General features: G+C 37.8%; 1 protein-coding gene across 1 annotated transcript; it reads left to right on the forward strand.

Moving 5' to 3' along the window:
* The first annotated feature begins 5,073 nt into the window (after positions 1-5,073).
* On the forward strand, positions 5,074-59,601 carry TBC1D19 (TBC1 domain family member 19). Its single transcript, XM_082482786.1, has 21 exons — positions 5,074-5,230; positions 15,067-15,139; positions 15,920-15,965; positions 17,718-17,793; positions 22,309-22,383; positions 23,327-23,390; positions 24,302-24,348; positions 27,261-27,371; positions 28,220-28,292; positions 29,097-29,135; positions 31,636-31,748; positions 41,705-41,779; positions 42,253-42,315; positions 49,090-49,174; positions 51,460-51,504; positions 52,661-52,693; positions 54,848-54,957; positions 56,190-56,281; positions 57,031-57,146; positions 58,139-58,209; positions 59,227-59,601. Exons 1-21 carry the CDS (start codon positions 5,132-5,134, stop codon positions 59,299-59,301), a joined length of 1,581 nt encoding a protein of 526 aa, XP_082338912.1. The 5' UTR covers positions 5,074-5,131; the 3' UTR covers positions 59,302-59,601.
* The last annotated feature ends 12,488 nt before the right edge of the window (positions 59,602-72,089 follow it).

Below are 72,089 nucleotides of genomic sequence, written 5' to 3' on the forward strand. Positions count from 1 at the left end.
TATGCGTTAGTCTAATATAAAGAGTGAGCACATTGAGCAAAGAACTGAGTATGATGTTCTCTGAAAGAGCCTGCTTGGATGAGAAATGTTTTTTGAACCTGATGCTTCAGTGCACAAGTGAAGTTCTGCCAACAGCTTGAGATGGAGGATCAGGGTTATGGATTTTAAACCCTCATGAGTTATATGGTTCCAAGTGGAGAAAGAAGAATGAACGTCTGGACAGGAGTAGCTTTTTAGATGAAAAAAAAATCCAAACCACCAACAAAAAAAATTCAGTTTACCTGAGAGGGGATAAAAATGCCCTGTTCTCATGTCTGAAGGAAAGCACATTTGGAGGGCTTTGGACGTGGGGAGAATATGTGTGGCTTTTCTTTGAGTTTGGGTTTTTTTTTCCTTTAATGTCTTATCTTTTTGTTTTGGCAGAAAAAAATTTTGTTGGGGTTTTTTGGGGTGGGGTGGGTGTTTTTTTAAAACCTAGGTTTCTGTGGTGCTTGGCTGATCTGGCTGGGACACAGCCATCCTTACAGGTGACCCAGTCTGCCACTAGGGATTGCACGTGCTGTCATTCTCCTGGCAGCACCAAAGGGAACAACCTGGAGATCTACACAATACTTATGATACACTATCAGGGGGAATGCAATGTTTAGCTCCCTGGGGACAGCGCTAACCCCCTGTTACTCGCGGCGTCAAGGAAAGGTAGGTGGCTTATCTACAGTAATACGTGACACCGATTGCATGCTTAGTCCTATTCTGCACCATACCTCGTTCCCTCACCCTGCCAGCACTGACTGCATGAACGCACCCACCCTCAGCACAGGTAAAGGGGCAGTGTCCCCCCTCCAGTCCCTCCCCACCCCTGTTCCCCCAGCAGAGAAAGCAGCACTAAGAGGAGACTTCATGACTGGGCATTTCTAGCAGCAAGAGCATGAAAGATGAAGGTGGGTTCAGGGCAGCATGAGTGTTGTGAACTGGTTAGGGAAAGTGTCTTGGGAGATGCTGACTAAAAGTGCTGGGATTTTGGTGACTGCTGGGATTCTGGGATTGGGACTGCTGGGATTCTATTCACACTGCTGGGATTTTCTGTTGACTTCCCTCACTCATTACTCTGTCATACAAGGCCTCCTTCGGTGATACCTGCAGACAGCTCTGGTCTTTATTAAGTGAACTAAAACAGTTGTATGGAAAAAGCCAAGCTTCCAGGCACTCAGTGCATCCTTTGGATGTTTTTCCTTTTTACTGACTGCATTTACACTCCAGGAAATAAACTGGTCTTCAGAATCATTTGGAAGCATTCAAATGTACTTTGTCTCATGTGGCCTTAAATATGACAGCATGATGTATCTGTTGCTTTGTACCCTCTCCTCTTCTCATTCGGAAACCCACCAGGGGAAAGAGGGAGAGAATATGGGTGAAATATTTCAGATACTGACTATGTAATTTTTACTTTCCCTTGCCACATTATTGATGCTTTCCAGACCTGCAGTGGCTGACAAATGTAAGACACTTGGGGACACCAATATCAGTTACAGCTAACTGCAGCATCTTGACACAAAACACGGTAAGGATAGGTATGACATTGTAGAGCACTGCAGCTGTAAATGAAGGTGCGATACGATGGGGAAGCGAGTTGGTGTTCAGGGGTGTAGGACAGAGATGAAGAGAGGGAAAAAGCACCAAAAAAACCCCAACAAACCAGAAAAACAATGACACCTGCACCAGACCTTTGGATAAAACCAGCAAGCTACCTCTGGTATGTGGTACTGCACATCATAAAACCACTCTACGCTGACTGTACTGCAGTTGCTTATTGCAATTTAAAAGTAAATCATGGCGAAAAAGCAGCAATTGTCAAACACTTATCACATGAACCAAGTTAAACCAGCCATGTGATACCAGGGGGTCAGGCTAAAGAGTTGGTTGGGATTTCTGCCAATGCCTGTTATTTAAGTGATATTTTTTAGCAACGAACCTGTACTTCTTAAGCTGCTATGCAGTAAGCTCCTTGTAAGGAAAGAAAAAAGAAGCACGCACTTAAGCAACAGATTTCTTAACTGGATATGGTAAGGATACACAAGAAGCTGTTAACAGCCCTCAGTGAGATTCTGTAAAGATTATCTTTTTATATCGCCTTGCTTTTTAGCTTTGATTGGCATTTACAAGAAGTAAGTTTTCCTATCCATATTGGAGATGTAACTGACCAAAGAGAAACCCAGTGCGTAGGAGGAAGGAAACCAGACTGGAAGCAGCCTAGAAAAACAGGGAATGAAGGGTGACAGATGTGTATATGCAGAGGGTAACACAGGCAGATCTGGAGCAGAGGTAGTCAGCTGCAGAAAATTACTCATCTGCAGCTGACATTAGCTTTTTCTCCTGTTTTGTTGACCTATAAAGATAAGGATGGCTTTTGCAGACCTGCAAAGTCTTAAGCATTCCACATGGAACTCACCTGATGTATCATTTCCCCATATTCCTCCAGAGCAGGGGAACTCACACTTCTAACCAGCAAGGCATCGTGGCTTCTGTCCTGCTCCCTGACCTGCCGTCTGCCTGAATGTGGTGCCTGCAGATCACAGCATGGAAAACAGCCAGACACTGTGTTGTGCTACCAACAGGATTGTGCCCAAGCTCTGGGTCTCCACATATCATGCAGTCCTGATAAATAACACACTCGCCAAACACAATGTAAGATTGCCATCCCTGTGGCACTCAAAAACTGGAAAAGAAAATGCTGCTGAGGACTGTGCCAGGCAAGGGGGGAGAGCTTGCTCTCACACTTGGAGCTGCAATGTAAAACCCTGGACTTACAGACATTGAGCTGCGGAGCTTAGTGGCATGCCCTGGTTTTCTGCATGTGCTTGCCTTAGCAGGTGAAGTTCCTACACAAACAAATGATCCTCCTTAGTAACAATAATAATAATAATAAAAAAAAAAAAAACAAGGAGAGATACTGCTTCAATGTGAACTCTGCAGAATTTTATTATGAACTGGCACACAAAGCTATTACACTTTGTATGCTTGTTCAGTTGGGAATGTAGGCAAATATTTCATTCCCATTCAGAGAAAACAAAAGTGCTCATTTTTGCCCTTAACTTCATATATGCAGGTAAGTGCAGAACTCACAGAAAACAATGTAAATCAGAACAGATATTCACAGCATTGGTAGACAACTGGGCATCTGATTTCCCTGTGCTCTCCATGAATTGAGAAGTGACCTCTCCTCAGTGGTTTGATTTAGCATAAGCAACTTCTTCAGGTTTCTCTACAGGTGGTTCAAGAACTTTTATCTCTGATCTTCTATTACTATTCTTTAAACTGCATTTTATCCAGAAATGCTCACAGATAAGTCAAAAGAGGTTGCAGACAGATGCATTCAGGTGCATTTTTATACCTATTATATCTAGTCGTTTTTTCTAGCAAGGTAACTGATGACATCTGCCTTCATTTCCTCACATCTGTGTCACTCACAGCAGCAAAAAAGTTACAACCAGCCTGATGTTTCAGAATCTTGAAGCGCTCTTTGTTTTACAGAGGTATGGCCATCCTCAGAGCTGAAAGTGGATATTAATGCTTGGCTTTGGAGGTCAATGGTCAGCTTTTCCATGCTACCTCCTTGAACTCTCTTAGTTTATTTATTAATTATTCTGTGATTTTCAAAATTAGTATTTCAGCTTAGTAAATTAGTTTATTAAGTGAGAATTTGATTACATTGTCCTGTTACCAATGCACATAGGAATAGATTTTCCCAGAAGGACTAAGTGAATTAAAGCTCCTTGCGTTTACATCACCCATCGAGATGCACGTACTACCACACAGCCGCTCTGCTTAAACGAGGGCTGTGTCTGCTCCTGGTACTGAGCCTGAATTAATGCCTCACTGTGCTGAGCAGACAGGGGTAAAACATCCAAGAGTGCAATAAAACCTTGCCTGAGTGCAGGTCAACTGGTAGCCTCAAGGAGCATGCAGAAAGGAGCCTTGGGGCTGAATCTGCTGTTCACACCATCTGGATATGATACCTCAGGCCCTAAAAAGTAGCTTTTTAAACTGTCTCTCAAGCTTTTAATGAATATGAATCCTGCTACCTTGTACTAGTGCAAAGCCATCTAAACCACAGCTAAAGATGTTTTTAAGCTAATCTTTCTGACTGCACTGAAATGGGCTTGAAGCCCTCTCCCTGTCAGCTCTAGCTGAGAAGCAATTCAAGGAGGTGCTGCCTTGCAGCGACCGATGGCAGCAGCTCAGCTGAGGTGCCGCAGCTGACTGCAAGAGAAAGCTTAGTCTTTTCCGAGGCAAAGCCTGACAGGTTAATTAAGCCCTAAGTAAAAATGATGTAAGATATTATTTAGCTCATTATTGAGACAGACCGGGAATGCTCGCAGCCGGGTTAGAGCCCACCTGGCCCGGTGGGTGGTGACCAGTCAGCGGCAGTAGGTTGGTATCTGACCCCACTTCATGGCAGCTGCTGCCGGGAGCCTGCTCTGCGAGGTGAGCGGTTGGAAGCTGCCCAAGGCGGAGGCCGCCAGGCAGGCTGCGGGGACGAGGGCACTCTTCTCTGCCAGCCCCGAGGGAGTGCAGGGCAGAGCCAGCAGACCCGCCATGTTTGCATGTCTCCAGGTGCTGGCGCCCAGGCTGTGTGGCTGAAGCCCGAGAAACATGCATAAGCCTTCCTTACACTTATTCCCGACTTCGCTTCTAGCAATGGCAGACTATAAACGTTTATTTAGGAAACAGGAGCAGCACGTGAGATTTTCACCAGAGCTTTAGGTGACCGTTACCCGGCCCGCGGGCTGGAAGGAGCCTGCTAGGTGTCCGGGGAGAGGCGGCAGGTGCCGGCGCCACTGGGAGCAGAGGGTCACCCCGCCTCTGCGGACAGCGCGGGGCCTCCTGGTCGGGGCGGCGAGGGGGCGGCGGGGCTCTACGCCGCGGGGGGCAGGCTGCCCCGCTCTAGTCCCCACCGGCGGCGGGGAACCTTTCTGTGAGGCGCTGCTTTCCACCCGGCCGCCGCTGGGGAGCACGGGCCGCGCTCCCGCGGTTGCCTGGTAACGCCGGGGAAGGAGGCGGGGTGCGGCGGGGAAAGCGGCCCGGCGCAGCGGCCCGCTGGCGGGCACTGCGGGGGGAGTCGCTCCGCGCCGCGATGCTGGACCCGGACAGCGGGCTTTCCCTCACCATAGCGCGGATCGTGCAGCGGCTGAAGGGCTCCAGCCTCCACTCCCAGCTGGAGCGACAGGCCCGGGTGAGCCCCCAGCCCCGGGCCCACCTCCCTTTCCCGCTCCCCATCCCCGGCGCTTTGTTCGCGGCTGTCGCCCCTGGCCCGGCCTGTGAGGCCTCGGCCCGGGGCCCCGGAGCCTCCCTTCTCTTCTCATCCCTCCTTTCCCTCCCTCGACGGGGCCGCAGAGCCGTCTGGCTGGTTTCTAGAGCTGTATTTATAGTTTCTTCCCTTGGGACCGAAGGATTTCGCGGTGAATATGAAGACTGTCCTCTCTCGGAATCTCGCTGCTTCAAATCGTTCCTAAAATTAATCGCTGTGTCTTTTAATCTCTTAATTTGGAAAGCTTTAAATACCACACGGCCACCACCACCCCCCGCCCTTCCTGCTCCAGAGTGCCCCTAAGGAAAGTAGGATTTGGTCAAAGGAAGTGAAAATAAATTAAAACCGCACATGAAAGTATATTTTTGTAGCTGGGAAAACAGTTGCTTTTTTGTATTTGCTGACTTGTCTGTGCTTGAAACCAGTTTTTTCATATTTCGGTTGAACTTTATTTAGGATGTTTGTGATTAAAAGTGTGTCAATTTTCACAACCGTAATAATGTAGTAGTGGTGTTATAACAATTATGGTGTGTTACTGAAATATTTTGGGTTAGGTTTTATGAAATCTTGGGGGTTTGGAGGGTTGTTTTTTGTTTGTTTTTTTTTTTTTTTTTTTTCAAACAGTGCTTGCAAGTGCCGGGTTTTAATTATTTTTTTTTTTAGGGTAGAATGTCCGTTATCTGCCTTAGTTATGTTGGATTTTTAAATGAAACATGATTTTCCTCTCTTAATGTCCCTAACGCTTTCCTTAGCAAGTGGCATCACTGTGTGCCTTTTCTGGATTTTTGTTTTGTTTTTAAATTTGCTGATTTGGTCTCTAAATGCTATTTTAAATGTATGTCTGCTTTGCTCCCGTTGACTGACTGCTCTCTAAATATGTGAGCAAGCAAATGTGTATGACTCGAAGGGGGATGGAATTATAAAAGAGTATAGACATTTGGTTCTGCTAAGTGTTGGGGAATTCAGCATCCCAAATAGCCTGACATAAGCTGTGGAGAATCAAATGCAAGACCTTGTCCTCAACAAAGGCAGTGATGGGATTTCAGAACAGGACTCTCTTATAACAACTCTGTTACTGATTATAATAAAACCTGTATGTGCTCACCTTTGCATTCATTCTTTTGTCTCCCGTGAGGCCTGATTTCATAGTCATTTGATACTTTACATGTTTGTTTTGAAATACAAGGAAGCTTGGTGTTGTCAGGACTTGGCAGGATGTTGAAATGCTGCTGGTGGATGGCTATTTTGTACAGTCATTTTGTACAAGTGGACACCCTGAGGACCTTAGGAGTGCCCTTTCATGGTGGTCTTTAATGTCTGAAAGGGCAGTTAAATGCCTAAATACCTTCCTGACTGTATAGCACATCAATTTACTCAATACAAGCAGGAAAGTCTGCATAATCAAAGCATAAAGGTAGCCTATAAAATAAATAAAACAGTGTAATGACCACAGCCAAATCTGTCATGATAGCTTTGCAGAACACGTTTTTCTTTCTCCAAGAAATTTGTAAAACAATGTATAGGTCAGAAGATTATTCCAGTCATATGAAGTGCTAAGGCGAAAGAAAGTAAACAGGTGTTTGAAGAGTTTGTAATAGGAGATTAAATCGGAGCTATAGTTCAGTGTAGACTGAACTTTCATCTGAAAGACTCGAAAGTTTTTAGATACATCAACTAGAGGATTTCTCAATGTAAAGAGTCATCTTTTGGAGCTTGTAGTTTAAATTAATAGGACCAAATGTATACCTGCTTGAGAGGAATCTGTATGTTCTCCTTGATCTTGAATTTTTTTTTTTTTTGAACTTGCATGTATTTATATTCTTTCATGTATGGTATAGACTTGTTTTATTTATAATGCTTGTATAGTCATATTATTGCTCTACTATACAGTTGTAAAGGCCCAGTCACTGAGACCCTTATCTTTGTCCATTCCTTAGCAGGTGCACAGAATTCTGAAGATTTCTGAATTGTGCTACTCTCTGTATTAAATTAATGCTTGATTTTGCTCACATTACATGGGGTATTTATGAAGTTGCATTATGAAATATGAAATCTTTGCTATTGCTGTGCATCACACCTGAACTCCAGTTTATTGATAGGGCGTGATGGGATTTTTTGTCTGTTGGTTAATAGTCATTTTCTGTAAAATGCTTGGTCTGCACCAGTTGCAGTATTGATCTACGGGTGGTCCCTGTTAAGCAATTTTAAGCTATTTTTGGGGACACATACTGTGTTTTGAGAAATCTTTTAAGACAGTGCATCAGACTAAAACTAACTTATTGTTTTGGATATTTATACTACAGTTATATTTTACGTTTACAAAGACTCCTCTTTATCTCAGTGTCAAAACTGACATTGCTGATACTCCTTCCTCAGAAATATTTACCATCTCTGAAAACATGAGAGTCAGAATGGATCCTAAGGTCCACTATAATATTGCTTGAAATTTTTGAGAGGTCATGTGGTCTTACAAACAGTATTCTAACTATTAACCAAAACTCTGTTTTGTAAATTCACCTCTTCTTTTAATGTCTAGGAAGGACAGCTCAAAATAAACAGTTTCTTTCAGTAGTGAATAGAATTTTGGGGAAAACACAATATCCTGACGTTATTTGTGAGAGTTGATAGAGTGGCCCTGTGGTTATGAACTGATCAAACCAGTGCTATGCTTGGCTGTCACCAAGGAACCTGGGCTAGTGTCAAGGATTGTGACACAATCTCTTTGAAATAAGTTTGGCATGGGCACCAAATGATTTGTTGTCACAGCTTTAGCTCTGGGGACACCAAGATAATCACATCTTTGTCCCAAGGACTGAAGTAGGCGTGGGGTCATATGCTTGTTAATGACAATTTGGAAAATAAACATTAGGTTTGTTTTGTAGGTTGAGTTTTTGTGTATTGATAATGTGCCTGTACAAAGAGATTAATGCAAAAAAGAGTGTAAATGTGCCTGTTGTTTGCTTAGGAATTTCTTCTGAGCATATTTTGTAGTGTGTTTGAAAGGAAAGAGTAACAGTTACAAAGAGACACAATATTAGATAGTAGCTTTTCAACAGGTAGAATTGCTGCTGGGATTATTGGGGTATCGTAGGAGGAACGTGGTCTTGGTTTCTCAGGCACAACTTTCAGTGTGAGTTTGTAATCAAATTAGTTTGCTTTTGTCTTCATTTTTCTCTTCCTTTTCTGAAATGTAAATGTTTTTAAGGTAAAAATTAGAGGTGGTTAGAAAAATTGAGACATGAACATCTTCACAAAAAAATTGTTTTCAAACTGTACTTTGTGATTGAAATCTTGCTAAAATTTTGTTTTAGGGAAAATCTTCGTCAGTGAACTGACAATAAAAACAGAACGGTTTACAGACATGAAAAAAGTGCTGCTTTTTAAATACGTTTTCATTTGCAGACAATTCAGAAACTTTGTTTCTAATCATGTCTGAAGGAAGCCAGGCTTTATTAATTCATAAGATTAATCAATCTTAATTTTGGTCCTCTCCAAACCTCTAATAAAAATCAGTCTGACTCTGAGTTGTCCGGAGCCTCTAGTGGCCAGGGGCGAATAACAAGTAAAGTTAAAAAATCACCAACCAAAGGCTTCTGTAGTTTCTTCCTAAAGAACTTTTCTGAAACAGGAGGTGAAAATAAACTGAAAGATAAGGGTTCTAAATTATGTTTTAAATTGAACAAGAAAGACTCAGAAGGAATCCCTCCGGGCATTTTCTGTGTAGACATTCTTAGATTTGTTTCTTGTAGGTATGTCTTGAAGGAGAACTTGTAGAAAAACAGGATAATGGCTGTCCAAGTAGGCTAAAAGTGGTAACTTCAGTGTAAGAATCAGCCCTGACACTACATCCCACCCCACTCTGACAATTTGGAAGCGAGAAAAAATTTTAGGAGATACCTGAAGGTATGAACAAGTTGTGGAGAGGAGATGTGCTAGGATACGTCATGATCAGAATGATTTTCCAGAGGAGAGAACTCTGCCGTCACTCTTTGAACGGACCTGTGACTAGTACCATAAAGGTTTAAAGAGACTTTTAATCCAAGGGAGAGGTACGGGTCTTCACAAGACTTCAGATGGGGTGAAGGAGAGGAGCTTGCTTTGGGAGCACTAGGAACATTGCAGCTGGGTTATTGTCTGACTGTGTGCTTCTAAAGGGAGTACTGGTAAATGTCTTAGAATAATTTATGTGGAGTGCATGGTTTGCAAGATATCCGAGGATCTTACGTTATGACATTTTTCTCCAACAGTTAAAAAAAGAAATTGATACTGATCCCTGCTTAAGTAAAAGATCAAATTAAGAAGGAGAATGTTCCTGTGAAATGTAGCATTTATTAAATAAAACTTAGCAAATAAATGTAGGCTCTTGAGTCATCGTAGATAATTAATGATTCCTTTTCATGCATTGTATTTAACAAACAGCTTACTATCCCTTCCTGATAGAGCTTGTACCTTGGTTATAATGGTTCAGCAGTAACATTTACAGTACAGTGGATTTTAAATTGAATGCAGTTGTGAATATGTTAAACAGATTATGGAGCTCAGAAGCACTGCAAGCTTTATGTGCCATTATTATTTTTTTTAGTAACGTAGATTATATGTTTTACCTTGTGCGTGTGTATTTTATTTGCAGCACTAATTTTGTATTCAAGTAAAACCTAGAAAATTTATTAAAACAACAAAATTATTAAAAATGTATCCTGCAATTCTTGTGGGAGAACATAACATTTGAAGCTCTTTATTCCTGTATGAGGCTAATTGAAGCTCTCTGTTTCGACTGCTGGGTTATATTTACTTGTATAAGAAAGTTCACAATACTTTTTTCCTTGGTGTAATTACTGTAGAAATGTAAAAAGGTTGGAAAATTGTCAATGTAGTCAGGGTTTTATACTTACTGAAATTTGTTTAGTTATGCTCAGGGTGGTTCCTCTTTCTGTTACAGAAACGTATAAACCAAAACCAAAATCGCTCCCTTAAATTTGTAGGATTTTAAGTGTTTAGAGAGTGTTTACATTGAAATTGTTGTGGTCGTACTTGAAGTGGTTTTTAACAAGTCGGCTTGATGCTGATAAAATCTAGTTATGGCAGAATGGAGCATGTAAGAAAAGGTGAATGTTTATTAGCTTTCGTTGAATTCACTTCTGCTTAAGTTGGACTATATTTGACATATATTTGGTGCTTTATCATAATTTGGGAAATAATAGCAATAAAAGCTAAAAACATTGTGCACTTGTGCAAAATCATAATGAACAGTAATAAATGCTCTGAGAGTGTACATACTTGTCTAAACCAAAAAGGCTTTGAAGAGAAATTATGGTGGATAGGCTGTAAAAATATTTAGATTGTGTAAAGTTATTTACAGAACTGTTTGCAGCAGGATAAAAATACGTGTTCACCTGATGCAGTTCCACATTTCAGTAGAGTTGGATCACTTCTCTGCAGTGTTTATTCTTGTTGAGAAAAGAAATAGTTTAACACATGAGTTAGGCTGGAACACTTTGTTCTGTCAAGCCTCCTTATTGTGGTATGTTGCTGGTCCTCTATTTTTCTGTACTTCTTTGAGTGCTGTGCCTTGATGGCTCATCTGCCCGCTCATATGGTCAATGCTGCTCCAGTCATGATGACAGAATGCCATATCCAAATTTAGGTGCTAATTTGCAAATAGATTTGTCTCTGTATTCAGTTGCTCTACAAATCAATCTACTATGCCCACCAGCTTTTTCCGCCAAGCGCTGTGCTATCCTTTTGCTTGCTCTCAGCCAGATCGGCGTTGAGTGTCTGGATTTTCTTCCATCTTGACATCCAAGTACAGAAAGTGTAATACACTTAGAGTATCACTTTTGATGGTGACTACCCAGGTCTCAGCAGGATGCCTTGCCAAATTCAAGGGGAAAGAAGATGTGCACAGAACATAAATACAAAGAATTGCAAGTAGTACCTTAGCTGCCTTTCAGAAGGTTTGGAAAAATTTTGAAAGTCCCAAAACTATCCTTTCTCTTCTGTACAGCTGAAGGACAAGAGAGTGCCAACAATGCTGTAATGATAGCTTGTTTTATGAAGGAATGTCTAACAGCTGGCTGCTTCTTGATTTGCAAGAAGCTGACCAAGACTGTAGGTGAACATGGACACCAAACACCTGAACCCTGGTGCCCTGTCCATAAGAATGCACGCAATGCCAATTATACTGGAAGAGAAACTGGTAGGCATTAACTTTTATGAAAAATCATTTGTTATTGCTTGCTGAATTACACTGCATTTGTCCCGGTCTCCTTTCAGGACTCTGTGTTGGTCTGACTGAGCCTCTGAATAGCGTGACTTCTTCTGTGGTCTGGCTGTTACTTTTTGCCTTCACGGGTTGTTCCCTTGTGTTGCTCACTCTCCTTTACCCTGCCTGTGATAGCCTCCTGATAGTAAATATATAGGAATATATTTGTTCATCAAGATGTGTGTATTGACATTGGACAGTCTGTAGTTCTACCTGAGTATATGCTGCATTTTGATCATGCGGGAAATTAATTCAGTTCATCAGTACAAACGTCATCAAGGTGTTATTTTCCTAATAAACCTTAGCCAGGCATTTTTATCAGTGTAAATTGTAGTAATGCTTTTTATATAAATAACATTTTGTCAACATGTTTTTCATTCGATCAAAAAAACATAGTGGAAGAAAATGCAAACGATACTTAGGCAGTACATTGTATCAAGCAGATTACAACAAACAAACCCTACCAAAATGCCTAAATGTTTTTTGCAACATAGCGTAACACAGAAATAAGGGATTTCATTTCACCTACCAAAATTAGTGTTTTCTTCTTTGGTTGTATAATACAGAGCTAGGGTATGTTCTTTTGTGTTAGAACTGTCTGCAGCTGCTAGCTGGACCGTCTGCCAGATTTTTCCCTTTCAGGTATCTAATTTCTGATTTGAAAACTGATCAGCAATCTAGTACGCAATGAGTCCTTAACATAAACAGTTTCTGTGGCTCTGTAGCTCTATGTAGCACTGTAGGAAACTATTGATTGTAATCCAGAAGTAAACAAAAGGAAAAGTGGAAATAGGAGGAGGCTTTCACAATTGCATCCTGAAATGACAAGAGTGGGGACAGAAGTGCCCCCATAATTTGGAGGGCAATTTTCATGTTTCTTATTTTAAAAATTGTCTCAGTAGGGCATTTTGCAATCAAGAGTAGGAAAAGGACACAGGAAACAGGCTAAAAATAAAAGTTTTGATAAATTAAAGATTAGCATAGGAATATTTGCTGCAGCAGGGCTAGGATATTGAAATAGAACTTGACTGAATAAATGGGCACAAAGAGGTGAAGTTAACTGATGGAGATTGATGCACTAATGTAGTCCTTGGAGAAAGTTTTCCCCAAAGTGCTGGTCTGCGTCCTTTTTGATTGCCACCCTGCTGCATACAAGAGAGTCACTGTGTTGTTTTTTTTTTTTGTTCTGCGGCTGGGGAACAGGCTCTGTTAGGAACAGCAGTTTACAAGAAAGTCCTCTGTTTTGGGCTGACAGGGGAAATGGGAAGTCATCTGTGTTGACTGAACTCCTTTATCCCTTCTAATGCAATATGCTGTACCAATTTCCAGAGTTTCCAGGAAACCACAAAAAAAAAAAAAAGGTTGTCAGTATGAGTGTCATACCTTCATTAATGAGCCAAGAGCTCCCAAATTTTACAGATGTATGAACAGTGGAGAATTATAATACTATTCTTTTGTTTGCACTTTTGTCACTTCTTGCACTGTTTACAGTGTCAAGACAATGAACCCACTTTTTAGTAAGATTTGATTTTGTTGTGATTCATCATCTGTCAATGAGTTGTATTTGTGAGGGGTTTTTTGCATATCTAAAAAGGATTGTTGAAGTGCGTGTACCAAGCCCCACAGGTTAACACTCTGTGGACCTTGAGATTAAAATTGGCCATAGTTAAACCAAAGGACGAAGTTGAACATTTACAAAAGCATGTGCAAAACCTTCTAAGGAACAGTAAGGCACAATCTGCCCCGTTTGACCTGTGTTATTTTATTTAAAATTCGTACAGGAGAGGTACAAAACCACTACCTTGCAGGAGAAAAAAAAAAAAATTAAACTTGGACTGACATAGGACTTTCTATCAAAGTAGATTCAGAAGGAATCCTTCATAAAATACTCCTTGAGGCTGCTGCTTAAAAGGGTATTTTGTGAGCTGCCCAAGAACCCCCATGAAAATCTTCCTTTGTTTGCCTGCCTTTAGCGATGATCCTTTGTCAGCTTTTACCATTGCGCTGAATGGATTATGTGTTTGTGATTTGACGGGAGTTATGCAACTCACCACACCTTATGGCTTGTGTTTACAGTTGCCTTTCTTTCTCAAAAAGCATGCTTACAGTCTCTTTCCTATTGCAGTTGATAAACCAAATATAAAAGCCTTCCTTACCTGTAATGGCAAGGTGACTTAAAATAAGAGCAGAAATGCTGATGCTATCAGTTTCTGCCTTACTGGTCATTCCTCCTTTCAGTTAGGGAAAATGGAAAGATTTCCTTAAAATTCTGCATTGTGAATTCATCTAGACCAATTTTTCCAGCAAGCTGTGCAGCACAGCAAATACCCTTTTCTGTGGATAAACTGTAAGGCAAATGGTAGGATTGTGGAATTTGCTAGTTGTGTGTGATGGACCTAAAACATGCCATACTGTCAACAGTGCTCTTAGGGCTGGCAAACTGTACAAGCTGGTGAAAGTTTATTTTTTAATAGCAGCATAACTTACTGCAATAGAATCAGCAGCTGATTCGCGTACAGCACCTTGCTGCGTAGCTTCTGGTAAGAGATATCTCACGCTTCTAGGTAGATAAAGCTTCTAACATATGCCTTGAGCTGTCATGGCAGTGGAGTAAGTTGCACAGATCTCCCAGTGTTATTTTCAAGTTAGCAGCCTGGGTTGCTATTCTTTTCTAAACCTCTAGCTTTATCCTCTGGTGGTAATCGGCTATTGCCACACTCCGTGTTTAGGAAAATATGTATAGAAGTCAATTCACAGAAACTCCTGAGTTTGTGATTGTTGTGCTTGTGGACCTTTGTGGTCTGTTTGTTTTTTCCTCTTGGTCTAGCTATAGAAGAAGGAGATGCTGTAGCAGCTGCTCCTGCTGTTGCTGAAAAATCTGCAGCAGCATCTGTGTGGTAGTGTCATGGTATGGTTGTAAAGCTGGTTGGTGCCTAATTGTCGAGTGAATTTCATTACAGGAGGCTGTGTATACCTGGTAGTCACAGCTGCAGTGGGGAACGTTGGGTTCACAGTGTTTTATTTGAAGTTTGAAGATGGCATTTCTTATGTGAAAGAGCTGAACTGTGCGAGGTTAAGTGAGAAGTTAGAGAACATTTTCAGTTTGATTCTTTCATGTAGAATACAGTGAATGGCTTCTAGTTATTTGCTTGTGTACCTTATGACCAATCCCTTAATGTGTAGAGTCTAGCATTTGGACTAAGTATGTGAGTTACTTGCTCAGAATATTCGGCATCTATGTTGCTGGATACTCCCTTTCCCTTTTCTCTCCTTGCCCGCATACAGCTTTTAGCACTGATGTAAAAGCAAAGACCTTGAGTAAGCAAAAAGTAGGCTGATTTTTTTGGCTGCAGTTACCATTGTCAAGTTAGTAGGAAGCAGTTTGCTTTCTGTGTAACCTTAAGTATGTATGTTTCTTATTTTGTAACTTAAAATACACAATGTAGTTTCTTTTTAGTACTTACTTGATGCTTATTTATTTATTTACTTTTCATATTAGGTTAGCCTACACAACCCAGACATTAAACTGGAATCACTAAAAGAAGATATTAAGGATTTTCTGAAGACATCAGGTTTGTAATACTTCATTGATACATTCGTGAATAGTATAGATCAATATAAGAACATGTGACACACATGATGAGGACAGTAGTTTGTACAGCTTGGTTTCTTGTAGCTGACAGTAGCCAGAAGCAGGCATTCAGTGATTATTAAACAAGAGAGAAAATTAAAAAGGAAGACATTCTTGGACTCCAGCAACATTTTGAAAAACATCCTATGCTAAGAATATATATAACATAAGAATATGCTACAAAGTGATTTTATCATTTTGTAAGATATTGGTAATTTTTTTTAAACTTCTGAATGATACAGGAGTTCAGTCACTTCTGAAAATGGAAATTAACATTCATGGAGGTATTCTTGAAAGTTTCACCCTTAGTTAAATTTCCAATTTCCATTGGAAGTTTTAATCTATGTAACTCTATCATGGGAAAATTTGATGATAAGTGATGTAAGATTTATAGTCACCAGGAACACTATGTCTGTTAATATTTATAGCTGTTTTAATAATATGATGGCTTTGAAAAAAATAGCATATGGTTATTTAACCAAAACTCTATTGTAATTATTTAAACAGTAGATGGAAATAAGGGGTATTCAACCTTTATACAGACCTCAACTTGGAGTTTTTCCTGTCTTAATTAAGTTAAGCTTTCTTCATCTTTTGCTGGTAGGTAGACATGAATTGAGATAGGACAGAAAACACCAGTGACTCTAAAGCAACTTCTGATTGATGTTCCGTTAGTATTAATTCCTGAAGTTGTCTTCTGGATATTTTTTTATTTTAACAGGTTGGGAAAAGAAGCTTCAGAATGCTGTTTATAGTGAACTTAACGTGTGAGTCTATTTAGTATTTTTATTTAGTAAGTTCTACTTGCATGATTTACTTTTGATTCCTTTGTATATATATAGGTGTATGAAGTGTTGCTATTATCTGCAAGATCTGTCATACCAAGGGTGCCTGCTTCATTTCTGTTTTTAAAGTGCCACTATTTCTTTTTCATCCTAGTGAAAATACTGGACTTAAGTACATTTTAAAGAATGAGCGAAACAAATATCACCAAACTTTGTAGTTACTTTAATGATTTCTTTGTTGTTTTACTTCCAAAGGTATCAACAGTCATAATATAATTCTTACGTAGTTCAGGTTGTTATTGTAAATGAAATTTAATATTTTTCAGCATAAGATTTGTGTCAGCATTGCACATATTTGTTGTATTATTTAAAAAACCTTTAAACTAAGGTATTAGATCTCTACACTTAGCAGATCACTGTTCATCGTGCTTGGGATATGGTCATAAACACTGCAATTGGGAAATTCCCTTTTTATTATTGTTCAGCACACTTCAGATCAGACTTCTGGGAAGCATAAGTTGTCTTTACATTCTGGTGAAGTAGAAAGGTGAATTTAATGACAGATACATCCCTAAATGCAACTACCTAATAATAATTGTGTGTGCAAATCTATTTGTGCTAATTTAAATAAGTTTAATAGAGTTACCAGTCTTGAACAATGTGCCTTAGTAGTATGAGGGACTCAATTCAGCAAAATACTTGTAAATGTGTCTGTTAGTAAGGATTAATCTTCATCATATCTTTCAAGGGAAAAATATTTACCTGTCTTTTGGACTAATGCTTATGCTTTCTTTGAGTTCACCAAAATAAGCTCCAAACAATGTTGAAGTTAGCCCTGGAAAACTGAAATTAACTACCATGATTTCATGAACATTGTGGAAAAGCCAAGAAAAAACATTGCCAAAATGTTAGTATTGATTCCATTTTACACATAGGCACAGAGTTGTCCAGAGCAAATTAGCAGCAAGTACAAGAATGACCTTACCAGTTAAAAACGGGAAGAAATCTGGGGAGCGTTTCCCAAAATCGTATGATAGGAACTGATTGAATACATTTAAACAAACAAAAATTTGGACTGACTATAAGGAAAGCTTTGTGTAAATTTTGTTTCATGAAAGACATTTGAGAAAGTTAAAGTTAAGCTGGATAAAATGTCTGGCTATAACTTATTGGAAATAATCTGCATTACTGGAAGGTAAATTAGTGTTTTGTTTTGTTTTGTTTTTTCTTTTATTTTTGTTCCAGCTTTTACATTTTGGCATAATGAAGTTTATGAATGGATAGTCAACTTTGCTTAGGTCAACAGCACAAAACTCTAATTGCTTTGGACATGCAGATATTCACTATTGATTTTTAAAAGGAAATCCTCAAAAAAAAAAAAGTATTGTGTCTTGAAAAAATATAATATCCTGGATAGTAAAAGTTCCGGGGAGTCATAAAGATGACATGATGTGAAGAGGATACACTTCTAAAATACCTGATTTGTCCATAGAATTATTTGATTTTATTTTCCAAATATGTGAAATTATGAGGAAGTATTATTTTTAATATAAGAAGAACTCATGTTGAAATGAAGAAATACTTCTAAAAACAATGTTTATTTTTAGTTTTGATCAAAATGTGGTGGTTTTACTAGTGCTCTCATGAAAGAAGTTATGTTTAGGTTTACAAATACGGGATTAATTACGCAAAATAAGAATCTGAACATTTAAAATACACTGTACTTTCTTTCAGGTTTCCTTCTCCCTGTCATCCTTCAGCACCACCTGAGCATATGAAAGAACCATTAGCTTATATGAGGAAAGCACAGGTTGGTTGTTATCAATTTTACTGTTTATATCAGATCTTTGATTAGACTCTTTGAGATTTACTCTGTATAATGTTATTGTACAATTTCTATATTTTATACCTTAGGAAAACCCCAAATTTGTTTTTGCATTGAAGTTAATAATAATGTTGTATATGTGACATTTTACATACACACAAAAAATGATCAAGTAATTCTCCAGCCGTGAAAGAAGTAGGATATAGTAGCAGGTAAGTGAATATTGTGGAATAGAGACCATGTGAGATATGTCAAGGAGGAGAATTTGATTTTTCTGGGAAGAAGAAAAAGTATAGCTATAGGTCATTTCACTGAGGGTTACAAAAATATTGTTTTGGAGAGACACAGGCAGGCAGTTTTGCAATGAAAGACAACAGGCTGCAGAGATAGTGAGTTCTTCAGAAAGAAGAGATATATTTAGTACTTAGAAATGTGAAAGGAAGATGAAAAGTATAGAGCTAAGGAGCTTAAGGCATGTTGACATATTGAAGGAGAATAAGAGAAACTGGACTATAAAAGATTAAATGAGGATTTTTGGTGTCAGGAAAAAAATATTTTTGCTTTGTTGATTTTATTTTTGCACCAATATGTGCCATTGGAAATAAATAAAAAAATCCACATAAAAATGTTAAAGAAATGCTTCAAGAATATTATCTAACCAAAATATCTGAGGTAAGGATAAAATTGTGTTTAACTCAGGTGTGCCTAGAAATATATTGCAGTATTCTTTTACAAGGTATTCAACAAATTGTGTTACTTTTTCAATCATATTGTTACTTATTCCAGTAAGTCTTATCTTGCTCTCCTGGGTTTCAGTCTTCAGCATCTGGGGACAAAGATTGTATTAAACAATTTTTCTTCTGTGGTGTGAAATGTAATGGCACAATTTACTTCCTGAAAATAATCACTCTTATCAGTTATGTGAAAACCACAGAGGTGTATCTACGTGTATGTTTGTCTAAATCAGTTTCATTGGTTATTATTTTATAAAAGTGTATACAATACTTACAGTAACCAATATTTTTAGCTCTGTGAAAAGAACTGTTTTTCTAGTAGGAATGAGTAGGACAAGTCCTATCTTTACTAGTTCCAAAATTTCATAGCCCTATTCCAAAGAGTTTTATGCATCCATATCCTCTGGGGTGGGTTAACCCTGGTAGGCAGCTCAGCCGTTTGGTCACTCCCCTGCAGCGGAATAGGGGAGAGAATCGGAAGGGCAAAAGTGAGAAGACTTGTGATAAAGACTGATAAAGACAGTTTAGTAGGTAAAGCAAAAGTTACACATGCTAGCAAAGCAAAATAGGAATGCATTCACTACTTCCAATTGGCAGGCAGTTGTTTAGCCATCTCCAGGAAAGCAGGGCTCCACCACACATAACAGTTACTTGAGCAGACAAACACCCTAAATCTGAACATCCCCCCCCTTCCTCCTTCTTTCTCCTAGCTTTTTTATTCAGAACATGATGTCGTGTCTGGAACATCCCTTTGTTCAGTTGGGATCAACTGTTCTAGCTCTGTCCACTCCCAACTTCTTGTGCACCCCCAGCCTATTCGCTGGTGGGGCAGCATGAGAAACAGAAATGACCTTGATATCATGTACACACTTTTCAGCAATAGTTAAAACATTGGTGTGTTATCAACACCAGTTTGGTCACAAATCGAGAACACAGCACCATACCAGCTACTGTGAAGAAAATTAACTCTATCCCAGACAAAACCAGTAGATCCTCTTTCAAATCCTTTCTTGAAATACAGCTCTTCAATAAAGACATATGAAACCTTTTTGTAGATAAATACTGATAAATGGTGAGAGTTGTAAAATAGTAATAAATACACAGTTAGGGGAATTGACATTATATTTTCTAAAACCACTGAGGTACGTGTGAACGTTCGATTTTAAAGATGCACACGTTTATCACTCTAGGTAATAAGTCCGTAAGAAAACAATCATGATCAGATCAGTTGAATCACAACTAGGTTTTATTTTGTTACCCTTTTTGAATAAAGAGCAATAAACAGCGTAGAAAGCTTACAAAGTCAGTCTTTCCATGGTTTTGGTTGGTTGTTTAAAATATTTGGAAATAGCTAAAATGCAAATATACAGGTTGCTAGTACCTTTTCGCAGTGAGCTAACAGTGGAAACTTACCGATTTACTTCCATTATTTATTGAAAATCTAATTAATGTTTTGAAGGTAGAAGACTGATTTTGTTTTATTTGTAGGTAAATTTTTTTTCACCTTATTTGTCTTTTAGCATCACAACAGTTGGAAAAGAATATTTTGAAGCCATCAACAAAATTTGTTCTAGTAGAAAAATGTTTTCCATATACATTATATTTGATTCTTATTATGCATAGGCACTGTTTAGGATCCCATTTCCATTGTTATTAGCTCGTTGACATTTTCTTTGTCCTATTCTATCTTAATTAATTTTGCTCTACTTCAGAATTCTGGAAAGAAGGATGATAGTGTCTGAAGACAATCTTACCTTGATATCAGTTATTGGAATGATTTTGAATCAGTAATTAAAAATATATTAGTATTTTTCTAGAGCAGATATTAAAATATTCATAATTAATCCTTTTTCTCCTCAAATTGGTTCTGTTTTCTCATTCTTAGGTAGTAGACTGAAGTTTTTGTACAGTATTCTCTTCACTGCTTCAAAAGAAAAGCAGCTTTCTAGGAAAGTATAGAGCATTAATGGCAATGAGTAGTAATGCTGTAAATTATTCATCTAGTTGTGGTATTGTCCAGTGTAGAAAAAGTACTGCCATTAATATTTACATATCTTTGAAAATTAATGTGACATACTATATATTTTCTAATTGTGTCTGCTGGATAGCTGTTCCTGTGATTGGGTTGAGATGGATCACTGGGTACAGCTGCTTTACTTTAGACCATTGTTTAGGTCTTTCCTAGACAGTGGAATATTAAGTCTTTTTTGTTCGTGTGTTTCCTGAAAGATGTCAGATATTATATTTAGAACCTTTCTTTAAAACATCAGGTTATTTCACATCTCTGGTGTTTTCTGAGCTGTTCAGTCTGGTTACAGTTTTGGGAAGATAGCTCACGTCTTCCCACATTGTTAAACAGCAGAATTATTACTTAAAACTTACGCATCTTAATGCAGACAAAATGTTAGCACTAAGTTTTAGGATTCAAAATGTGAACTTTGCTGATTTGCTTTAACTGCCCAGCAGAGACTGGTGTGAGTTGAAGCATTACTGGTGTTCTGTAACTGCAGCATTTGGAAGGTATTTGAATACAATAATACAGTTAAATAAAAATATTATACAGAATATTATTAAAAAACCCTGCAATTTGGAAAACATTCCGTATAGTCAAAACTCAGGTCTGTTTTGTTTATGCAAGAAAAGGTGAAAGGATGACTTGATTGAGAGAAGAATTTTCTGGTGACAGATAGCTGTTCCGTTTGATGAAAAAATTCATGAGGATCTTGCAAATGGAAGCTAAAATGAAACTATTCTAGACGAGATATAATTTTTATAATTTTTATTTTTTAACAGAACATTTGAACATCTACCCTTCCCTTCATTTGCTTCCTGTCTAATAAACTGCAGCCTTTTTTTGACAGAAGTTTAAGTTTGAGGAACATGTGGTTAGACAGTAACTAGCTGCTGTAGAATTTGTCTAGAGCAAATTACAAATAATAAATAGAGCTAAATGATATTAAGAGGAGTCTTTGCATTCATTTGATCGAGGCCTGACTCGTCATCCACAGAAAACTAAATTAAATATAAAACCCACCAGTGGTGCTGTAATCACGGAAGCAAAATCCTGAGTCAGTTGACAAGGAAGTCAATAGGAGTTGGCATTACCTTCAGAGGAATTATCCATGGATTAGGCACCATATGGTGAGTTTGAAGTCTAATGCAGTAGTCGTAAGAATCTGATTGCTCTTTAAGTGGTCCACTTGCTACTGAGGTAGTGTCTACTTCTGGTTTTCTCTTTGGTTAGAGAACTATTTCCTGAGCATTATTTTAGAAGAACTATTTTTTGAGCATTACAGAATACCAAATTTCTAACCTTTTAAACTTCTGAGAACATCTAAGATACTATTTGTGGAGAAAGACTTGCACTCTTTTCAGGTTGCAAAGCAGAGAAGGCATTTTCTGTACAGTTGATTGCTCTGCTTATAATCGTTTGAAAAACTTGTTAAATGTTGATATATAAAGAAAGCTTGATCATTAGGCATATGTCAAAAATCAGTAATGGTGAAATACATTATTTTTGGAGATCTGAAATGTGAACAACTCATTTTTCTGATTCTTGATTTTGATGTAAATTATAAAATCTGTTTGCTCTATTGTTTCCATTTAAAGAAACATGTAAATATTTCCTTAGCGTTTTTGCAGATGTCAGTCACTGACTCTTGCTATCCTTTCTTATATATGACTTTAAAAAGCTGCTTGTTGTTACATGATAAATGCAATTGGAGAAAAAAAATTCCATATAATTTATTTTTTTTGTGTGATTTAGGGAAGCTGGGAGAAGCGAATTCTAAAAAGTCTAAACAGCATGTGCACAGAACTCAGTATCCCGCTAGCGCAGAAGGTAATGTATTATTAACTTTCTGTTGCCAAACTGACATTTTTTGGAAATAAAGCCTCGTCTTGCACACTTGTAATGTAATGTCCATTTTATACATGGTTATCAAGAGCTGCAAGGACAGTATCCAAATAATTTTAATACAGAATAATTTGGGGGCATACCGGCAATGTATGCATCAGCTCAACTTGGGAGAAGATTAAGTCTATAGCTAGAGCTTCCTCTTCGCTGTTGCAGTAATTAGCCTCTTGAGGGAGCAGCATGTTGGAAAGCTAATTGCTATGTTCATTGCTCTTAAGAGAGCATTTATGTGTGCAGACTCAGCTGTATAACTTCTAGCTGCATAGCCTGTGCACAATATGGGTATACTTTGTGTGCTGGAGAAAACCCTAGTTGAACTGGTACTTTGGGAGAGAAGAGATACTGGTACATTGCTAATTTTTTTCTATTTTTTTTTTATTATTAATTCAGAGGCTTTAATTTTAAAGATCATGGAATTGGGGAACAACAAAATGTTTTGTTCTTTATCTTTCTCCTGTTGTATATCTATGATAGGTAGCAGAATATCTATGGTTCATCATATGAGATAATGGATGCAGCTGTGTTTGCTTTTCATGACTGTGCCAGGGACAGGAATTCGATGGCAAAGTCCAACAGCTCTATGGAGTGAGCAGTAAATCTTCAGTAATATGAAACTGACTACTAAATAGCCTAAAATTCATTAGTAAACACATGAAACTATTTAGTGGGCTTCTTTTTCCCTTGAACTGGAACTTGGACTTTCTGCGGTAGAATATACCTTCAGGCTGGGGATAATTTGTAAGCAAAATAAGTTTGTGTTGCTAGTGCAATCTATTTTTTAAAGTGTTACATTAATTTATGTATTTGAAATAGGCATGTTTTTACTCATTCTGTTAAAAAAGTAGAGTTACTTTCTTGTACCTTTCAGAGGCCTGTAAGTGAACAGAAAGAACTGCTTAATAAATGGAATGAAATGGGAACCGATGAGCCAGGTAAGGTTAACTAAATTTATGTGCATTAAATTTTTGTACATAGAAAAATAGCATATACATCTTGCTTATCAGTCAAAGATTAATATAATCACTTCAAGGTAAACTGATTTCAATCTTTTTTCTCATTGGTAAATCCTCATTGGTCATTATGCATAAATAAATATTCATTTCATTGTTATTTTGTTTCAAGTTACTGTACTAACTTTGAATCATCACTGAGAGGTTATGGTATAATACTCTTCATTCCAATGCTTTAGAGATTTATACAGCTAGGACACAACTCCTCTTAGTGTAAGCTCAGGCTAATATAAAGAAAATGTTCAGAAATATGGATAATTAAGCCCAGACATTTTATTAACAAAAGATGAAAATAAGATTTGCACACAATAGTCGGTCATATTACCCTTTGGGAGAGCAAGGCTAACTGCCTTGTTAGTTCATATCCAAGTTCCTTAAAAGAAATGATTTTACAAAGGTACTAGTTTGGTTTGTATTGCAGCACCACCTCTGTGATGGCAAACTTTTCACAGATTGTTTATGACTAGTCTCTATTTTTTATTTGACAGCAGTACATTTAATTCAACAATCTATGATGATAAAAACCCTCCTCTTTTGAATATCATATCTCTCCCATGTCTAAGAATGGTTCAATTTAAAGACTTAAGTGTACTAAGTAAAAACTTCCTGTGACTACTGTTCACTTACTGGGAGTTTACAAAACTAAGTTACTGACAGTATCATTAACTTGGAGAATATGTGGTGGTTGTAGCCGTGATATCTGTGATAATGTTATTTTAATCTTTGTTCTGATATGCTATTGAAATTGCTAGATTGTGTTACAGGTATGGGAAAATTGCACGTTTTTTTTCATGGCTTGGTCTTAACATAGCATCATTGAAATCTTATTTCAGATCTAAGTCTCTTCCGGCCTGTTTATGCACCTAAAGATTTTCTTGAGGTACGTATTTATGAAACAATGACTCAGCCATTGACTTGCATCTGTTACAGTCTTTCATGTAAAGTGGGAAAGAAAGGTATTTCAAACAATTTGTCCTTTATGAAATATCCTTTAGTGAAATTTGGTGTGTTTTTTACAACCCCATGTTTTGTTTACAAAACAAAATGCTATTGTCTCTTTTTTTTTTTAACTGCAATTTTAAGCTCTACTTGTGATAAACTTCTCTTTCTCTGAAGAACAGTTTGGAGCTAGCTTTTTTCCTCTGAGAGCAATTCTCCAACTGATTTCATAAATCATTTTACATTTTAAATTGCAATGCGTTAAGCTGATAAATAGCAATATATGATGCTGATAGACTGTTTGATGGTAGATAGTAGACCTGTATGCCATTGAAATTGTAGATCATCTATGAAGACTGCAAAAAATCAAACATGAAAAAGAACTTTGTGGAATTTAGAGGCTTTTGTCTGTAATCAAACCAAACCATTAACAAAATGGTGACTGCTGAATCTTTAAAGTAAGAAATGACAATATTAATCATCATTTTGTGTGGTTCAAGCACAGAACATCTTAATAAAACAGTGCTTTACCCACTATGGCTGGAATAGGCATGGACGATGGACAATAAACATCATTGATGACAGTGAACTTAACGGTGACACAGTAGGAGATTTTGGATTAAATTGTGATTGAAAATCATAGAATGATTTGAGTTGGAAACACCTTAAAGATCATCTAGTTCCAACCTCCTTGCCATGGGCAGGGACACCTTCCATTAGACCAGGTTGCGCAAAGCCCTGTCCAGCCTGGCCTTGAACACTTCCAGGGATGGGGCATCCACAACTTCCCTGGGCAATTTGTTTCAGTGCTTCACCACCCTCAGAAAGAATTTTTTTTTCCTAATATCTAATCTAAATCTGCCCTCTTCCAGTTTGAAGCCATTACCCCTCATCCTATCACATTACCCCTCATCCTATCACTACATGCCCTTGTAAATGTCCTTCTCCAGCTTTCTTGTAGGTGCCCTTCAGATACTGGAAGGCTGCTATAGGGTCTCCCTGGAGCCTTCTCTTCTCCAGGCTGAACAACCCCAACTCTCTCAGCCTGTCCTCATAGGAGAGGTGTTCCATCCCTCTTACCTTTTTTGTGGCTCTCCTCTGGACCTGCTCCAACAGGCCCATGTCTTTCCTGTGCTGAGGGCTCCAGAGCTGGATGCAGTACTCCAGGTGGGGTCTCACGAGAGTGGAGTAGAGGGGCAGAATCAGCTCCCTCGACCTTCTGGCCACGCTTCTGTTGATGCAGCCCAGGAATGTGGTTAGCTTTGTGTTGTGTGTGCACATTGCCAGCTGATGTTGAGCTTAACATCAACCAACACCTCCAAGTCCTTCTCCTCAGGGCTGCTCTCAATCCATTCTCCGCCGAGCCTGTATTTGTGCATGGGATTGCCCCAGCCCATATGCAGAACCTAGCACTTGGCCTGGTTGAACTTCATCAGGTTTGCACAGGCCCACCTCTCAAGCCTGTCCAGGTCCCTCTGGATGGCATCCCTTCCCTCCAGTGATTTTTTTTAAATGAAAAAAAAAAAAATACCCACAAAAAAAACATCAGTATCTGTATATCCTGTGAATTACAAAGGAAACAAATCATCTAGAGTATGATGACAGTGTAGATTTATAGAGTTAAGATGGCTTCCTCATTTACAGAATAAAACTTAGAAATCTAATACTGAATCATCAGTCAGAATTAATGTATTAATATTTCAGTGTGATTCAGTACAAGTTTAGTGGAATGTCTTTTGTAGTGGTAGAGGAGTTTTATATTATTTCTGACTTAAGTTTAAATTGTTTCATGGTTGTGAATGCATATCTGAATCCAACAATAAACTTTCTATCCCTTTTATTATATTTCTGAAGAGTACCTCTTGTTCAGTTAGTGATAATAATATTGGAAATTTTTAATTTATTCTGTTTTCCATCACTGTACTAACAGCCAAGTTGTGTATTTAATCTTGAATCTGTGAACAAATCCATCTTCATTCTGGCCTTATCCAGTGATCCTAATGGTCACTCTCTTTCTTTTATAGTGTTTTCTTTCCAGAGTTTGCAGTTTCTTACATTAATCTTTTAATTTACCAGGCTGACAGTGAGGTTATATGGTATTAGAATACTTACAAAACAGAACTGCAGAAGTAGGATGTTGTGGAACAATTTCATAAGAGTTGGAAACTCATCTTAGAAAGAATCCTTGCCAGCTCAACATTATAATATCAAAAACTATACCCATGCAATAACAGTGTGTAAGAGACCGTAAATCCCTTGATAGATCACAATTACTTATCTTGACATTATGGTTCCTTGCCCATTAAATTTTATCCTTACTTTAGGTTTTCAGTTCTGTAATATTTTTTTTTCTTAAAAGAAATAAGATATTTTGGTGTATTGTTATTTAGTAAGAAATTATTTTAGTATAAAATTATGTAGCACTTTGATTGAAAGCTACATAAGATTGCCAGTTTAAGAACATGGACAAAAATTCCTTCAGAAAAAATTAATACTGAAGAATAGCCTAGATATTGTAGCCATAAGAAATCTACTCTTAGCGTTCGAACACCTTTGATAAGGAAGTGAATTTTAGTCAAGACATTACTATGTAGCCAGCACTTAGTCCCATATATCAAAAATTATTTCTGCTTTTTTAATTTCATAATTTGAGCTTACTTTTCCCTTAAAAATTTCTCTCTCTTCATCTTGAAAATGCTGAGATATAATTTGATAATTTGGGCCTATGTATATGATAGTTGCAGGAAATGGTTTTATGCTGAACATACTGTTTGTAATACTGATGATGTTAAGAAGAGTTCCGAATGTAGATTTCTGAATATATACATGGAATGACAGAGCTGCCTTTTTAAGGTACTGATGAATCTTCGAAACCCAAATTATGAAAATGGAGAACAGCCTAGTTTCAGAAATCATCTGGGGCTAATTCAAGTTCCTCTAAAAGTTAAAGATATTCCAGAATTGGTAAGTGTATTTTTTCTTACAAGAGGTTTCTGTAAGAATTATTTTGCCTTGCTATTGAATGAGATTCTAAACACTAAGGAAGAATATTAGTGTCATGATAAGTTTCTCCTTTTGAAAGTGAAAATCAATCTAAATATGAAGTTAAAACGCAGAGCATAAATAAGTTTTCTGAAAAGAGATTTTTAATGAAAAGTAAAACATAAACAGTAAACTATCTGCCGGTATGAAAGTTTTCATTTTATTCCACACGTTTTGTGCCAAAAATTTACTTCTGTATGTGTTATTCACTTACTCTTTTTTTCCTGTACAAGAAACTTTTAAGTATGTAGTTTATCTTAATTCGACAGTTTTATTTGACTCTCTACAAGATCAGTAACTGACAATCAGTTAGCTTCTGATTTTCTTCTCAAAGTAATTTTAAATCCCTTTATTGTCAGATTGTAAGTGAAAGGAAATGCTTGGGTACTACTATGATGATTAGAAAATAGGAAAGCTGTTCTTAATGCTTCACTGATAAGGCTCTTGAGGATTTTATGCTAGTAGAAGAACTTGCACCTGGGTTGGAAGAGATCTGGGAATCAGGAATCCTTAACCTGATCTTTCATTCACAACTTTATTACATCCAGGTGTAGCTCATAGTTGACATGAAGACTGGGGCCCATAACTAAAACTAGAGTAAGAACTGATGTGAGATTCTTCTCTTTAAAAACCTGAGCTCATATTTCATATGTATGCATTTAAAAGAACTACGTTTGGTTTAGGAAAGATTCGCGTTAAGTCTTTCAGAAGAAATCTCTAGTGATTTAGAGAATTGTTAATTTTTGGTTTATGGTTTTGTTTCTTTTCAGAAAGAAGACTTCAGTGAACTAGGCTTAAATATAGGACAGCTGGGTATTGATGATTCAGCACAAGTGCCTCCTGGTTAGCTAATGCTGTGCTTCAGCATTTAAATAGAACACTAATGAGTAAAATACTTTGCAATTATCAAGTAATTTGTGTGTTTTTTCCATAATAAACCATAATTATTTGTTCTGTAACTATGATTGTAGTGATTTTCTTAGTAAAATATAGCTAATAATAGACAACATTGCAAATATGAAGGGTCAGATTTGGAGAAGATTTAAAATCATCACCTTAAGTTGAATATATGTTAATTTCAGTGTGTTTGAACACTTCAGGACCTAGAGAACAAAATTGCCTGTCTCCAAAAATACAGAAAATATCAATAAATGTTAAGCCAACTAACAGATAGGCATATACACAAACATCTTTTAAATAACTATCTTTAAGAAAATATTACTGCAAATATCCATATATTAATATTCAGTAGCTTAAATAGTGCATAGTTTCTGTTGCTTTTCCATGTATGCATTTATTCCTGTAGGACAGGTTTTTAAATGGTCTTTCCATAGAAAAATGGGAACCACTGTAATTTCAAGTGATTTTTCTTTTTAAAAGGAAATTTACCTAGTTGAAAGTCTAGGTTCATGTAGCATAGTGCTGCTTTGGTATTTGTGCTCTTCAGACAATAAAAAATTCTGCAGTATTAGTTCTTCTTACTTTTTGAGACAGAATATTGGTGTTGATGCAGGTTAATTTTCAGTAGCATTAGCAGCAAATGTCAGCTGAATGTAATGGTGTGTAGTAAAAATATAAAATACGTTACTAGCTGGAGTATCTTTTTTATTTATTTTTTGTCATTCTTTTCTATTTCTTTATTTCTAGAGTTCTTTGAAAATGAACATGTACGCATTGGACAGAAAGGTATGGATCTGTTTTCATCTGTAATAAACTGTGAGTAGTTAGGAATGTGTTTAGTAAATACATAGAATGCATTTCTATCTCAGTTACGTGTACCTCTTAAAATTTTAATAATTTAGAGAGGCTAACACAAAGCATTGTCAATAATAACATTGTAATTTAGATAGAGACAGTAAGTAATACAGTTGTAATTTAGACAGAGACAGAAGAGCATTTGCAGTCTACCAGTAGCTACAAGATAAATTACTCCACAGATATTTCATTAAAAATTAAATAGGAAGTGTAGAGACATAACTTTTTGGTGATAACTTAACTTATGGCACTACTGAAATTCATTTTAAAATTAAAAGACTCTAGACTCCCTTCTCTGCACACACAGTTCTCATTAGTGTAATGGGATTGATGCCTGTGCATCAGAACAGAGTCTTTTTAATGGTTATTTGCAATTGCAGAACTTGCTAAATAGTGCGATACTTAGCCACTATGGAAAATTCACTCATTTGTCTGTCTATACTGCTTTTTCTGAAGAAGTTCCAGGGTTTTTATGTAAGTTAAGAAATAACCTGTGAAAGAAAGGGAAAGATAAAAGAAACAATAATTTATTAGCTCAAGTTTGCTTATAGAAGAAACATACAAGGAATGTTTGAAATCCATCAATGTCTGCTCTTTACTGTCTCTTGTGATTCCTGTTAAACACTATCACCATCAAAGAAAAAAATAGAGCGGATACCATCCCAACAGCCCTCCATCCCTTTTTTTCTGTTGTAGTAACAAAACAGTGACCTACTTTTCTTCTCCTTTTGTGGTTCTTTCTATCCCTTATTGTCTGTTTTCTGATCCAAGAACAACTTATTACTGTCCATCTCTGTTCTTTTCCTGTTCTTCCAAATAAATTCCCCATCCAGACTTCCTGAGCTAGTCGTTCAAGTCCACAATGTAATTCTTACTCCTTGTCTCCTGTCTGTGTAGAGCAGCCTCTATTACAGAGATGGTCTTAGCTTTTTCTATATGAAAAGACATAAAATTTTGTAAAAATGTAAGAAGTTAAGAGTCTTGACCATAAACTGAAATCTCAGTTCATTCAGTGGGAATCCTACTGCGTGCTGTATTGGGTGTTGGTTATGACTTTGGTTGCCACTGATGTATAGACTTTGCTTTTATATTAGACATATTGCCAAGTCTGAGGGATTTTCTTTATTGTATTTAATAAAACCTATCTTGTATATAGCAAAACTACTTTCTAGTATTTTGTGTCTCAGTAAGAAAAAATGAGGTAAACACTGAGATGAATCGCAGTCTTTTCTAAAGTATTGTGGGGAATGGAGGAATTTTTTTTTTTCTTTTTGCCCTCTTTGTTTAGGAAAAAAGGATCACATATCATCTGTGTTGGAGTTCTGCAGGTTAAACAGAAAATTGGTGGACTGGTCTATTCAGTATTTAAGAAGAGAGGGAAGGAAAGAGGAATCAATTAAATAGATTTATAATTCCAAACCTCATCCTTCTAATTCCTGTCAGGGCAGATATTGTGAATATCTAATTTACTGAAATTTAGAAAAGCAAGTTGTTTCTGAGAGACTTCAGAAAAATCGGAGGATATGGGTTTGGAAACTTCTCAGTACCTATGCAACCCCTATCTAATGTGTAGATAATCTCACAGAAATATCCTCCCAACTCTCTCCCTGTTCTGAAAGGCATTTCAGGTGTGAGGATACAGTTAATCACGACACTTCTACCAGATTAGCTAAAGATGCATTTCTTTCAAGTTTAGAGATTTAAGTAAGGAATGAGATAATCTGCTCTAAGGTATGTACAGTAGTGTATTCAGGATGATGCCCTTGTGACAGAGTAGCCTAAAGCTTTGCAATGACCCATCTGAGCAAACATGTCAACAGTAGAGTATTTGTTTTATGTCAATCTGAAGGAAAAAAAAATCTGTTGAGAAAGAAATTCTTTATCCTTCTGAGTATGTATACCAATAACGAGACAACCTGACAGTACACTCTGAAATGGAAAATTCTTGCCCCAGTTATCTGTGAAGATATTCATATAGTTAACATAAAAATAGGGGAGACGAAAAAAAGCCAGAATGAGTGGCAATCTCCTATTTGAACTGAGATACCACTCACAGTTAAACAGGTGTGTTTTGTGGCTGTATATGGCTGCTTGTTCCACTTGATGCCAGCCAACTAACTGCAGCTAGCCTTGATGTAGTCATGGTTACATAACTATGAAGATACATACTAAGTGCTGTTTTATGGCAATAGGTAGTACAGCTTATTAATACCAATTGCCTTGCTTATTAGCACTAAATGCCTTGTTTCCCAGGGAACTACTTCAAAATTGCATTGTGGAAACCAGACCTTTTAGATATTTTCCCATTAGCAAATGCTTACAGCATAGTAAAACAGTTTGTAAAGTTAACAATTAAAGTATTTGATAATTTGGTAAACTTGGGAGATCTTAAACTACACCAATTCTTCATTACCTCCTTTTTTTCTTACAGTTTTAGCAGAGCAAGATAGTGCTGCAGCTCAACAATATGTTCGTCAGGGATGTCCAACAGCACTCCGAGCTGATTTGTGGGCCCTCATTCTTAATATTTCTAATCAGCCAGAGGTAAGAAGCAAAGTGAGAGTAAAATATGAAGGCTAGGTTGAAAACACAAAAGTGCAAGCACATATCTTCTAGTGAACTTTTACCAAAATAGAAATGCTCTACTGAGTTGTCACAGAAACTGATAAACATTTTATGAGAAATATACACGTGCCTGTACTCTGTACTGTAGTAGTCTAGGCTCTTCCCTATCTTTTTTTTAAGAGATACATGAGCAAAATTATTCAATTGTTTTTGGTAGCTCCTGATATTTTCCTATATGGTGATGACTTTTTCAGAAGGAGACAAGAAAAAAGTCCTGGAAATAAGACTGAACCTCTCTTATCTTTGCTAAGTTTTATAAAAAGAAGATATGGTATACCTTTTTCCTGACTATTTGAAATTCATATGCATGCACATATCTTGTAAATTGCTTTATATATTATTGGCTATACTCTACATGTGTACAATCAAAAAGACATAAAGAAGAACTAGTAAGATGTGGATTGTTTTCATACTCCCTTGTACAGGAGCAGTTTTTCATAGTACCTTCTATTTGATGCAAGTCCTCAACAATTAAATCTTTTGCAGTATCCGAAGCCTAATATACCTTAAAAAGTTAAATCCCTGTTTAAATCTTTGCAGAATTGTGAGTACTTTGATGCAAAGCTTTTATTGAAAAAAAAAAAAAAATAAAATCATGCATACATGTAAATTTGCTCATAAATGTAATAATTTTACAATATCTTACGTCCTTTGAGGATGTAGCCATTTTCTTGTAGTACTGGGGCATTTACTGGTAACTACATAGTCCAATCATAAGATCTTGCCCTTGAAAGCAAATGTAAATCTTGTTTGTTGACAGCTTGCCTAAGGAGTTGAAGTTACTTGATCTGCTATTAGAATTACTTAGTTTATTTCTTTTTGAAAAAATAAAATAGGCTTTTGTTTCTCATAAATAAAAGATTTCATTTTCTGTAGAAGAAAGAGCTGTTGAAATAATAATGAAATTCTTTACACCTTACTTAAGATTCTTAACACTAGATTTAAGTTATTTTAAATTATCAGCACAGCTTGAATTTTAGAAGTATTTCTCTTTATGAGAACAGGAATATTAGAGGTGTGAAAATAATGTTATTTGTTACATTGCATCTATTTATATTCTGTTAAATGCTGCATGCTCTAAGCGCATTTTTCTCTTAAAGTGGAAAATGAAATAATTGGATAAATGCTGTTTTGATTATTGAAAGTCAAGATAATAATCAGAAATACTCCATTTTATGTTCATGTAAAGCATGAGTTGTTGCAGAAATAGATTTATTAAAATCTGTTTCCTGAAATTCACATGGACAATTTTCAACAGTTACCTTTTTTAAAGAGGAGCAAGCTACGTCTACCTATTAGTATATTTTCAGCCACAATGTTAGGTCCTGTAAAAGTTAACTCTACTTTATAGTTGGTTTTAATATGTGTTTATACTATGCACAAAATGTGAATATTTTAGACATTAGTCTAAAGGTTAGTCTCTGCTGTGAGTTTATTAACTCAACTTAATGTTAAGTAATGAGAGAACCCTACATCAGCTGTTTGATCATAAGTGCTCATGTACGTGCCTTTACTGTGTAATGAATGGTAGTTCAGCTCCAACTTACTGCAAGGATGCATATGGCTGCTTACGTCAGAGCAGCTAATATGTTCTTGTTGACATAATATTTTACCTTGAGATAACTTTCTATGCAATTAGCAAATGATACTTGTCAACTATAGATGAAGAAGAAAAATAAACTATAAATGCATACAGTATTTTGAGATTCAGTGTAGTAGACATTCTACAGGGTCCAGAGCCTTGAAACTGAACTGAGTAGACTGTACAGGGAATTATTGGTGAGACAATATTTTGTGATGACGCTGAACGACACCAAGTTGGGTGGAAGTGTTGATGTGCTTGAGAGTAGGAAGGGTCTACAGAGGGATCAATGGGCTGAGGCCAATTCTATCAGGTCCAACAAGTCCAAGTGCCAGGTTCTGCACTTGGGTCACAACAAGTCCATGCAGCGCTGCAGGCTTGGGGAAGACTGGCTGGAAGGCTGCCCAGCGGAGAAGGACCTGCGGATGTTGGTCGACAGGTGGCTGAATATGAGCCAACAGTGTTCCCAGGTGGCCAAGAAGGCCAACAGCATCCTGGCCTGTATCAGGAATAGTGTGGTGAGCAGGACTAAGGAAGTGATCATTCCCCTCTACTCGGCACTGGTGAAGCCCCACCTCGAGTACTGTGTTCATTTTTGGGCCCCTCACTACAAGAAAGACATTGAGGTGCTGGAACATGCCCAGAGAAGGGCAACAAAGCTGGTGAAGGGTCTAGAGCACAAGTCCTATGAGAAGCGGCTGAGGGAACTGGGGCTGTTAAGCCTGGAGAAAGGGAGGCTGAGGAGAGACCTTATTGCTTTCTACAACTACCTGAAAGGAGGTTGTAGAGAGGTGAGGGTCGATCTCTTCTCCCATGTAACAAGTGATAGGAAAAGACAAAACAGCTTCAAATTGTGCCAGGGTAGGTTTAGATTGGATATTAGGAAAAATTTCTTCACAGAAAGGGTTGTCAAGCATTGGAACAGGCTGCCCTGGAGGCATTTAAAAGACGTGTAGACATGGTGCTTAGGGACATGGTTTAGTGGTGGACTTGGTAGTGCTAGGTTAACAGTTGGACTTGATGATCTTAAAGGTCTTTACCAACCTAAACAATTCTATGAAAGAACTCTAGAAAAATGAGGCTAAGTGGCTGGAAAATGGTAACGATAACATCAAGAAAAAGCAGTAAGTAAGGATGGATGAAGTGATGCAGTCTGCAAATTTGTCACTTTGAGACTGTTGAAATAAAGGATTGGAAAACAGTAAAATACAAAAAACACCCTTCTTCCCCGCAAAGAACAGAAATTTTGAAGTCTGTGGACGAGATAGACTATGTTGGGGAAAATCATCTAAGTTGGTGATGTAAGTGCATATGAATGTTTTTCTATGATGCCAAACTGAAACTGTATCTTCTAGTGTAACAGCTGTTGGAGCCTTTTATCTTACTTTCCAAGATTATTTTTGCATAGCATAGTATAGGATTTGTTATCCTGGGCTCTAAGTTACAGTTGGTTTATGGACTTTTGAGTACTAAAAAACTAAATGTACTAAAAGGGTAGGTTTTCTAACTGAGAACTAGCAGACTGCTTGTGCATCAGGTAGGGATTACTGGTAACTATAGCTATGTTATCAGATGGATGACCAGAGTTCATTTTAAGCATTGCACTTACTAGCATGTCACAGAAATAAGGCTGTAACTACTGCCAGGATGCTAACGCTTTGAGATGTTCTTCTTGCATATGCTAAATACACTGCTTTATTTTTTGTAAAATATAGCAAAGCAGTTTTCATATACATGTAGCTGTTTTATGATCTGCTGTATTTCATGTAGACTTTATTGATTTATCTAACACTTTTCTGTACTGTTTGTCTGCTGGAGTCAAATTGTGTGGTTGCAGAGATTTCTTGATGTAATATTTCTGATTTGCAGTTCTGGCTCTATTATGTTTATAGCTATATGAATCTATAAGGACCGTGAATTTCCTTTCTTTAATCTAAAACATTATGAGGATTTGGTATGGACAGCATTGTGTGTGTTAGCATCCAATATTGTTGTTTGGCAAATTTTATTCAGTAAAGCTCAGCCTTATAAAGCTAATATACAGCCAAGCAACAGATGATACTAACAGTCTAGCATCGTAATAGTAAAAATGACAAACTGTAAGCTCTATATGCAGGTTTATTTAGAAATGCGTAAGCATATTGCCTGGCAATGAATTGTTTATTAGTTTTCATTTGTAATGGTACATTTTGGAGAAACTGTGTTGAAAGAGCATTTTTAAGGTTGCAAAGTCAAACATTTAAAGCTGAACAGTGTCACAGTTAGTATTGTCTGTGCAAACAGTCCAGTTTGCTGTATATATATATATATATTATAGTATGATCTTGAATCACACGAGCAGTTTTTTCCTGTGGGATGTCTGCCTAATTGATTCCACAAAATACGTGGCACACACTTACTGAGAATCTGTTTAATGGGTTTTTTTCCCCTTCTGTTAGGTGTGTTACCCTATTGTTTATTCACTGCATGTTGTTCAGGCAGTGCTTAGAAAACAAAATTGTTCATTATCTCATAGGCTTTTTTTTCCCCTCTATTTTTTTTTTTTTTGAGTTAATGGGTTGAAAATACATCTTCATTAAGAAAATTCCAGTATGCAGAAATTCATAACGCTTTGCTTTGCTACAGCTTTTACTGAATGTAATTTCCTAGGTTTAAAAACTTAATACATAAGCGAGGTGGTAAATTCATAATGGAGCGTTATGTAACTGTATGCCTTATCAGAAGAGTTTTTCAGATTAGGATCAGTATCCTAAGGTACCCACTATACCATTCAAACAGCAGAGAAGCCAGTACCAGTAGTGGACTGTCATCATCTTTGACTGGAGAAGGACGTACGTCACAAGTAGATTTGGTATCTGGTAAAAGGAGAATAAGCTTTGGATCCTCTTCAAGGATTTGCCAGTAGGGACTTTCTTTAATTCTTTTTGCCATTGTCTATGTAATCTGATTAGGTTTTTGTGTTTTGTACTTGTTTCTGGTACTTCTGTTCTAGAATCTACAGCTCATCTAATTAATGCTGGTTGCCGTTCTTTAGGCTTCATCCAGTTCCCACAAATCTTAATGTCTCCTTTATAGGGTCCGCAGTGTCAGTCTTTCTTCGTATTCCTGGTTCTGTGCTTCACTCACTCATTTCTTGTATTAGATTTGAGAGGCAAGTGTAGAGAGTGCAATTACATGATGAGGATAACTGAAAAATGAATCATGAGCTGCCTACAGTTCAGCAGTGAGAGTGCAGCTCCAGTGCCAGGGATTTCATAAATGACAGCCCACAGGTGGACTGTGCCTGCACAGAGGCTGCTGAGTAATCCAAACCTTAATTTCAAAGAAGGTGAATCACCAGATTCTGCTTAGACTAGCTTTGGTGGGTACTGCTGAAAGATGCTGTTCTCTCTTGCCTCTGAGCTACTTTCAGAGTTCCCTTTTCCTTATGCTCTCAAGTGGATGAAGTATGAGTTTTTTAGGTGGAAATTTTGGTATGTGACTTTGTAAGGTCAAGAGGAGTGGGCACTGCAATCTTGAAATGTACTTTGTTTCAACTTGGAAAGATGAGTATGTTTGGAGGTGCGGTAGAAAAATATATAATTTTGAGAAAACCTACCATCTATATAAAAAGGAAAACTTTTACAAATCATGTTTGCATTAAGATTTGGCTGACAGAGAAGAAAGGTTGAATCAGACGAAAATGGTAAGATTTTGATTTTATAATTGAAAACATTTTAGGCTAAGAAATGTACCACATTTTTGGACACTCCTGAAACTCGGTAGTAGTCAGTTGTCTCATCTGGAGGAAGAAACGCAACAAATAAAATAGTAAAATGAGACTTGAATCTTTATCGAAGCCTGAGCGAAGCTCTTAAAAACATTCCTCACTGTGTGAGAAAAACTGTTCACCAGGCAGAGTCATGTGACTTGAAAGTAAGTCTGTGACCAATCTTGTTTATGATTCAGACCTAAGGAATAAATTTATTAATACAGCATGAATCACAAGCCTCTTGTCTTACTAAGAGGCGTGATCCTCATGTAGTCAAGGTGCAGATGAAAAACTGTCATGATTACCAAGCACAGACTTCATTTTGCATCACAACAACCACAATTTAAGAGAAAATGAATGACAAGTAATAAGCTAAAAATTTATTCCTAGAATGGTTATGATTGTTCTTGTCCTTTTGTTCTTTTTACTAAATTATTGAACTTTAAACTATTTAAGTATTGTTTTATTCTGCTAATATTTGACCCTTTTCATTTAAAATCATATTGAAGAAACTATTCAACTGAATTATAAAGAACTTGCGTTCAGTTTCTGAGAGTTGCTGAAGAATCTGAGCCCAATTGTTCTCTCATTTAAGACAGTGCCCTAAACAGCAGGTTGCTTATTCTTGCCACATTTTTAATTGCTTTAAATATTTACCCCAATTGAAACAAATTAAGGAGGAGTATTGGGAAGGTTATATATCATTTATGAATATGTTTTTCTTGTACAGAAGTCTGTTACTAATACATTCAGTAAAGTCATTCCTTGCATACCAAATAACTAAGTGTGAATAAATCAGCAGCAATTAAACTTAATACGAAGTTATTCTGGCTGTTAAGATGGATGGACCATGTACTTAAGTGATTGCTTTTTAATTGTGGGTTTAGAATAATTTTAATAGTAACAGGAGAATCTGTGGACTCCTGTAAGCAAATGTAAAACATAATTGAACTGCTTTCTAATTCAGGAAGGAGAAGGTTAGCACAAAACACTGGGCTAGTGATAATGTTAGCTTGTGGTTTGGAGCCACTGTGTGACCTCATGTGAAAGTATTTTAAGAAGAAGAAGAAAACTTGTTTCTGCATATAAATTTAAAATGTGTGTAAATTTAAATATGTGTGTAGCAAAAGCTTACTCTCCTCTCTCATACCATTTTCATCTCCCACTTCCAAACAGCCTTTAGCAATTGTTCAAAGCAGTTCTAGAGAACTTAAAACAAGGAAATGATAACAGGAAACCACGAGGTTGTTAGAATCTCTTTCTGAAGTTACAATAAATTTGTAGTTGCGTTATCTAGTAGCCTTATAGCCATGAGTGCCATTGTACCATTTCTTATGCAGGAGTACTTGCATGTACAACAGAAGGAGTTAATCATGCAGTCTGCTTAGCATGAAAAAGAAGCTTTTGGGGTTTTTTGTTTTGTTTTGTTTTATTAGCTCCTTCTGTTCTAATATACACAGTCATTTGAGATGGCAAAAAACAACTTCGGATATTATTCATTTGGCAGTGTTACACTTCTTTAGACTACAGTATTGATGATTTAAAATTGTGACTTGAATATTAGAGTAGTTCTCTGTAGCTTTTAAGAACACAATGCTACATTACACAGAATCACAGAATTTTCAGAGTTGGAAGGGACCTCTAGAGATCATCTAGTCCAACTCCCCTGCTAAAGCAGGATTGTCTAGAGCACATTACTCAGGACCGCATCCAGGCGGGTCTTGAAAATCTCCAGAGAAGGGGACTCCACAACCTCCCTGGGCAGCCTGTGCCAGTGCTCTGTCACCCTCACTGTAAAGAAGTTTTTCTGTGTATTTGAATGAAACTTCCTGTGTTCCAACTTGTGCCCATTACCCCTCGTCCTGTCACTGGGAACCACTGAAAACAGCCTGGCTCCATCCTCCTTCAAACCACCCTTTAGATACTTGTATGCCATAATAAGGTCTCCCCTCAGCCTTCTCTTCTCCAGGCTAAAGAGTTCCAGCTCTCTCAGCCTTTCCTCATAAGGCAGATGCTCCAAGCCCTTCATCATCTTAGTTGCCCTTCGCTGGACTCGCTCCAGCAGTTCCCTGTCCCTCTTGAACTGGGGAGCCCAAAACTGGACACAGTATTCCAGTTGTGGCCTCACCAGTGCAGAGTAGAGGGGGAGAATGACCTCCCTCGACCTACTGGCCACACTCTTCCCTATACATTCATACTGCAAATAATTTACATTTAGTAAATATTTATGACTGATCCTTTCTAAAGAAATACTGTAGTATTTATACCTCCCTTTTTCATTTCTCAGAAAGAAAAATGTAAATATTCTCCCTGTGGTAGTTATCGATATTTAGTAAATACAGCTTTTGTCCACATTGCAACTTAACAGTTTAATAATACATTAATTGTAATAGTTTCTAAGTGTATACTTTTCACTGCCTCTCAGTTTTGGATTGATACAAAGAACAGTACAATGTTCCCTAGCCTTCTCGTCATTTTTTTTCCATTCTCTCCCTCTCAAAATTTCATCTTGCTTCCCATTTGTTCTTTAAATCTTTACTCCAGGCTTACGCTTTTTGCAAAGAAATCAGCAGTAAATATTATGTAAAGCTTATATTTGTGTGGTGTCCATAGAGGCACATTGAAATCAAAATAGATTTTTGAAGTGGGAAGGAACTTTGGGACTGCTGATTTAGTTTATGAATTATTCCAAATCCATCTGAAGCTGTTATTTAATTGTAGGCATAATGGCAGAGAGGGATTTAGGGGTTTAGGAATTACATGATGATAGTGAAATATTTAATTCTCTTTTTTCCTTTGCGAGCTCTTTCTAAGAAGAAAGGGATAGAATAAGCAAAAACAGAGAAGTGTTTTTTCTGATGCTTCCCTATCATTTCACCCTTGTGTATGTTCTGTAGACATTCAGGAAGTAATTGGAATTTAAAAAAAAGTGTGAGTTCTTTGTATTCTTCACAAGATTTTTTTACGTATTTATCATATCATCTTTTCACAAATTTAAACTATTTAGAGATTCCTATTAGATTAACATCAAGTATATTCAAGGCTTTTTACACTGTCTCCCATACCATCCTCATCATTAAGCTTAGGAAGCGTGGGTTAGATGAGTGGACAGTGAGGAGGATTGAGAACTGGCTGAAAGGAATTGCTCAGAAGGTTGTGATCAGTGGCGCGGAGTCCAGTTGGAGGCCTGTAGCTAGCGGTGTTCCCCAGGGGTCAGTACTGGCTCCAGTCTCATTCAACAATCAAAAACCTGGATGAGGGGACAGAGTGCTGGTGACAGAAAACTGGGAGGAGTGGCTGACGCACCAGAAGTCTGTGCTGCTGTACAGCAAGACCTGGACAGGCTGGAGAGTTGGGCAGGGAGGAACCTAATAAAGTTCAACAAAGGCAAGTGTAGGGTACTGTGCCTAGGAAGGAATAACCCCATGCACCGGTACAGGTTAGCAGTTGACCTGCTGGAAGGCAGCTCTACAGAGTGGGACCTGGGAGTCCTGGTAGACAAGTTCACCAAGAGCCAGCAATGTGCCCTTGTGGCCAAGAGGGCCAGTGGTATCCTGGAGTGCGTTAAAAAGAGCATGGCCAGCAGGTTGAGGGAGGTTATCCTCCCCCCTAACTCTGCCCTGGTGAGGCCACATCTGGAGTATTGTGTCCAGTTCTGGACTCCACGGTTCAAGAAAGACAGGGAACTATTGGAGAAAGTCCAGCGGAGGGCTACAAAGATGATCAAGGGACTGGAGCACCTCTCTTATGAGGAAAGGCTGAGAGACCTGGGTCGGAAGAGAAGACTGAGAGGCCATCTCATCAATGCTTATAAATATCTAAAGGGCGGTGTCAAGAGGATGAGGTCAGACTCTTCTTAGTGGTGCCCAGTGACAGGACAAGGGGCAACAGGCACAAACTGGAACACAAGAAATTCCATCTCAACATGAGGAAAAACTTCTTTACTTTGAGGTTGGCAGAGCACTGGAACAGGCTGTCCAGAGAGGTTGTGGAGTCTCCAGTTCTGGAGATACTCAAAACCCGCCTAGATGCATTCCTGTGCAGCCTGCTCTAGGTGAACCTGCTTTAGTAAGGGGGGTTGGACTAGATGATCTCCGAAGGTCCCTTCCAACCCCAACCATTCTGCGATTCTGTGATTTGCAGCTACTCACTAACGCTAGAAGATATGACAGAACCTATTCATGGAGAGGTGCATAGAGGGTAACAAAGAAAAAAAGCATAATGATTTTGAGCACTGAAAAGGTTTTAGGTGTGGAGAGGCCCAACAGTTGGCAGAAACAGACCTTTGGTTTGAACTAGTTCCTTCATTCTCATTTTATTATCTAAAGGGGAGTTCATTTTATAATGTCTCAAATATCTGCCTCATTTCTTAGGGCTTAAACTACAATAAACTGTGATAGAATGCTTCATAAATTATGCAGTGGGATTTTCAGCTGAATACATGCTTATAATTTGTTTTTTTAAATTGTTAAAAATTGGGTCTGTTATTTTAAATATTAAAGTTGTATCTCAGAGTGATGATGATAATATTTTTAATTTTAGGATATCTTGTATTATGAACAGCTTAAGTCAAATGTGATTCAGCATGACCTTTTAGTGGACAGCCTGATTTACAAAGTAAGTAATTCACTAAACGGTGATTAAGTGATTTATATACTCATCACACCGGTATCTTGTTTTTTTTAACAAAGAAAATGTTAGATAGTTTGATTTTAAGGAGTGTAAGAATAATTAGTGTGAATTTATTATTGTAAACTCTCTCCTTGTGCCTGTTTTGGCTCTTGTGTAAGACATTTGTTTGAGTTGAACCATTAAGTCATAAAGAAACCATAACTTCATTTGAAGGAATAACTGGTTTTGCCAGCAAGATAGCACTGGGGTCTGGCTGCTTCCGTTTCAAGTTTCAATTCTGAGTACTTTAATCAAATTAATATAGTATTTTTAAATTTTAAAATATGGAGTATGTATTAACCACAGCTTTCATGACTCAGTGGTGAAACAGTGTCTTCTACCAATGTGTTAAGTTTAGCTTCTATGGAATTCTGAAAAGATGTCTTTTAGCTTCAAACTGCTGTATTTTTTGATGACAGGACGTAAAGCTGACAGCAAGCAATGATGACTACTATTTTGTATTTGAGGATTATTTATATCAGGTATGTAACTATTTTTTCTTAGAAAATCTAGAAAGTATACTGCTGTGGGATTATCATCATCTTTGGAGTAAGGATTGCCTTTGTGTTTCATGTGTAGGCAGAGTACAGTGGAACCCTACACAGATGCGTCTGCTGCATTACATATACTTTCCCTTCTGAATAACAATGTTGTACACTTAAACAGATTAAGCAAGACACGTTTCTAAAACTCCTACTCTGAAGAACCCTACACAATGTCTTTCCAATGGAGTAAGTCAGAAAATACAAAGTCAGACATATACTTCCCCTTTCCAGCTTTGCAATAATAAAATTATTAACAGCTGTGGCACACAAATTAAGACTTGAGAAGTATGTTCAGGGTTCTAGTTTAAAAAAAAATAGTATTGCTTTACAGTGACCTACTGCAATAAGCATAAAAGATATTGTATTATAATTTTTAAATTGAAGACATTGACTCTGAATAAGATAGTGACATTTATAGTTACTTTTTGGATTGTTCCCATTCCAAATCTGCTTCTAGCAACGGGGAACCCATCTAATATATAAGGAATTATCTTTGTTGCTGCCTGTCGGATGCCCTTAAATAGAAGGAGATTACATTTATGAATTTCCTAATGTGTAGTTGATTGCAGTGTCAACATAAATGTCATGCAGCAAACTTACCGTTTCCACAGTGCTTTCAATTTCATTAGTCACATCTGTTAGGTTAGACTTGCTTAATTTTTTTGTTTTAGAGCTATGTGAAACTAAATGATTTCTTCTTTGATGGCAATATGTAAAACTGCTGGTGATTTAACTAACCAAGAAACTGTCCTTAATGCTGCTTAGTCTATATAGATATAAAAATATGTGTTACTATTTAAGCATACTGTTCACTCATGTCTACATATAATATTTTTAGCATAATACGCATTTAAACATTAATACTTAAAATCATAACCTCATGAAATTATAATTTTTTACTTAAATAGTTACAATATTGATATCTGTATCTGAATTTCTTTTCGAATTAAAAATTGAAAAGTGACAGTCTTCAGCAGTAGGACCAGTTGTTACTTGAATTCCCCGACCCCTGAGCTAGAATACAGGGATGGGGAGCAGAATGAAGCCCCTGTAATCCAAAGGGAAATGGTGAGGGACCTGCTTCAGCACCTGGAGGTGCACAAATCTATGGGGCCGGATGGGATCCATCCAAGGGTACTGAAGGAGCTGGCAGAAGTGCTCACTGGCCCACTGTGCATCATTTATGAACAGTCCTGGATAACCGGGGAGGTCCCAGCTGACTGGAGGTTGGCAAATGTGACACCCATCCATAAGAAGGGCCGGAAGGAGGATCCAGGGAACTACAGGCCAGTCAGTCTGACATCAGTGCCTGGGAAGGTCATGGAGCAGATCATCCTCAGTGCCATCACATGGCACATGCAAGAGAACAGGGTGATCAGGCCCAGTCAGCATGGGTTTGTGAAAGGCAGGTCATGCCTGTCAAACCTGATCTCCTTCTATGACAAGGTGACCCACTTGGTGGACGAGGAAAAAGCTGTGGATGTTATCTACCTGGATTTTTGCAAGGCTTTTGACACCGTTTCCCATAGCATTCTCCTGGAGAAACTGGCTGCTCATAGCCTGGACAGGTATACTCTTCGCTGGGTTAAAAACTGGCTGGATGGCCGTGTCCAGAGAGTGGTGGTAAATGGAGTTAAATCCAGTTGGTGTCCAGTCAGGAGTGGTGTCCCCCAGGGATCGGTGCTGGGGCCCGTTCTCTTTAATATCTTTATCAACGATCTGGATGAGGGGATCGAATGCACCCTCAGTAAGTTCGCAGGCGACATTAAACTAGGGGGGCGTGTTGATCTGCTTGAGGGTAGATTGGCTCTGCAGAGGGATCTGGACAGGCTGGACAGATGGGCTGAGGCCAATGGTATGAGGTTCAACAAGGCCAAGTGTCGGGTCCTGCACTTGGGTCACAACAACCCCATGCAGCGCTACAGACTGGGGGCGGAGTGGCTCGAAAGCTGCCTGGCAGAAAAGGACCTGGGGGTGTTGGTGGACAGCCGGCTGAGCATGAGCCAGCAGTGTGCCCAGGCAGCCAAGAAGGCCAACACCATCCTGGCCTGCATCAGGAATAGTGTGGTGAGCCGGACTAGGGAGGTAATCATCCCCCTGTACTCGGCACTGGTGAGGCCTCACCTCGAGTACTGTGTTCAGTTTTGGGCCCCTCACTACAAGAAGGACATTGAGGTGTTGGAGCGTGTCCAGAGAAGGGCTACAAAGCTGGTGAAGGGTCTAGAGCACAAGTCCTATGAGAAGCGGCTGAGGGAACTGGGGCTGTTAAGCCTGGAGAAGAGGAGGCTGAGGGAAGACCTTATCACCCTCTACAACTACCTGAAAGGAGGTTTTAGAGAGATGGGAGCTGACCTCTTCTCCCTGGTGACAAGTGATAGGACAAGAGGAAACGGGTTCAAGTTATGTCAGGGCAGGTTTAGATTGGATATTAGGAAGCATTTTTTCACTGAAAGGGTTATTAAACATTGGAATAAGCTGCCCAGAGAGGTGGTGGATTCACCATCCCTGGAGGTGTTTAAGAAAAGGGTAGATGAGGTGCTTAGGGACATGGTTTAGAAGTGGTGGTGTTTTTATCAGGGTAGGTTAATGGTTGGACTTGATGATCTTAGTGTCCAGTTCTGGGCCCCTCAGTTCAAGAGGGACAGAGAGCTGCTGGAGAGAGTCCAGCGTAGGGCAACTAAGATGATTAAGGGAGTGGAGCATCTCCCTTATGAGGAAAGACTGAGGGAGCTGGATCTCTTTAGTTTGGAGGAGACTGAGGGGTGATCTTATTAGCGTTTATAAATATATAAAGGGGGAATGTCATGAGGATGGAGCCAGGCTCTTCTCAGTAGCAACCAATGATAGGACAAGGGGTAATGGATTCAAGCTGGAACACAAGAGGTTCCACTTAAATTTGAGAAGAAACTTCTTCTCAGTGAGGGTGACAGAGCACTGGAACAGGCTGCCCAGGGAGGTTGTGGAGTCTCCTTCTCTGGAGACATTCAAAACTCGCCTGGACGCCTTCCTGTGCAACCTCATCTAGGTGTTCCTGCTCCGACAAGGGGATTGGACTAGATGATCTTTTGAGGTCCCTTCCAATCCCTAGCATACTGTGATACTGTGATCTTAAAGGTCCCTTCCAACCTCACTGATTCTATGATTCTATGATAATGCCAACTGAAACATTGATATTTATTCACTAAAATACTTATCTGTAGAAGTTTTTCTTGATTTAAGGGTCAAAGATGGTCTTTATTATTGTAACAATAACTCTTCATCATGGAATTTGAAAATTTTATTCTTATTTCTGCTTCATTCATTATATAGACTACCAAGGCATATTAAATAATCATTAACAGTTCCAGTGGACACAGGATTATAAACTATGAAGGAGTATGTACTAGTATGCAGTATAATCTTTTGTTGTAAGACCATCAGGAATAGATTTTTTTCATCATTCTTAATATAGAGCACAGTTTAATATTTTAATTTTTTATATATCTCTATTAAGTAAAAGTATGATTACAGAATGAAAATCATAACAAGTACTAAGCTATCCTTAGTAATCTGAAGGAGAGTCACCAAATATCTTTGAAAAATTAAGTGGGCAGTTTTACTGCTTTGAGGCAAAGAATATCTCAGACTTCTAATACATCAGTACAGGCTGGGGGATGACTTCCTGGAGAGCAGCTCTGTGGAAAGGGACCTGGGAGGCCTGGTGGACAACAGGATGACCGTGAGCCAGCAATGCGCCCTTGTGGCCAAGAAGGCCAATGGCATCCTGGGGTGCATCAAGAAGAGCGTGGCCAGCAGGTCGAGGGAGGTCATCCTCCCCCTCTACTCTGCCCTGGTGAGGCCACATCTGGAGTATTGCGTCCAGTTCTGGGCTCCCCAGTTCAAGAAGGACAGGGATCTGCTGGAGAGGGTCCAGCAAAGGGCTACGAAGATGATTAGGGGATTAGAACATCTCTCCTATGAGGAAAGACTGAGGGACTTGGGTCTTTTTAGTCTAGAGAAAAGAAGACTGAGGGGGGATCTTATTAATGCTTACAGATACTTAAATGGAGGGTGCCAGGGGGATGGGAACAGTCTTTTTTCAGTGGTGCCCAGGGATAGGACAAGAGGTAATGGGCACAAACTTGAACATAGGAAGTTCCATCTTAACATGAGGAGGAACTTCTTTACTTTGAGGGTGGCAGAGCACTGGCACAGGCTGCCCAGAGAGGTTGTGGAGTCTCCCACTCTGGAGATATTCAAAACCTGCCTGCACGCTGTCCTGTGCAACTTGCTGTAGGTGAGCCTGCTCTGGCGGGGAGGTTGGACTAGATGATCTCCAGAGGGTCCCTTCCAACCCTGACCATTCTGTGATTCTGTGTAATTACTAGTTGCTCTAGTTTTGTTTGTACTTTGTGGTATTCTTCAGACTCTTTTCTAGAATAAAGTTATCCATTTTCCTTGATAAATTTCTCTTCCAGCCTAATTTGCAAATGCATTTCTGCCACATGATCTTGTTCTGTGGCCCCTGGAAATATTCTGCAGCATGAGTCACTGTGATATGGAATATTATTTATTGATTTCATATGATAACTGAAATTAAATATTGTCTAAATAAAATAGGCAATGAAAATGTTAGTTTAAACGAGGTAAATTATTTCTATGTATTGAGCAGAGTGTGGCATTTGTCTGTGTATTACTTAACAGATAAAGCATCCATCAAAACCAGAAAACTTGGGCGTAAAATAACAATGAGAATATTTGGTTGGATTATTGGTGCCTCTTTAGTAGCATGCAATCCTTTTTGGGAAGAACCCTGTGAAATTATGTAGTTTATTTCCTTTAATATCTTTCCTTTCTTTCTCCTAAAGTTTACGTGGTTTTATTACCCCTTTGTAACTATTGAAATAGCATACAGTTGCTTTTAATATAGTACTTTCTTTTCGATAAAAGCTTTGGCTTTGTTTTTTTTCTTTTTCCTCAGTCCTTTGAATTCAGTGATTCTCTTTTCAGTTGTGATTATAAATATCCAATATTTTGCCAAACATTGGAAAACCCTTAAAAAGGGGTTTGTGCCATTGTTTTCTTTTAGCATTATCATTTTTGTGAATGAGAAATTAATATATTCATTCTTTCTGGCCAGAAGTTCAATTTGAATACTTTAGTCTTACATCCTGCATAATAAATACATGCAAAGAACCTCACCAGCAATTTTTAGGTATAGTCATAACTTATGTCTGAGCTAGAGTCTATCTCTTACAAAGATGCATAGTAAAGATGCATAGTCCTTAATTTAAAGACTTCCAGATACTGGTACTGGACACTGTATTCCTAAAAAGGGGGACCTCAAATTAAGGTTACATTCTTTCCCTTATGAGAGAACATAATTTATGTCCTTTTTAGATTAGGTTCTTTTTCTCTCACCTCAGTTAACATATACAGAGAATTACATTTGCCTGTGTATTGTTATTGTCAGCTGTACTTTGGCAGCTGTGAAAATGATTGTGTATTACGCAAAAATAATATTTAGCTTAAACTGTTTGAGATAAAGAAACTATTTTCTAAAAGATGTTTGTATTTGAGAAATAGTTTTGAGGTTCAAAAGAGGAAAATGTCTCAAAATATGACCTGCTTTCCATAGAAATAAAAAAAGCAATGATGTTCAGATGTCACAGTGTTTTGGTTTTGCATGTTCCCGTTTGACAAATGCTGATATTGCTGATATCTGGAAAATGTTTGCAATAAGTAGTTGAAGGAAAAATCCATTCATTTTTAATCACAATAGATTATGTCGTGAAACACCACCTAAAACATTTCCACCTTTTACACCTTGGCTACAGTTAAAACAAACAAACAAACTCCTAAAACCTGCAAGAGCAGAGAGGATTTAAGGTATGCAAAAAAAGTCAACAGCAAGTTGAAGTCTGTCTGTCTTCTGCCCTCTTGTGTACGTTCTTGATAGTGCAATCTTTCATTGCAAGAAAACATGAAAATTTTAAAGTATGATACTAATTATTACATTTTTTTACAACTTCATGTAGGATGAGGTTATTTCTTGTTTGTTTGGTTTTTTTTTTCCGAGGAACACTTTTACTATTTAATTTTATAGTCAATCACTGTGAATACTGGATTTTTCATTTATGTAAACAATAAAAAAATACAAATATATTTTACAAAATACAATGTGCGTTTCAGGCCTTACAGATATGAGGTGAACTTTATAGTCTGTGCTTTTTGACAGTACTGCATATTGTGCAAGCATTCTGTAAACCTCCTGGGAATGAAAGCGAATGTAAGGATCAGTCTTCTTGAACCACACAACATGCACAAATGTAAATTTTTTTGTTTGCTTATTCACTACTAGGACTTCCCCAGGTCATAGTAACTGAATAGGAAAATAATCTAATAGACATCAAAGCAGCCAGTTGCATGCACAGTCACTAATGATGTGACAGAAGGGGACAAACCTGTGCTGAGAGGCAAAGAGGAGGGTTGGAGAACGTGAATATTTTACTGACGACAAATAAATGTGAAGGTAAATTCATAGCAGGTTCAAACCAAGCCTGGAAATTTGAACAGGAAAGTAAATTAAGTTGGTCAAGAGCTTTCAACCTTATTAGCTCTCTTCAATGGCATCTAGTAGGTGCTAATTAAGGCAGGTCCTTAAATCTGTTTGACATTGCTTTGTTGATCCAATAAGTCAACTGATTTTTATATGCTTTATCTTTTCTACAGGTATTACTCTGTTTTTCCCGAGATACGTCTGTACTGGAGCACTTTACTTACAGTAGTGCCACCCCACCTAAATCATACATACGAGGTAAAATGAGTTGTTTTACAAAAGGTTGTATAGATTTTTGTTGACTGCTGCAGTAATACAGTATGTGAATTTATTTTGCGTTCATTACACCTAGTGGACTACATTTAAAAGGACGTTAATAAAAATTTCATGTATCCAGTTGACATCTGCACAGCTTCTGACAGTTTAGAAGCTGATCACATGAAGGCCAGATTGAAATGTTCTTTTACTGCAGTTTTCTATGTATAATTCTCCAGTGTTTTACCAAAATAAATTGAACCCACAACTGTGACAATATGGTAAAATCTTGGCAAGATCTATCTTCCTCAGAGCTAGAAATTGAAATACACAATGTTACACTCTGTAACTTCAATAAACATAGCAACTGGAAGTGGTGGTAGGATGTTATGTTCCCAAAGCAGTGAGTTTTACAGATATTTGTAGACAGGATCAGAACATGTTGCTGAAGATTTGCAGGCTCCATTCTAAGGTCTGGGAGAGGAGAGCTCTACCAAGCAGCCTTATATTGATTTTCTTCAAAACATGGCATCTTCCAGAGTGTTAGCTTACTTTTGGATGTTCTTTGGCTTCAGTTCTCATGTGAGTCTTAATCTTAAATTTGTTGGTTTGGTCTGCTTGCCTTCTCTGCCAACTTCTAATGCCATACCTCTGGGCTTCGTTTCTTTGCTTCTTAGATCCTCACCTGCCTTGGCTTTACCCAAGGGTTCCTAAATTTGTCTTCTTTCATTTATCCAATAAGTTTTTGTTCCATATACCTTTACTTTCTGCATTCCCGTTTTCTTCCTTGGTCCCTTGTGTCAGTGTATTAGCCAAATTTGATCCCCATACCAAGTACTTTTTTTTTGAGCAGGACCTCTGCTGACAGTTTTCCTCTTGCTGCTTCTTATGTCTCTAGAGGCAATGTTTCTTTTCTAATTTTTTTTCTTCCTCCTTTATTGCTTTGTAGGTCTTTTCTCTCTCTTTAACTGAATTAGGGAGTTTTCTTTACCAGCTTCTTGAACCAAGCAAAGGGCTCACCTGAGAGCAGAACAGCAGTGGGATCCCAGGTCTCGCTTCAGGCACAGAGCCATGGCAGACAGAAACACAGCTATGGGGAACATCCTACTTATTCCTAGACAAATCCGGGGAATGAAGTTGCTGAAATCTAAATCTCTGCTAAACCTGTGCAGTGTAAATCCGAAAGGCTTGTAGGTCCTATTTTTGGCTAATTTTCCAAGAGATATGCTTTATGCTAAAAATACTCTCCTTCCAGTTTACAAGTCTGGGCTACACAGCAAACAAACTATTGAAAGGAAAAATAAAAAAATACGTTTTAGTTTAGTGACCAACTGATTTATGTCATTGGAAAATACTGGATTTTATTTTCACGGGGTAGTAGGCAAGAGCTTTGCAGGGTAATTTTGAATTTAATTCAGTTGACTCATGCTACAGGAAAATAAGTCCAGATTCCACTGAGCCTGACAAAAGTTTCCTGTGCTAAATTCTTCTGTGTAGCATGAACAAAATACACACTAAAGAGATCTAAAGGATCTCTGAATATTCTATAAATTTTCATATAAGTAATTACATTTTCTAGTTGAATTTGCTCATTTTTAAACTAAAATAATTACAGTTTTTAATTAATTGTAATTATGATTAAAAACACTTATATTTCTAAATAAACTGTTAAAATTTTAATAGTGGACTTTAAATTATTAGGTTCTGTAGTTAACATGTTAATTTTGCAGGGAAGTTATATGGTCAGTCTGTACGATCAGTGACTGTCTTGACTTAATCTTTTGTATCCAACAGATTACTTAAATTTTTTTTTTGTTATATCAAAGCTATACCATTTGTCTTCCTCTCTGTTGCAGGCTTAATGAAGCCTTGAATACTTTTTATCTATTCTTATATCTTTTTTTAATGCCTTTCCTGTCCCTAGGTCAGTCTGCCACAGCATGTCAGACTTATCCCCTTAACCTTATCCCCTCGTAGAGCTTCACTGTCTTCAAGGTCTGCAGCAAACACCTTTAGAGCTCCTAAAACACACCCAAAGAAAATCTCTATGGGACAGCATTGCTGAAATCTTCCATTTTGTTGTCATCCTCCCTTACTGGTGCTGCGTTTTAGTTTTATATCTGACACTGTACCTGTCCTATTGCATTGCTTGCTTGTTTTAGACAATATCAAATGGTCAATAATGTAATTATGATTTTTATAATTGTAACTTAGAATCTACCTTTTTAATGTAAATCTTGAGATCTTTTAACAGTTTAATTATATTTTAATTGTTTGATGATTCACAGGAAAACTTGGAATGGAAGAGTATGCTGTTTTCTATCCTCCAAATGGTAAGAATTAGACTATTGCGTCCTCTAGTGGTAGATTGGAAAGATACAGGATTTTTTTTTCTCAAATACATAACTTCTTTTTCTATTACAAATTTTGTTTTGCTGTTATTCTGCAAAATTCATTAATTTAAAGGAGTAAGCTGGACTGAAGCTACTCCAAAAGCACATTCTGCCTGATGTTAGTAGTCATATACAGAGTTTGCCTATGTGTGAGGTAAGGAGAAGGAAAACAACTTATGGTGCAGCAGCTTGTATTCCGGTCTTGTATCACCTCTGAGAGGATCTGAATGATACATGCTGAAACCGTCTGACCCCCAGCTTTTCAGTAGTCAACAAACCACACCTTAAAGTCTCTTCCTTTCAAAATTTCTGTTCGTTTTAAAAATTCAGACATAATTAATCTATATGATTTTAAGTTAGTATCATTGCTGCTGTTGTTTCTTCAATTATTTTTTTTTCAGCTCTTGTTTTGACCATTTCAATCCCTGTCTATTGAATTCTTTCCCTGTTTTTGCGCTGCATTTGTATTTTAAGTCCAAGCTCTTTGCTCTTGCTTTCAAGGCATCACCCATCTTAAATCTCTGTCTCTCGCCTTGTCTTTCATGTCTTCTGTGTTCCAGTGGTGTCAGTTGTAGCACGTACTTTTGTTCCCCCTTCCATTTTTGCCTCCACAGTTCTTTGCAGCTTTGTAGCCATGGAGCATTGTCCTTATGACCTTTTGCCAAAGCAGCTCCCTCTTACTGGTCCTATATGAAAATTAACGAATGGGAGCTAAGATCAGCTGGAAAGGAAAACTGTCATGATGCAACTGCCAAGTCCTCTAAATGTTTTATCTGAACACTATATGAATTACTAGAGGTCTTGGCCTCCTTTTTTCCTGCTCCCACCTTGTCAGTGCGTGACATTTATGGGTTGTCATTTATCTGAAATTAGGTTCTAATTTCAGCAAAGCTTATATGTAATAACTTCATGGAAATGGAGCTTTACTTGGCTTTCTAGCAACTATAGCATGTGTTTAAGCACATAGATGGTTGTACTGAAGTAAGTGATACAATTCCTGTATTTAAACATTTACAAGATTGAGATCCAAGAAATATTTCATTCGTGGATAAAAATAAATACAAAAGAACAAAAAAAGAAATATTTTGTTTTGTAGGTGTAATTCCCTTTCACGGCTTTTCTATGTATGGTAAGTGTGACTCTTATAAACTCTTAAAACCTCAGGATTTCTTTTTTATCATATTGAAGTTTAAAGCTGTATGTACTTTTCTGCAACTTTTAAACTTGCGTGTATTCTGTTTCTTTGTGTATGAAGACTGTATATAATTGTGTTATATAAGGTGTTAAAGGAACATTAAATAATACAATGGTTGCTACTTTACTGCACAGAGGAAAGCTCAAATATCAACAAGTTTTCTAGCAGAAAAATCTCCTCAAGTCTCAGACATAACAAGGCAGCTAGTGCAGAGACTCCCAACAATGTGACACTATTTTCTACAGCTTTCCAGTTTTTTTCCTTTGATTTATCAAAGGCGTTTGTGGCATCACAGGGCAAGCAGATTTTAAGGTTATACTTAAAATTATATGTTTTGCTAATAATAAGGTTTAACGATCAGATGATTTAAATGTGAAATGCAAATTTGAACCTGAGTAGGGAATCTCAAGTCTTTGAAGTAACAAACAGCTTAGTTACAAACTCTTCCTTTGGTACTCAGTGGGAGGCTGTCACTTTTACTCTGTGAAACCGCTTTTCAAAATGTTTGGATTTGACTCTGCCCTTGAGAACAGCGTCTCTCAAACTGGGTGTGAGCTTCTTCCCTCCCTCCTGTCCCCTCTCTTTGCGAGGGCTCAGAATGTGCTGGTTGTTAGAAGGAGGGAGGCTGAAAAGCAAGGCAGCAGAAACACAGTAGTGTAACTCCAGGCTGCAGGTACAGTAGCTGGGGCCAAGCAGAGCATTCTGCGTATTCCATGCTGTGCTGCTGCAGGAGGAAGTATCTGGCGCCTTATGTAAATGCTATACGCTTTTGCATGTTCACATGCATATGCAGGTAGGGTGCCAACTGTTAGGCACTGTTCTGTTATCCTCCTGGCCTTTATGTACATACGCACACTGCCAAGTCTTCCACCTCCGTCTTCAATCATTAAAACCGTACACACTAGTAACACCCTCTGCTTTTTCTTACCCCTACGCAAATACGCATTTCTGTGAACATCTCACCCTACCTTTTATACACATACGCCACTATTTTCCATAAAGCCACCTTCTCTGACAGATACATATATGAAAATGAATTCACACATGCATACACTCATATATAAAAAACGTATGTATATCTATGTGCATATGTATATATATGTATGCAGGCAAATGTATCCATATCCCCAGCTCTATAAATAAAAGTAGAAGTGAAGGTGAATGTAGAGATAAGAGACTATGAGTGTGTTATAATGTAAGCTGTCATCCATAATGAATGCACCTGTAAAATGAAGCAGTAGATGTGATGAGTGAACAGATGAAAAGGCTGTTTACAGAAGTGTTTATAGAACAACTGTCGTGAAATGTGCATTGGATGAATGGAGTAGCAATCGAAGGGAACGGATCATGTTTGTGCAGCATGTACATACAATATATTTATCTATATGCTAGACTTTTACAAAAAGAAAAAAGGGACTGATTGAAAAAAAAGTTGGAGAAATGCTGCTTTATAAATGTAGCCAACTCTTATTTCAAATCAGGTATACTAACGGACCTCTAAACATTAAACTACCAAATGTCCATGGCTTTCAGAACTTATAAGAAATAGAGGTCTCTATCAGTCTGTCATACTTAGGTGATGTTATTGTGGCAACAAAAAGCTATTTTTTAATATTTTCATTTTCACAATGCCCATCTTCAAGCAGTGAATTTATTCCAGTCTTTCAAATGGGGAACCAAGTTGAAGATCGCCACTAGCCCAAGGGCACATTGGAAGTTACAGATGGTTGAATCAAATACTTGCACTGTTCAATATAATCATTGCCCTACATCCCAGAGAAACTATCCTTAAAGCATATTTCCTCAGCTTCAGAAACCAGCACTGTAGTAAGCAGGTTCTCATTAGTTTAGATTCTTGAAATATATAGAACTAGTAACTAGTATGTATTGTACTCCCTTTCTTAACTTTTTATGTCAAAAAATACTCTGTTATAAAATATTTCTTTCTGAATAACTGGTTTAGTATTGTTTTTGTGAATTGTACTACTATAAATTGCTTGTTTTTTCCTCATACTTCATGCACTTAATCATTGGATTCTTTTAGCAGTTTACAGTGTTGAGTCAATTATAATTCTTTTATCCTTTCAGTTGCTCCACTTTGTTTTCTGTACCATGAACCTTCCAAATTGTATCAGATATTCCGTGAGATGTATGTGCGTTTTTTCTTCAGACTCCATTCCATCTCTTCTCATCCCTCTGTAAGTTCATTAGGAATTAAAACCCACTCACTTGATATTCTGTTTGCTATGGAAACATAAGATACAGTGGCATGATTTTCTATGCGATTGAAATATGTCCATTTAAATATAATGTTTCAGGTAAACTTGGAAAAATTATTAGGTAACTCCAGTTTGGATATTTTGGATATTTCTTTCATCAATGTTAGTCTTTGCTATAGAATATCATGTACTTTAAAATAGAACAGCCCTCATTTTATGAGGGTGTGGGGTTTTTTTGAGGGTCAAGTCTTTTATGTAATCGGTTTCTCCTTTCAAGAAGTCACATAAATGCATACTCACTTTCATTTTAATTAATGACATGTAAGTGCAAACTTTAGTATTTTCTGGGGTAGAGGGGCTAAAATGTAGTCATGTATATACAGATATTGTTTCAGTGATATCAAGTTAATGTCTGTTTCTTTAATTCAAGTATCTTTGTGTGACAGCACATGCTTTTTAGCACTACTAGTTGAATGGAAATTATTTAGTTATATTTATGACCTGGACCAGCTCTCTCGAATGTAAGACAATTGTAGAAACTGGCTTATCTTCTATTTTTGAAGAATAAAACATGGTAATTTTTTGTCTTTCCTTCTGAAAATGCTGAATGGTTATATTACTTTCTGAAAACATCTCCTGGTTAAAATAAAACCACTTCCTTGATATATCATTTCAAGGCTGTGCATTGTGCTTTCAGTCATTAATAGCAGGGAAACCAGTCAGACAGGAATCTATTCATTTTCATGGTAATTTCTAAAAGAAATTTTAAAATGTGTTTACATTTAACTTTTTTGTAGTTATCTCCATAGTTGGTTGTTTGTACTTAACAGACAATATGAGAAACTACCTCTCTGATTTTTGGTGCAACTGAGGTCTATTTCATCAAAATGAAAATATTTCAAGTAGGTTGTATTATCATAACCCACTAAGTACTTAGACCCTGACATACAAATACCATAAGTAACTTAGAGCTGAAAGGAACTGTCAAAACATACTATGTTGCTAATACATACAAAGAATTGTAGGAGCAAGGCTTTAGTGACTGAAGACATTAGAGCTGCTTGTGCCCTGCTTACCTGAGGTGTATATTGTATCATTAATAGTGTTTTATTGCTTGAATTAAAAATTCATGCATATTTACATGCTGATACTGCTTTCTCAGATTTGACAGGATGAGTGTTAGTATTCAGGATATGATCTTGTCTCATTAGGGCATTGTATCATTGTGTTTGCTGTTTGAGACTCTTCTACAAACCCACCTGCCCCAGCTCTTTTATCATCTTCGAGAAATTGGAGCTCAGCCGTAAGTACTTCTTTCTGACTACAAGTGTTGCAGGTTCATTGTTCTGAAAATGCTGTTCAGTAGTATTTTAATTTTAAAAATATGGGAATTTTTTTCAGAAGTGCAAACGTCAATGTGCCGTTTTTCCTTGAAAGTCAGTCGGAGTCCTTTGTCTAACCTGCGTGTATGTGCTTTGTGCATTTCTTCTGTATGTTCTATGAAAAAGAGATGAGAATTGCTCTATGAGAAACGCTGCATTATTCACCTAAGTTTCAGTTATTCATGTCATATCTGATGGAACTAAGTAATTTATTTCCTAGGGGGCAGAAGACACAGAGATGACAGTTATAGCAGAAGCTACGGGAAGGGGAGAGAGAGCAAGAGGCTGTCATTCTATGGTGTACTCATGTCACCAAGTGCAATAGAACCTGAAAGTATTGCTGTTATAATTGGTATCCATCATAATAGCAGAATAGCAGAAACAATGAAACATTGGGGGCGATAATAGCTGAGGATCCGTCTAATGTGACTTTTTGGTCAGAATATTTTAATGATATTGGTACTTTGTCAAATAGTTTTCTATTGTTAAATAGTTTTCTGATGGCTGTTGCAAAGGAAAATGTGGATTATTAATGCAGCAAGAGAAAATGGCTATTCTTCCTAGAAGAGAAATGCAGAAAAATAATGAAATATTTTCAATTTATAGAGGATTTGTCTGATCATTATGGGAGACAGAAATAGAATAACTGTTGTTTATCACTTGTTTGCAGGCTAAGAATTTCATTTAAATGGATGGTACGAGCATTTTCTGGTTATTTAGCTACAGATCAGCTCTTGCTTCTGTGGGACAGAATCCTGGGATACAACTCTCTAGAAATTCTTGCTGGTAAAAGAATTATTTTTACACAACGTGTTAAATTCAGATGGATGTAAAGCAAATACATGTTAGCTTCAATGTATTTTGTGGCAAGAAGAAAATAGTTGTTCTTTGAATGCTGAAAGAAGATTACATACACGTCAAAGAGTATAACTTTTAGAAAACTAGAATTGCATAAATACCGTATCTCTAACAAGAATATGTGAGGTAATTTTTTTTTTTTATGATAGCACTTCAAAAATGCCAAGTGCTCCCTGAACAGAATATAGGATGTTCTCCCAGCTTTAGTGGTAACAATAAATGAAGCTCATCACCTTTCACAAAATACAAGATTCGTGTTAGTCATTTATGAGGAGTACTTCTTCAGTACTTACAGAAACTGAGAGTTCCCCTGATTTTGCTGGATTTCTTCTTTCAAAGTTCCATCTTTTAAGAGACCTTGAAAGTTTTGTACTTATTTTTTATAAAGGAAATAATGTCCTAAGATTTATGCAAGGTTTAAGATGGGGGCTCTAAAGACGACATGTATCTTCAGTTGGGTCAGTTTTTAAATATGAAGTAGGTGAATAGAAGAGAAAAGGTTTTGGTTCCACTTGTACGTATAAGACAGCTATGTAGAGAGATATAATTATATAAGATAGTACAAAATACATGAACATTTTTAAAAATGTTATATAGTATTCATAACTGAAATAATTTAAATAAATTAAAATTATTGGCTTAGAAATGAACTAATTGTACATCACCTTGTCCCTTTTAATTAAAAGCTAGTCATCTTAAACTCAAGCATTTTCACTCGGACTTTTCTGAAAGAATGTTGTGGTTTTCCTATTTGTTTTAAAGAATGGCCAAGGAAACTGAAACACAGCCATACATTGTATATTATTCTTCAGAATCAAAATAATTACTCTGAGGGAGTGAGAATGGGTATTTTACATCAAGATGAATTCTAACCACTGATTAATGGGTCAGCAACTTAAATATTGGGCATTTTCTTTCAGTCCTGGCAGCTGCTGTGTTTGCTTTCCGAGCAGTCAACCTGATGGAGGTGACATCGCTGGCTGCAGCTGAAGTAAGGATAAGTTTCAGTTGGAGGAGATTGAAATAGTTTCTGATGCTTTGCCAACAAGAGTAACTTAAGCTTGACATGGCACGTGGTACATAGTGCAAATCTTTCTGCCTAAATTCTTACCTTAGATAAAAAAACTAAGGAAATTATGAACATGCAGTACATAATACTGCTTTTCTGGAGTAAAAGGAAATAAAAGAGTGTATTTGCTACAAAAAATGCAATGTTATCAAGTTATTTGGTACAATCAGATTTTTTTCCTATTTCAATATATAATTGTTTGTGGGATATACTATTTTTGAAATATTGTGGGCGTTTGTACCTTTTTTTCCTCAGGGCGTTTTAATGTAGTTGCTTCTGTGCTTTTTGATATTACAAAAGTTATACAACGTTATTTTTGTCAGTATTGAATCCAAAATTTCACTGTGAGTACTGTCATTTTACAGATGGGAAATGAAGAAAACTAAGTCATTAAGGTGAAGATTATTATTGTTTATCTCTAGTAATTTGTTAAAACATATTTTTTCCCAAAAATCTGATGATGTCTGTTTTTAAAATTTTGAGAGCTTGTGATGGCTCTTTCTTTTTCTCTTTTTTTAACCATACTTTCATGAGAAGACATTGACTGTTTGAGTCATTACGTTGGACTTACTTCACAAGTACTAGCCAAGCCACAGGATAAGGATTCTTAATTCCCAATTATTTTTAGAAGCAAGTTGAAATATTAGACCCCTTATTCACCCATGATGCCATGTATATTTGAAGTAATGCTAAAGGCTAAAATAAAGTTACTTGGTTTATGTATGTAAACATGCTTTTTCTTTGAAATGTTAGAATGAAAAATAATAAGGCATTCTGCACACTAACATAAAACAGCATAATTTGTTCCTAGTCAGGTCTGAATCTAGTTATTGTTAGTACTGTAGTCAGTATTTGATTTTTTTTCTGACTTCTTGACTTGCTTTAAAGAAATTTTACTCAAATGTCAAGTTTAACAAGCCTTTTTGGTTTTTATCCTAGGCTGTACTTGCTGACCTTTCAACCCTGAAAGTTATGCCTCTTCTTCAAATCTTCTTGTTTGCTACTGTCACTTGATCTGCTTCAACAATACTAGTACCACAATTCCAGTCTTTCTTGAGAAGCTAATCATCAACTATGCAATGTCTGCATAAAACCAAAATTAAACTGTATGTATAATATTAATTTAGAAATCATGACCTTAAAATTTTCTAACTAAAACCAGTAACTTTGCACAGGAGTATGTGCAGTGCATGCTACTGAATTTCACCGTAACAGCAATGCTTATTATTTGTACATTGAGAATGACTACTTGTGCAAATAAACAATATGAATCAGTGTCTGAAATGCATGTAATATTAAATTAATTAAAGTAAATACAATTCGGGATCTGAGTGTTGTGGTGTTAATGCCAGTTGTAAAAGCTCTCTTTTAATACGAAGTGACTTTTTCAAGCTCACAGCTTAGACGGTATCAGCTCGAATACCATCGAGAGAAGAAAGATACTTCAACTTGCAAGAATTTTTTCTCATTTTCTAAGAAAAAGATAGGATCATATGCCGGTTCTGCTATCTCTATCTTACTTACTCTCTTCACAGATATTTTCTCCATGTTCTTTCTCACGTTAGCCCTTCCATTTATTCTTTTCACATACAGAGACGTAGTCATGCATTCCTCATTCATCTTCAGTTAGGTATACAGCTCTGTCGGGCACCTTCTAAACTCCTACCCAGAGTCCCACCAAAGGCCCCGTGTCATAAAATATGTTCCCCTGCAGAGAAGGCCTGAGCATAGCTTCCTTCAGAACTTGTTGGAGCCAGTCCTTACGTGAGCCAAAATATTCCCCGGAGATCGATGCCAAGAGTCCTTTTGCCGTGCCCCACACCCTCTTTGGGAGAGCAGCACTACGCCTTTGCCAGTTTTCCAGCCTCTCTGATTCAACAGCTCAGGCTGCAGTTCAGAATCCAAACTCATATCGATGTGTGACGGATTGTCACTACGCTGTCAGGCTGGCTCATCGTCTGCTGCCTTTTTGTGACGTCTTCCAGCTTTTTCCACTGCTTTGTTTAGTACCAAAGTTGGAGTCAATAATCTGATCTGATTAAGCATATCTTAATACCTGAAAAAGGATCAAAATCAAAAGAACATAATGGGTAATATAAACACTGTGTTTGCTGTAGGACTTTTATCTTCACGTAAGTTACATACATGTAGTTGTCATCGTTTGTCATACATACTGAATGCATGACAGTGAAACATGAATCCTTTGTAGTTTGCTCAAACGTTGCCTGCAAAGTGATCTAAGCTGTAGTCTCAGACAGTGTTATGAGCTTTACGTCTGTGATTCTTGTTGTCTCTGTCAGGATAACGTAGTAAGAAAGTTACTGAACTTTTATAGACTGCTAGTGAATTTATGAGGCTAATTTTCAAAAAGGTAAAGTTGTGCACTTGGTGTGTTCACTTTGTATATAAAGAACCAAACTGCTTAACAGATAGGACATATTGAATGAGAGTATTTGGGGAAATTTTGTTCTGGATAACAAAGAAAATTGATCTTTTTCTTAATATTTGCAAGAAATGGTTTAACTAGAGGCTTTTCTATGACGTAGTTTTTAAAAAAGAGGACATGTGACAGCTTTTATCTTTACAGCAAGTATTATCCTGTTTTATATATGGAGAATGGAGGCATAGAAAGATTAAGTGATTTGCTAAAGATTACACAGTAAATTCCTAAAAGAGGTGAGCAGTCTCTCCTCTCCTGAATTCCTGTTTATACTTGGGGATGCTTGGTTTGTGTATTAACCACAAGACCTTATTTCATCTTCAGAACAACGCATGGTACACATCTACCTCTAAAGACACATCGTTTTGCAGTTTTTAAAATCCGTAAGATTGAGTGGCAATTTAGAAATTATAATGTTACAAAGCAGTCACAAGGCTTGTGGCTCAGTAAGGTCATTACAAGGTTACCATGGCTTCTTAGGGAATTAAAAGTATTTACTAAATAGCAAGGGCGATTCCCTAGAGGCCTGGTGACCCTCTAATGCCCATTGCTCTGTGCAAGTACATGGTGCAGAATCCTAGCATTACCCTAACCCATTCTATATTGGGATTCTTGAGCAGCACTTTTTCTCTCTTTTTTTTTTTTTTTTTTTTTTTTTTTCATTTCCAATAGTTTTGAAAATGTTCTAAGTAGGCAGAGATAGAGAGTTGTTTGAACCAGCAGTTCTGTGGCTAACAGAATAGGGGCTGTTTTCCTCTGACTTGGCATCTTGTTATCCATCCTAACCACCTCCCGTCTCCCTTGTGTTCCCTCTACCTTCGCCACTGGAGTACTTAAACTCCTCTTCCTGACCTCCCTCCTCAGTTCTCCTGGTGGCTGGGCAGAGGACCTTACACTCTGTGGCTAATGTGGGTCAACACACATCTTCGGCTAGACGGCTCGTACTGACTGCCTGGACTGGCAGCTCCGTCAGCCGGGGGTGATGCTCTCCTCTTGCCTCAGGGTTAGCCAAGGGCTGCAGGGACTGCATCCAGCCCTTGTGCCAGGTGTCGTATGGACCGGCTGCAGCAGCACATCTCTTGAACACCTCGGCTGCCTTTTGTCAGGTGTTTGACTTGTTTGAGACATGGAAAGATGCATACATGCACACAGAGACATGTATGCAGGAATAATGAGTATAGTTGCTTTAAAAATTAGATTAAGATGAGATTAAAAATTAATCACATCCTCTCCTTAGACTTCAACTGTGCTCTTAGATTTTTATATCTTTTTTTAAATCTATTTCAAAAAATTCCTTTCACTGAAGAGGTATTATTTTCACGTTCCACTCAGTTTCTCATTTTAGTTCCAACAAAATATTGTGTTTCAGATTATGGCCGATACTTGTATTTTTAATCTCCCTTGCTTAAATAACACTCTTTCACTTCGAATGTTTTTCGTTTGGTTGGTTTTAAAAAAAAAATTAAAATGACTGGTTTCTATCTTACAGCTAGATACTTCTCTTGTATATGTAGGTAGACGTGGTGCTTAGGGACACGTGTTAGGTTAATGGTTGGACTCAATGATCTCGAAGGTCCCTTCCAACCTAGATGATTCTATGATTTAAGTTTTAGTTCTTTAACTTTAGAGACCAATTCAAATCTGCTGATGTCTGTAGTCTATCATTTGACTTCCAAATTCCTAAAACTCCCTTTTCATTTTTGCTGTTTTAAGAAATGGCCAGATTTTGATAGTAGAAACATATCTAAATTGATAATCACATTGATTTAAACAGGCTCAGCTGAACCTTCAATGGCTCAATTTAGCCAAATTGTTTTTCTTGGTCTGTTCCTCCCTATTTGAAATCACTATAAACAGACATTTTGGTACAAGAACAAATTGTTTCTATATTTATAGATACAGATCAATTTTTTTGCTGCTTACCTTAAGATTCTGGCTATGGTCTGTCAAAGGTTTCCTGTAATGTCAAATAGACTGTTTAAAAAATGCAAAAGTAAATAGGCTCGTCTAAAAATGTACCCAAGTTATCTTCATTCAATACCTCCAAAAATACATTGAAACTTAAATCGTGATGGCTGGGGTAATGGAACGATTGAATGACTAGAACAGTTTCTACTTTTTAGTGGAATTTTTTTGTCATAGTAACAGATTTTATTATGCGAAATGGAGAGAGTATGCAGATTGTAAAATAGATATCCCAGTAAAGGGAAAAGGCTGGAAAAAGACACCTGTTTAAGATACATTTCTACTTGTTGCCGGAAACCAGCCAAAAAAATATGGCCAAGCATATGCCTCTTTTACTGTCTTCTGATGATTTTTATAAAATTCTTCCAACAAGACTGAAGGGGTTTTATTAAACAGAATTGCTCTATAAAGATCAGTTAGGGGAGAGCAATTTAGTGAGCCGCTTATTAACACAAAATAAGTGTTTATTTAGAAGATAGCGAAATATATCACGAAAGTGTGGGGCTGCATCTTCAGCGAGGAAGGGGAGGAGCTTTTCCACGTATTTTAACAAACGGGTAAAATATTCTGCCTGGTGTTTTTATGTGCGGAAACTGGGGGGAGGAGGGGCGGAGGGAGGTGGAGGGCGCAGCAAGGGTGGCGGGAGCTGCTACGCTCTTCCTTTTCCCTCCATTCCCCGGGCTGCCCCCAACCCTTCCATCCCCAAACGTCCCGCCAGGAAAAGCAATTAGCTGAATTTTGTGTTTTGTACGGCCAGCTACAGCTGCCTTCCTCTGTCCACCAGAAACTGGTTTGACATGCAGTGACCGGGCCGGGAGCAGGGCCAAGGCCTGGCCCCCGGGGGAAAAGGCCGGCAGAGGGGGCATTGGCCAGCCTTCCTGTCCTTCTGGGCAGCGCCAGCGGGAGAAACCACCCCTCTGAATAATTTCCCCTTCCAGATAGCCCTATTAACTGATCTGGAAGGGCTGAAGGACAACTGCGGTGGGGTTGTTGCGGGTTTTTTTTTACTGCTTTAGGAGCCGGTACAGGAAGGAGAACATACCCCCCTCTGGAGGCTTCAGGCTTTGAGCACGAGGCCACGCTTGTTGTGAGGGCCTGCACGTCTGGGCACAACTCTGCAAGAACCGTTTATTGTAGTAAATAACCATGGAATAATCCAAAATCTCTAGAATCCAGAATAAGCTGTGCTGCTAATTGAAATCGCTGAAAGAATTTTTTTTCCTGTGTGCCTCACGCTCAGCTTTTTGCATTACCTTAACAAAACTGTTCATGCAGGGAAGAGTGTGTTCATCCAGCAGTGGCACAGTTGTGCGCTGCTTTAAAACAGTGGTAAAACGTCTCAGCTTAGTAATTTTTTAATCAGGCAATTAATAGTATAGCTACCGAATGATGGTCGTACAGACCCATTACCTTCGGAGGAGCATCTCAGGATACGCGTGTCTCTGCAGGCGACAAGCAGTGCTGGGCTTAATGAGGACAGAACACATACACAGTTCGAATAGGGTGTTTGTCTTGGGTTCCGCAGGCTTTGTAAGACTGCGACACACTGTAACGCAGTTTAATTGTGCTAAATACTGACCGGGGATCAGCCTTAAAATAATTACGGGGTGGCAATACTGCTTTTTGGCAATCCGTGGGTTCTGCGTCTGCGTTTAAGCCCCAGGAGGTTCTCCTGATTCTGGGTGTGGTCAGCCACTGCAGGTCACCAAAGGTGGGCTTTGGGGTCCATGAAGGAAGATGTCGCGGGGCCTCTATTTGCCCGTATTTCAAAATCAGTGTGTTGTTCTAGATGTTGGACAATTGATACATCCAAATTATTATCTCTAGAGAATTGGCTTTATGGAGGACCACGGTGCTTTGCCAAATGACATTGTCTTTGGCTGAACAGTTCGAACAAATTGTTTCTTTTGGGATTATGACCAAAATAAATGGAATATTTAACAAAGGAGTTAAGGCTCACAATTTGTGCAAGGCAAAGCATGCAACCAATTTCTGTGTTTTAAACAAAAAAAAACCAAAACAACAGTATCATGTTGCTAAGAGACAAATTGGAATTTGATAGTCAAAGACAAAATATTATGTTATAGCCACATAATATGTTTTAGTAGGTACATGATAGTTCATGTTATTGAACAGTTATATGTTCCATGAATGGTATATTCTATGATTTTGTCTCTGAAAAGCTGTATTTGGGATAGTTATGCTTTTAATGAGTCCAATTATAAATATATAAATCAGCAAAAATACATGTTGTAAAAAGCAATATGTTTAATTTTCTATCTTTTCAGAATTATTTATTATCTAAATTCGTTTGATGTCTAGTGACACAACATTTTCCCTTTTCTCCTTTTTGTTTTTAATGCTTTTGGGTTACAAAAACATAAGCATTGCTTTGAAGCCCAGTCCTGGTTCATTAATGTTAACATCAAGTTCTGACTGTGGAAAACTGGCCTTGTTACAGCTTGTGAAGGAAGTTTGGGTTGCTTTTGGCATTCCTGTTAGTGGTAAAGAAGCTCTCTCCATAGTTGCTGACATAAAATCCTGAAGACGCTACAGTTAACCGACAGACATGGGAAAGTAGTGTTACCAGTATTAATACCCCTCACCATTAACACACAGGCAGGAGAGCTGGTCTTCTACCTCTGCCTCACTCACATGAAATGCACTTCCACTATGGGGCAAGGGTTCTTGAAAGAAACAGCTTGTGGAAAAGAAGTGCTCAGACTCTGTAGACTACGATCTCTGCAATGCAGAAAGGGATCATTTGCTATTTGTATATTTAACAAAGTACACTTTCTTCTACCGACTTTAGATGGCATCTTTATCCAGGAATTGAAACATGTATGTCAATTACAAGGTAAAAAGGTGTTTCTGAATTCTTTATTATTTTTATTTTAAAACTTGAGTTAGTTATATTAATCATATGAAAGAGAAAACGTCTTTTTGATATGTTTGTATAAATTTTGAAATTCAAACTTTTACCACTGGATGTTTTCCGTTTGTCCTGTTTGAGCAACACAAGACTAATTTTTCTTTCATTAGTTTTACTTTTCAGTAAAGTCTCTTCTAATGCTCGGGAAAACTATACTTTCAGAAGACTCTAGTGTCTGATTTATGAAAATATTTACTTTATAGCCAGCTATGGTGTGTGGGTTTCAAGGTCTCAGTGTTTTCGAGTTAGCCTGATGCAGGGATGAGGAGTGAGACCTGTGCGCCTGACCCAAGCTGGCCGACAGGGTTATTTCATATTTTGAACATCACATTCAATATAAATGAAAAAGTTTGCTGAGGAGTTTCTCTCTTCTATGATGGCTGCAATCCTGAGAACTTCGTGCCCTGCTGCCGGACCTGTGAGCCCTGCCCTTCCTCCTGAAGCCGTAGCGCTCACAGTGTCTGACATTTGCTGTCACTGCTGGGAGTGCACAGCTTCCTACTGAGAGAATTGGCTGAGTATAATCCTCGTGTATTTTATATTGCTGCCAGGGTCAATATTGGTTCTTTAGTATCATTAATGTTAATTATTTAGTATTATTCTATTAAACCTGTTTATATTTCAACCTTCGGTTTTCCCATTGTTTTTTCCAGTTCCCCTTCTCAGGTGGGGAAGGGCCATCGGGTGAGAGAATAATTGTCTAAATGACAATAAATTGTTGTGGGTTCTTCAAACAATAACACTCTTCCAGAGCTTAACCTCCTCCTCTTTTTGCAATCTTCAACATCCTTGCGTAGTTTTCTGTAATGTAGTTTTCCTGTCTTTGTGAATTACAGTTTACAGTTTACAGAAAATATAAGCCTTTCTGATTAGGACTCTTATCTTTCCCTGAGAAAGAAAATGTTTCTAATCTGTTATGAACAAATCCTGGAAAAACTTTACGGATTTGGTATCAGTCCATTCCTGCATTAGGTGGTGATATGGCTAAAAGGTAGGTATTACAGTGGAGAGTCGGTTTACAGCAGGTATTATTTATTTAAGCAGGTAATCAATATTCAGACCTGAAAACACACAATTAAAAGATGGAAGTAGTAGATGTTTGGGCTTTGCAACAATCTAACTTAACAGAGACCTAAATAGAGCTTTGAAATCTTAGAAAGTCAAACCTATCAAAGACCTTCCTGTCCGTGCAGTCCTCCCGAAACAGCAGGGACTGATGCCCAGGATGTTTTCATGAACACCCTACATCACCGTTCTGAATGCAAACACTGGAGAAACTGTGTGGAGAAGAGGTGTACTGTAGCCCTACTGGGTTTTCAGTTAGAAGGGGATAATGAGAGAGAAGCAGTGAAGTTACAGACACCATAATGAGTGCAAATTTTCTCAGGCTGGATGTTAGCCTGCGTGTTCACTCAAAGTTGGAAAAAAACTGTTTAAGACTATATTGAGCACCTTGGCCTTGAGAGAAGTCACACACAGCAGCGTATGTACTACTTGTCAAGCAGGAAATGGAATATATTCCCATTATTCTATGCTACTCATAAAACTCATCCCTACTACTAGACTTTGATTGAGGGCGGAGTCAAGATGGTAGTTTGTACAAAGAAACTTCTTTGTTTTGTGTACACTCGATCTTTACGCAGTAGTCTAGAACATAAGGATTGGACAAAATAAAAGTATCATTTCCAGAGAACAAATAGAGAATGGTGAAATCTGGGCAAAGAAAAAACAAAAGTCAGCTTATACGGTATCAATATACAATTTGCAATCTTAGGGGCTTTCCACTTTCTCCTTTTTTGTCAGATCTTTCCTGGTCTCTGCAAAATGGTGAAATTCTCCCCCAGAGACTGATCAAAATCGATTTTTTTAAGTAAACTATAGGGTTTTTGTAATATAAAGAGTAAGGCTGCCTCTGACATGTAAGGGCCATCTTTGTGTATTCAGATGTGATTTTTTTTTCGACTGAATAAAGGAATTTATATAAATACATATTTGTATTTTCCTAGTTCAGAAGCAGGAACTGTAATTCTTACAGTTATTCTATCTGTTTTTTCAACTCAAGCTTAATATTCTTACAGGTAAGCAATTCTGAACATTTTTGCAAAATCTCAGTTCAGTTTGTTGTACTTTAATAAAGATCACCTTTTTTCTATGTTGTAGAAGAAATAGCCTTTCATGGGTACAGATTTTTTTTTCTCAAGTTCTGAACAGTTTAATGAAGAATATTCACAGCTGAACCGGCCTTTTTTGTTCTGTTTTTGTAGAATTTACTGTAGATATCTCAGAAAACTGGACACAGCCCAACTGACACGAGTATATTCTCAGTGCAAATGGAAGGCAGCTTTTCAGTTTTCTCTAGATGGAAATTTCGCCCCTTTTTTGAAAACACCAGGATGAGATTATTAAATGGCAAGTGCAGGATAAATTTCTCTTTCCTGACTTTAGTCCAGACATTTGAACAGAGAGATGGTTACTGATACTGCTCAGGAAATTGTTCCAATGCAAACAGGTCAATGCTGTACGCTCTGCTTTTGGTGGGACCGGGCCATCCAAAGGGTTATTATGGGACAAAGACATTCTTTCAAGCCTCAGTGCTGTATTAAGATTTTAGTGAGGATTAATGCTAAGCATTTCAGCTTTTTATTTCCTTCATAATATTTATTTTAAATTTTCACTAGCCCCCTTATTTCAGTGTGAGTTTACAGGCCACCTGTTAGATGTAAAAGGAGGAGTTGTTGAATTTAAGAAGTATTCCATTCTTTTCTTTCCAGCTTAAAACTCCCAGTTACAAGGCAACCGCCCTGCTTTAAGGAACACCACCCACTGCCCTAGCTCATGGTTTGCTGCAGTCTCTCTCCAGTAACTCTGGACCAGGTGCCACATCTACATATCAAGTCTTTATAATTCAGGAGACAGTAGGAAGCTAAATTTTTGGCCTTGTAGCTAACTGTTTCTTGAGCTTGTCTTTCTTTTTCAGATTACAAAAATATCAAGATCGTGTAGCAGGTACCACTCCTGGAGTGATACCGAAACTTTCAGTTTGGAAGGATCACAAATCCTGGTTCCAGGTGAAGGGGAGTACCACTGGTGTTAGCACAGCCAGTCCCACTGGGAATGCACCTTTGGAGCCAAATACTTCTCTGAGTGCCTCTTTAGTCCTTCAAGATTGGTTCTGAAGGTACTCTCTGAACTAACTGAAGCATAAATATGACAGCAGATAGCTAATCATTAGGAAAAGTTTACCCATTGCTACTGGATGTGTGTTCCAACCCTTTCATGCTGTAAGTATTCACCTTTATGGTTGTTTTCTAGGTATATCACTCCAGCAAGGCCTAAAAGTTATTCAGATTCCTGTGTCCCAAGGATGTGAAATAAACATATGGAAAAGCATCAGGACAACTTTCTGCTGCTCAGTCCTTGGTGGATAAGAAACAAAATATCACTCACTCACTTGTTTCTGGAAGTTGATTCTCCTCTCCTTTTTTTAATGGCAAGACATGCAGAGCAGGATCAAGTTCAACTTATTTTAGAAATGTAGGAGTTAAATGGCTAAACTAGTTTTCCAAGGCTCCTTTTATTGACAGTAGAAGGAAACAACTGTTTCAAAGGAAAAGTTGCCTGATCTGAGATGCTTATTTTAGTATGAAGTGAACAACCTTCTGGAAGTTCCTGTTACTCTCTATTGAACCATGAACAGTTTAAAAAGAACGCTAAAACTCATTAAATAATAGATAAGGAAATCCTATACAGGTGACATCAGAGAAAGCTGCCAAACTTCACTGAATGCAGAACTTTTTTGTCCCACCCCTAACCAAAACTCTCCCAATTTCATCATAAAGGCAGATAAAGGAATAAAAAAAGTCCAGATCCAAGGAAGATCATGAAAGCTTGTTCAACTCCCGTTCTCATTGCACACAGCCCTCCAAGTATCACAGCCTGCAAAGCAAGCAGGAGCAAAATGAACTGTGCATACTATTTCTGAAGATGGAAGCAATGGATGAAATTTCGCTCTTACTCCCCCCCCCCCCCCCCCCGAGAAATACAGCTGTTTGTGGTGAGTCATAACGCCAAATGCCCAAGGTTGTATATGAAAGTAGGAAGACTGTCTGTTTACATTGACCTTGTAACTGAGGATATGGTCTACGATGCTTTTTTTCCTATTACCCAAACCAAAACATACAAAATTTGAGACAAAGACAAAACACATTGTATTTTATTTTCTTAGCAGTAGTTTCCATCTCTCCTTCATCTTTCTGGGTGACCTGAGACTATGTGCCGTCTCTGCCACTGCAGAATGATCTTATTTATGACGTGCTGTGTCACTCACGGTACCTGGCAGTACGTGCCACGGAGTAGTGACGGATCTAGAGAGCTCCTGTTTACAGGATGTGCAACTTGCCTGCAGAAATTCCAGGAAACAGTCCGCTTGCTGTGACCTCAGAGCAGCCATTTCAATCTACCACAAACCATCTGACAATAGAATTGTATTTACATGATACACACGTTCACTAGGCTTTTTATTACTACCTGCTAGTCACAGATCACGAGAATATAATCTCTCACTCAAGCTCTGTCCTCTGGTTGAGTGATTGCTTGTTCCACTTTTCAGTCAACAGCTGCTAAACCCAAACGTTTAAACCAAACGTTCACTTAAAGGGGCAAATTATTTCTGTTATAAATAATTAATCCAACAGCATTTTTCTGACCATGCTCATTCAGGTAAAGAGCAGCTCTATACATTAGGAGCTAACAGGGCTTTAGCTCCATATTTAGACACCCCCCCCCCCAAAAATACTCTGAAAGTTACTACTCACATTATTTTTAATGCAACAATTACTTTGCAGCCACTGAGAAGATTACGACTGATCCCCCAGAACACCTCTACCAGCCTGAACAGGCAGACTCCATCCTGAACAGTTCCTATTCCAGGTGAGTAGGAACTTTTTTCTGCCACTGAAAACACACCCAAACATGCCTCAGGAGACAGTCTTCAATACTTGCTGTGACCACCACTATGCTAAATTATGTCCAAATGATTTTTTTTTAATTGTGACTTTTATTCTTTTTTTTTTTTTTTTTCACATGGTTGGTGAGCTCAGGTTATAAGATAAAAGCTAGTCATGTGCAGAAGTAACTCACCACCTCCTGATTGTAATTTTTTTCCTTGTTTGCTGTCTAGCAGGAAGGGAGGGAATAAGCAGACACAAAGCACTGACTGTCTCTGCTCTAGGTAAGGGTGGATTTAGAGATTTATTGAGATTCAGAGAAGGTGAAAGAAAGATTATGTACATACTGGGATTTTTTTTTTTTCATATGGCAGTGAAATCTGTACTCCCCCCTGAGAGAGCCCTTTTCAGTGAGTCATCTCTATAGCTATCACTTCTGTGTTGAAATGGCTTGAACTATTACAGTGCTTGAAAACTGAAAAAGAAAGATGGCAAGTAAATTATCCTTAGTGTATGGATTGGTTGTGTAATACTGCTGTTCATTAAACACCAAGAATGGTTGCATTGGTCATTTAAAGACAATTTGAACTACAAAGGATTTGAATATGGCTTTACTGGGGATGCAAAATGGCCACAGTCAAAGCCTTCTTAAAATTTAATAAGCTGTCTGGAGTTTTACGGTCTGGCAATCAATTTTGGCAAAAAGAAAGTTACAGTGAGGTATGCTCTAAGTAGATCAGATGAGGAGAGGAACTCAGTCACATCATGATCTCCACGATTGTCCCTTGGCAGTTTTTAACAGACTTCTCATCACCTTAATCTCTAATGTATTAATTTGCACAAGTGTTTTTGTGTTACTCTCGAATGTCCTTTAGATGTCAAAACATAGAATAACCCATCACTTTGTTGTAATCCAACTGATGTGCCAAATAATATTCCATCAGATAGCAAGATTCCTGCTCCTCCATCACCAGTAAGACTGTGTCCTGGCAAGCTGTTTGGCTCCTACTACAGATTCCAGAAATCAAAGTGCTGCCTGAAATACTTTATTCAGTCATTCTGCCATTGTTTTCCTTCAGATTTGGGATCTCCGGATGTGCCTCCAGATCTTGTGTAAAAAGATTGAGTCTTTGTTTATTTTTGAAATAAACAAAATCCAGCCACAGTCTGCCTAGCCAACATCTTCTAGCTGGAATGGCATCTTTGTTCCCATAAAGAACTCAACACATTGAAAAAAGCATAAGCAAAGCTTCCATGCAAACAGCAGATTCAGCTGCAATGAACATTTGCTGAACATTCTGTATTTTTCAAGACTTTTTATTTATGTTTGTACTTCACTCTTTAAGTGTTATAGAAAAAAAAATCTTCTGCAATACTGCTGAAAGCACTGATTGAAAAAAATATCTAAAATTAGAAGACAATCAAAAAGTTCTTTGCAGATCTACAGCCCTAGTTTGCAGTTAATGACTGCTCCTTCTCACTGATTGAAAGAGATTTTGTCATTTTAGCAGCATTTTAG

The sequence above is a fragment of the Vanellus vanellus genome (assembly GCF_965231255.1).
Source record: "Vanellus vanellus genome assembly, chromosome: 4".
Classification (NCBI taxonomy): Eukaryota; Metazoa; Chordata; class Aves; order Charadriiformes; family Charadriidae; genus Vanellus; species Vanellus vanellus.

Coding starts and splice junctions, on each gene's coding strand:
- TBC1D19 (XM_082482786.1), top strand. CDS start 5,132: ATGCTGGACCCGGACAGCGGGCTTTCCCTCACCATAGCGCGGATCGTG. Junction 5,231..15,066: donor AGCTGGAGCGACAGGCCCGG/GTGAGCCCCCAG, acceptor TTTTCATATTAG/GTTAGCCTACACAACCCAGA. Junction 42,316..49,089: donor TTGAGGATTATTTATATCAG/GTATGTAACTAT, acceptor TCTTTTCTACAG/GTATTACTCTGTTTTTCCCG.